The sequence below is a fragment of the Oryx dammah genome, unplaced genomic scaffold, assembly GCF_014754425.2.
Source record: "Oryx dammah isolate SB20612 unplaced genomic scaffold, SCBI_Odam_1.1 HiC_scaffold_3, whole genome shotgun sequence".
NCBI lineage: Eukaryota > Metazoa > Chordata > Mammalia > Artiodactyla > Bovidae > Oryx > Oryx dammah.
The window spans coordinates 100561426-100633514 of record NW_024070187.1 but is presented as its reverse complement, the minus strand read 5'-3'; the positions used below and the strand labels follow the sequence as shown (position 1 = coordinate 100633514).

General features: G+C 41.4%; 1 protein-coding gene across 1 annotated transcript; it reads left to right on the top strand.

The window, feature by feature from the left end:
- Window positions 1-37842: 37842 nt before the first annotated feature.
- Window positions 37843-71882, top strand: SLC10A6 (solute carrier family 10 member 6). Its single transcript, XM_040237285.1, has 6 exons — window positions 37843-38335; window positions 50327-50445; window positions 51996-52084; window positions 55171-55346; window positions 67533-67690; window positions 68983-71882. The coding sequence occupies exons 1-6, from the start codon at window positions 37959-37961 to the stop codon at window positions 69195-69197; spliced, it is 1134 nt and encodes a 377-aa protein (XP_040093219.1). The 5' UTR covers window positions 37843-37958; the 3' UTR covers window positions 69198-71882.
- Window positions 71883-72089: the final 207 nt, after the last annotated feature.

Below are 72089 nucleotides of genomic sequence, written 5' to 3'. Positions count from 1 at the left end.
TCATGATGTAGTCTGCATATAAGTTAAATAAGCAGGGTGACAATATACAGCCTTGAGGTATTCCTTTTCCTATTTGGAACCAGTCTGTTGTTCCATGTCCAGTTCTAACTCTTGCTTCTTGACTTGCATACAGATTTCTCCGGAGGCAGGTCAGGTGGTTTGGTATTGCCATCTCTTTAAGAATTTTTCACAGTTTGTTATGATCCACACAGTCAAAGGTTTTGGCATGGTCAGTGAAGCAGAAGTAGATGTTTTTCCATAACTCTCTTGCTGTTTCTATGATCCAACAGATGTTGGCGATTTGATCTCTGATTCCTCTGCCTTTCCTAAATCCAGCTTGACCATTGGAAGTTCTTGATTCATGTACTGTTGAAGATTTGCTTGGAGAATTTTGAGCATTACTTTGCTAGCGTGTGAGATGAGTGCAGTTGTGCAGTAGTTTGAACATCCTTTGGCTTTGCCTTTCTTTGGGATTGGAATGAAAACTGACCTTTTCCAGTCCTGTGGCCACTGCTGAATTTTCCAAATTTGTTGGCATGTTGAGTGCATCACTTTCACAGCATCATCTTTTAGGATTTGAAATAGCTCAGCTGGAATTCCATCACCTCCATTAGCTTCGTTCGTAGTGATGCTTCCTAAAGCCCACTTGCTTTCACATTCCAGGATGTCTGGCTCTAGGTGAGTGATTACACCATCATGGTTATCTGGGTCATTGAGATCTTTTTTGTACAGTTCTTCTGTGTATTCTTGCCACCTCTTCTTAGTATCTTCTGCTTCTGTTAGGTCCCTACCATTTCTGTCCTTTATTGTGACCATCTTTGCATGAAATGTTCCCTTGGTATCTCTAATTTTCTTGAAGAGATCTCTATTCTTTCCCCGTCTATTGTTTTTCTTCTATTTCTTTGCATTGATCACTTAGGAAGGCTTTCTTATCTCTCTCCTTGCTATTCTTTGAAACTCTGCATTCAGATGCTTATATCTTTCCTTTTCTCCTTTGCCTTTCACTTCTCTTCATTTCTCAGCTATTTGTAAGTCTTCCTCAGGCAACCGTTTTGCCTTTTTCCATTTCTTTTTCTTGGGGATGGTCTTGATCACTGCCTCCTATACAATGTCATGAACCTCCGTCCATAGTTCTTCAGGCACTCAAATCTAATCCCTTGAATCTATTTGTCACTTCTGCTGTAAGGGGTTTCAATTTAGGTCATACCTGAATGATCTAGTGGTTTTTCTTACTTTCTTTGGTTTGAGTCTGACTTTGGCAATACGGAGTTCATGATCTGAGCCACAGTTAGCTTCCGGTCTTATTTTTGCTGACTGTATAGATCTTCTCCATCTTGGGCTGCAAAGTATATAAACAGTCTAATTTTAGTGTTGACCATCTGGTGATGTTCATGTATAGAGTTTTCTCTTGTGTTGTTGGTAGAGAGTGTTGGCAAAACTCTGTTTGCCTTTGACCTGCTTCGTTTTGTACTCCAAGGTCAAATTTGCCTGTTACTCCAGGTATCTCTTAACTTCCTACTTTTGCATTCCAGTACCCTACAATGAAAAAGACATCTTTTTTGGGGTGTTAGTTCTAGAAGGTTTTTTAGGTCTTCATAGAACCATTCAACTTCAGCTTCTTCAGCATTAGTGGTTGGGGCATAGACTTGGATTACTGTGATACTGATTTGTTTGCCTTGGAAACAAACAGGAATCATTCTGTCATTTTTGAGATTGCACCCAAGTACTGCATTTTGGACTCTTGTGTTGACTATGAGAGCTACTCCATTTCTTCTAAGGGGTTCTTGCCCACAGTAGTAGATATAATGATCATCTGAATAAAATTCACCCATTGCAGTCGATTCCTAAGATGTTAATGTTCACTCTTGCCATCTCCTGTTGGACCACTTCCAATTTAGAGAGTCGTGTCCAGCTCTTTAGTGACCACGTGGGCTGGGCCCGCCAGGCTCCTCTGTCCATGGGATTCCCAGGCAAGAATACTGGACTAGGTAGCCATTTCCTTCTCCAGTGGATCTTCCCGACTCAGGGATTAAAACTGCATCTCCTGCATTGGCAGGCAGGTTCTTTACCACTAAGCCAACTGGGAATTTCTTTTCAATGTATTTATCATTCAATCAATCTCAAGCTCTTTGCCAGTTGCTAACGTTCTTAGAACATTCCTATATAGTCTATCATTTCATCCTCCTGAGAAGTCCTCTGAGAAAGACTTGCTGTAACCTGAGCTGTTAATTTGTACACTCAGAACTAGCTCTCCTATGGTTTCTACATTACCATCAGTTCAGATCAGTTCAGTCGCTCAGTCGTGTCCGACTCTTTGTGACCCCATGAATCGCAGCACGCCAGGCCTCCCTGTCCATCACCATCTCCCAGAGTTCACTCAGACTCACGTCCATTGAGTCCATGATGCCATCCAGCCATCTCATCCTGGGTCGTCCCCTTTTCCTCCTGCCCCCAATCCCTCCCAGCATCAGAGTCTTTTCCAATGAGTCAACTCTTCTCATGAGGTGGCCAAAGTACTGGAATTTCAGCTTTAGCATCATTCCTTCCAAAGAAATCCCAGGGTTGATCTCCTTCAGAATGGACTGGTTGGATCTCCTTGCAATCCAAGGGACCCTCAAGAGTCTTCTCCAACACCACAGTTCAAAAGCATCAATTCTTCGGCACTCAGCCTTCTTCACAGTCCAACTCTCACATCCATACATGACCACTGGAAAAACCACAGCCTTAACTAGGCAGACCTTAGTTGGCAAAATAATGTCTCTGCTTTTGAATATACTACCTACGTTGGTCATAACTTTTCTTCCAAGGAGGAAGCGTCTTTTAATTTCATGGCTGCAATCACCATCTGCAGTGATTTTGGAGCCCCCCAAAATAAAGCCTGACACTGTTTCTACTGTTTCCCCATCTATTTCCCATGAAGTGATGGGGCCAGCTGCCATGATCTTAGTTTTCTGAATGTGGAGCTTTAAGCCAACTTTTTCACTCTCCTCTTTCACTTTCGTCAAGAGGCTTTTTAGCTCCTCTTCACTTTCTGCCATAAGGGTGGTGTCATCTGCATATCTGAGGTTATTCATATTTCTCCCAGCAATCTTGATTCCAGCTTGTGTTTCTTCTAGTCCAGCGTTTCTCATGATGTACTCTGCATAGAAGTTAAATAAGCAGGGTGACAATATACAGCCTTGACGTTCTCCTTTTCCTATTTGAAACCAGTCTGTTGTTCCATGTCCAGTTCTAACCGTTGCTTCCTGACCTGCATACAGATTTCTCAAGAGGCAGGTCAGGTGGTCTGGTATTCCCATCTCTTTCAGAATTTTCCACAGTTTATTGTGATCCACACAGTCAAAGGCTTTGGCATAGTCAATAAAGCAGAAATAGATGTTTTTCTGGAACTCTTTTGCTTTTTCCATGATCCAGCGGATGTTGGCAATTTGATCTCTGGTTCCTCTGCCTTTTCTAAAACCAGCTTGAACATCAGGGAGTTCACGGTTCATGTATTGCTGAAGCCTGGCTTGGAGAATTTTGAGCATTACTTTACTAGCATGTGAGATGAGTGCAATTGTGCGGTAGTTTGAGCATTCTTTTGCATTGCCTTTCTTTGGAATTGTAGTGAAAACTGACCTTTTCCAGTCCTGTGGCCACTGCTGAGTTTTCCAAACTTGCTGGCATATTGAGTGCAGCACTTTCACAGCATCATCTTTCAGGATTTGAAACAGCTCCACTGGAATTCCATCACCTCCATTAGCTTTGTTCATAGTGATGCTTTCTAAGGCCCACTTGCCTTCACATTCCAAGATGTCTGGCTCTAGATTAGTGATCACATCATCATGATTATCTGGGTCATGAAGATCTTTTTTGTACAGTTCTTCCGTGTATTCTTGCCACCTCTTCTTAATATCTTCTGCTTCTGTTAGGTCCCTACCACTTCTGTCCTTTATCGAGCCCATCTTTGCGTGAAATGTTCCCTTGGTATCTCTAATTTTCTTGAAGAGATCTCTAGTCTTTCCCATTCTGTTGTTTTCCTCTATTTCTTTGCATTGATCACTGAAGAAGGCTTTCCCCATGAACAGTAGGAAAAGGCAAAATGATAGGATACCAAAAGAGGAACTCCCCAGGTCATGAGGTGCCCAATATGTTACTGGAGATCAGTGGAGAAATACCTCCAGAAAGAATGAAGGGATGCAGCCAAAGCAAAAACAATACCTAGTTGTGGATGTGACTGGTGATAGAAGCAAGATCTGATGCTGTAAAGAGCAATATTGCATAGGAACCTGGAATGTCAGGTCTATGAATCAAGGTGGATTGAAAGTGGTCAAACAAGAGATGGCAAGGGTGAATGTTGACATTCTAGGAATCAGCCAACTAAAATGGACTGGAATGGGTGAATTTAACTCAGATGACCATTACATCTACTACTGCGGGCAGGAATCCCTCAGAAGAAATGGGGTAGCTATCATGGTCAACAAAAGAGTCCAAAATGCAGTACTTGGATGCAATCTCAAAAACGACAGAATGATCTCTGTTCATCTCCAAGGCAAACCATTCAATATCACAGTTATCCAAGTCTATGCCCCAACCAGTAATGCTGAAGAAACTGAAGTTGAACGGTTTTATGAAGACCTACAAGATCTTTTAGAACTAACACTCAAAAAACATGTCCTTTTCATTATAGGGGACTGGAATGCAAAAGTAGGAAGTCAAGAAACATCTGGAGTAACAGGCAAATTTGGCCTTGGAATGCGGAATGAAGCAGGGAAAAGACTAATAGAGTTTTGCCAAGAAAATGCACTGGTCAAGCAAACACCCTCTTCCAACAACACAAGAGAAGACTCTATACATGGACATCACCAGATGGTCAACACCAAAATCAGATTGATTATATTCTTTGCAGCCATAGATGGAGAAGCATACAGTCAACAAAAACAAGACCAGGAGCTGACTGTGGCTCAGATCATGAACTCATTATTGCCAAATTCAGACTTAAATTGGAGAAAGTAGGGAAAACCGCTAGACCATTCAGGTATGACCTAAATCAAATCCCTTATGATTATACAGTGGAAGTGAGAAATAGATTTAAGGGTCTAGATCTGATATATAGAGTGCCTGATGAACTAGGGAATGAGGTTCGTGACATTGTACAGGAGACAGGGATCAAGACCATCCCCATGGAAAAGAAATGCAAAAAAGCAAAATGGCTGTCTGGGGAGGCCTTACAAGTAGCTGTGAAAAGAAGAGAGGTGAAAAGCAAAGGAGAAAAGGAAAGATATAAGCATCTGAATGCAGAGCTCCAAAGGATAGCAAGAAGAGATAAGAAAGCCTTCTTCAGCGATCAATGCAAAGAAATAGAGGAAAACAACAGAATGGGAAAGACTAGAGATCTCTTCAAGAAACATTACCATCAGGGGGATCTATTTCATACTCTTTAGTGTAGGTACTTTTGTTTCGTATGTCCCTCATCATCTTCTTTCTTGCTTTATTCCTTTATTATCATGGAATATGTCCTCCAGTAGTCACCTGAGAAAGGGTGCATGTGGGTAAAAAATTTAAGGTCTTATTGTCCAAAGTCTTTATTTTACTTAGAATTCATTGATAGATTGGCTGGGTATGGAAGTCTAGGTTGCAAATATGTTCCTGTAATATTTTAAGTGTGCTCATTTATGTCTGACTCTTTGGGATGCCATAGACTATAGCCCGCCTGGCTCCTCTGTCCATGGAATTTCCCAGGCAAGAATACTGGAGTGGATTGCCATTTCCTCCTCCAGGGGATCTACCTAGGGATCAAACCCAGGTCTCTTACATTTTGAAGGCCTTGTGTAGTTCTGTTTAGTGTTTGATATTGTTAGTGAGCATTCCTAAAGCCGGTTTTACTCCAGATCCTTTCCTTAGAATCTGCTTTTTTTTTTTTCCTCTCTCTCTCTGCAAAGTATGGCATCTCCTCCTATATCCCAGTATTCTGATAGGAATCATGGTGGAAGACTCTTTATATCCAATGTAGCATAGATATTTAGAGCACTGAGTGTAGAGCATGGGTCAAATGGGTTTGCATGCCAGCTCCATCACTTATTAGCTGTGTCATCTCAGACAATTTTTTTTTTCTTGTTGACTATACCCCAGGGCCATGTAGGGTCTTAGTGCCCTCTTAGTTCCGTGACCAGGGATTGAACCTACATCTCCTGAATTGGAAGTGTGGAGTCAGGCAAATTATTTAACTTCTCTGTCCTTTAGTGACACTTGTGAGAAGTAAATGAGTTAATATGTAATGCACTTAGACCAGTGCCTGGCATAAGAGGGAGCACTAACACTGACAGCATTAGCTATCAATACTCTTACCAGAACTCACTGTGCTCACTGTCTTTCCAAGCTGGAAATTCATGTCCCTGAGTTCTGGGAAATTAAATTATTTCATGGGCAGTTCCATCTTTTCATTTCCTTTTTTATTTTTAAGATTTTTTTCTTTTAAAAATGTATTTATTTTTAGTTGAAGGCTAATTGCTTTACAGTATTTTGTTGGTTTCTGTCAAACATCAAATAATTCAGTTGGTATTGGCCATCTTTTCAGTTTATAAATTTTCTTTTTCTTATTTTTTTGTCAAGACTTGCAGCATGCAGGATCTTAATTCCTTGACCAGGTATCGAACCCACCCCCCTGCAGTAGAAGTGTGGAGTCTTAACCACTGGACTGCCAGGGAACTCCCTATTTCTCCTCTCTTTTTTCTTATTTTAGTTATTTGGGTCCTTTCTTTTTTTCTTCTTGTTGAGCCTGGACAGAAGTTTGTTGGTCAAAAAAAATTTTTTATTGAAGTTTATTTGATTGAAAAGTTGCCACTTTTGGAGAATGATCAGGGGATTTGATACCAGTTGTTTTTTCTCTGTATATACTTTGACATTCGTTATTTGTCACTTTTATTGGTGTGTCAATGGCTATACCAGAAACTGTATATATTTAAAATACAATTTGAGTTTTGACACCTGTAGGATCATCGTCACATTTAAGACAATGAACATATCCACCTCCTCTAGAGTTTTCTCATGTGCCTTATAATCCATTCTTTCTCACTGCTCACTTCCCATCTCCAGTCCCAGGAAACCACTGATCTAACTGCTTTCCAGTACTATAGATTGATTTGTGTTTTTGAAAATTTCCTATACATGCAAAATACAATATGTAATATTTTTTAGTCTGGCTTCTTTTGCTCAGCATAATTATTTTGAGATTCATCCATGTTGTTGTGTATATAGTCCTTTTTATTGCTGAGTGGTGTTCTGTTGTATGAATATACCCCTGTGTTTATCCATGAAATCATTGATAAATGTGTGGGTTATTTCCAGTTTTGCATGCTTACACATGAAGCTGCTTTGAGTATTGTGTGGGCATATGTTTTAATTTCTCTTGGGTGGAAACTACAAGGAGAGGAATGCCTGGATTGTATAGTAGGTGTATGTTTAACCTGGCACGTTTTCAAGTCCCTAGTTTAGTTCTGAAGGAATCAGGGGCTAGATGAAGGATTTGTAACTTCCCCAAAGTGACGCAGCTTTTAAAGGGATGGAATTCAAAGTCCAGTATCTTCCAGAAACCTATGCTGTTAAGCCACCTGCTTGGTCAAGTTTGGCCTGGATGCCTGTTTGACCTATTAATAAAGCTGAGATCAGAGAATATGGCTGGTTTGGGGCAAGTAGGAATTTGGAATGAGACAGGAGTAAATGAGACAGGATGGAATGAGACAGGTTTGATCCCTGCCTCATCTTATTATGGTAGCTCTGGACCACAGCAGGCCTTCTGGGTAGAAGGGTGATTTCCAATAAGTGTGCTGAGTTAAGAATACATATTTTCTAGGATGTTAGCTTCCAACGGGAAGAAAGAAGGAAAAGTTGGACCACATGTACCCACTTTATCCTTCCAGACTATCAGTTAGCTCCACTTCCCTTGAGGTGGAGTGAATAAGGGGCAGAAAGAGGCCAGGAGTGTAATGCTGTTGGAATTCCCTTCACATGGAAGGGAACACCCAGGATAGAGATGTTCCTTCTCAATACTTTTATGTGTGATAACATACAAGACAGATAAGGTCTTCTCGAGACAGAATAGGTAAAATGATGGTCAGTGTCAAGGTGAAGTTTAGCAGATAAGATCCCTTGACTTTTGTTGTATATATTTGGAGAGTTCCCAGATGGTCTTCTATATGAAGAATATATTGAGGCCATTATTAAATCATTTGGGATGTTTAGGAGAGCCACTTACAGGAGAACTGGCAAGAACCACAGTGTTTTAGATCTCATATGACCCTGAAAGTGAAAAGTGAAAGTTTTAGTCGCTCAGTTCTGTCTGACTCTTTGCGACCCCATGGACTGTAGCCCGCCATGCTTCTATGTCCATGGAATTCTCCAGGCAAGAATATTGGAGTGGGTAGCCATTCTCTTCTTCAGGGGATCTTCCTGGGATTGAACCTGGGTCTCCCGCATTGGCAGATGGATTCTTTACCGTCTGAGCCACCAGGGAAGCCCCCACATGACCTTTCTTCTAAAGATTCTTTGAATATTTTGGTCCAGTCTTATGTATCCTTTTGCATTTGAACTACTCTCTTGAGAGTCCCTTGGACTGCAAGGAGATCAAACCAGTCAATCCTAAAGGAAATCAGTGCTGAATATTCATTGGAAGGCCTGATGCTAAAGCTGAAGCTCCAATACTTTGGCCACTTGATGCAAACAATTGACTCATTAGAAAAGACCCTGAAGCTGGGAAAGATTGAAGGCAGGAGAAAAAGGGGATAACAGAGGACGAGATGGTTGGAAGGCATCACTGACTCAATGGACATGAGTTTTAGCAAGCTCTGAGAGATGGTGAAGGACAGGGAAGCCTGGAGTACTGCAATCCATGGGATCACAAAGAGTTGGACACAACCCAGAGACTGAACAACAAACCTGTGTATCACTCCCTGGATAATTTCTGACTAGTAATTCATTCAATTGCTGTTCATTTCAACAAGTATTTATTTGGTTCTGATAATTTGTCAGCAGTGCTTGGTACTAGGATTTAAAGATGAACAAGACCCAGTCTTGTCCATTTGTTAAGTGATAAACCTTTAACTTGTTTCCAGTTTTCATTATTACAAATAATGCTTCTGTGAACATACTTAAACAAGTCTCTTTATGCAGTTGTGTGGGAATTTCAATCCAGACTCTATGCCTAGAAATGGAATTTCTACATCATAGGATGCACATTTTTGTTCTGCAAAATAACACCAAATTGCTCTCCAAATGGCTATACCAATATATACTTCTAGTGGTTTATGAGTATACTGGACATTTGCCTTTTTGTTTGTTTGTTCATTTTTGGGGCTGCCCAGAACCATAACCTCATGTCTATGGTTTTGTGAGCTGAAAAGCCAGAGTTTTGCTCTGCCTGATCCCAAGAGCCTGGGCATAGGCATGTAGCCAAAATATACCAACTGAATGCTTTCTCCTGGGACATTTAATCAGGAGTGAGAGAGGCACAGAAGCCAAGCTGGTTTGGCCTTGATTTCAGTGACAGTGTCATGGCATCCAGTGTCCAGAGGCAGAGGTGGAAGTAAAATTGATGGCATCAGGTTCATCTTAACAGCCCCTTCCCATGATATTATTTTAGCTGTGATTCTGGGTTTCTTGAAGTTGCTGGACTGACCTGTTTTCTGAATTTTATTCTTCAGCCTTCTTATTCATATAGTTCATACTGTGAGCTCTCCAATAGTCTTTCAACAAATTCCAGCTCTCCTACCAGAATTGAGTGTGGTGCACTGTTTTCTAACTGTTTATCTCAATACATCGAGGCTTATGAAATTAATATAGTGGGTCTTAGCAACATTTTAAAAATGAAACACTATTCATTGACTGTGATAAGGGTAGGGATTGTTTCATGAAACATATACACATATAAACATGCACATATGTGTCCTAAGTTGCTAAGTAAAATGCTTTTCTTATTTTAGGTTATCATTCAGAGATTTGAAAAATAGTGACCTAGTGTTTAAGATCATGAGCTTTGGAATTGACTTGCCAGCCATATGGCATTGGGCAAGTTACTTTAGCTCTGTACTTTACTGTCCTAATTTGTAAACTAGTAGTATTCAGAGACTGCTAGTTTTCCACAAAAATTATTTTCCCTTTTTTTCAAAGCTATGGTATTTTTTGAAAGTCAGTTCAAGCTGCTGCAAGAGGATGCCAAAGACTGGGTGGCTTAACAAGCGTTTGTTTCTCACAGTTCTGGAGGCTGGAAGTTCAAGATCAGGGTGCCAGCATTGTCAGATTCTTGATGAGTGCCCATGTTCTGGTTTATAGATGGTTGCCTTTTGTTCTGTCTCACATGATAGAGAAAGAGATCAGTTCTCTTGTATCTCTTAAGGGCACTAATCCTATTCATGAGGGCTCCACCATCATGGCCTAAATACCACCCAAAGGCCCCACCTCCAAATAATACCATAGCGGGGAATCCCCCTTCAACATGAATTTGGGGGGGCACAAACATTCAATCCATAGTTGTGTTATAGCTGAGCACATGACGGTACAGGTAGGCCATATTTGCTAGTTGACTTATACTAAGTGTGGGGATGCAGCTAAGTTCTTGCCAATGGAATATGTACCATTTTCACATCTGAACCTTGAAAGGCATTGTGTATACCTCCTCCATTACCCTTTGCCTTTCTTGGTGGGTGGAACCCTGATGTGGTTGTCATCCAGCTTTGGCCATGTAGACAGTGATAATGTAGACCAAATAGACAACAGAATGGAGGGGGCTTGGGTCTTTGAATTCACCAATGTTTGCTACTCACATCAAGATTATTGAATATGAGAGAAATGTCTTTGTTTTCTAAGCGATTGCATTTTGAGTTCTTTTTGTTGTATAAATATTTTCTTTACCCCACCTAGTGCACTATCTCATGGAGCTACTGAGGATTATTTGAGCAATTCCTCATGTATAATAAGTGCTGCTGCTGCTGCTGCTGCTAAGTATGGTTAAAGTCAAAATGTTAGTCGCTCAGTCATGTCCAACTCTTTGTAACCCCATGGACTATAGCCTGCCAGCCTTCTCTGTTCTTGGAATTTTCCAGGCAAGAATACTGGAGTGGGTAGCCATTCCCTTCTTCTGGGGATCTTCCCAACCCAGGGATCTAACTTGGGTCTCCCACACTGCAGGCAGATTATTTTACTGTCTGAGACACCAGTAAAGCCTCAATAATTTATAAATAAGGTATACCTGTTATTAATTTTTTTGTAAGCAAGAACTCTGATTAATAAGATGAAGGGTAAATTTAGCTCAGTGGTTCCTTATGAGGGGTGATTTTTTTTCCTCCTCCCACTCCCCCTCAGGGGAAGTTGGCAAGGCCTGAAAACATTTTTGGTTACTTTAACTGAAGCGTATTACAAAGGCCTCTAGAGAGTGGGTAGAGTTCAGTGACGCTGCTAAATATTCTACAATATACAGGACAGCACCCCTCCCCCAGCCCCCACACATAATGTAGAGCTCCACATGTCAATAGTTTCAAGGCTAAAACCCTGATCTGGCTGATTGGTTTAAGCCATTCTGAATACAGAAACAGAAGTTTGGGTCAAATTGCGTGACTGAGAATTACGAGGTGGGGTATTTCCCACAAAGAAATGCCATGCTATTTTACCATGGCAGGAGGAGAATGACAGCTGGGCAGTAGTGAATAGATGTCTCCAGTTACCTTTTTGACCACTCCCGTTCATTTACACCCTTCTTTTTATATATAAACCCACTCACTTATTCCTCAAAATCAAAACCAGTTCCAAGTCCAGGATTTCAGAGTGATACACAGTCGTTCTCTTTAGCATGGATCTTGTGACCAATAGCTAAGTAATATTCCATTAACTCTAACATAATTGTTATATCATGATGGAGAGAGAACAGAATGGATACATATAAGACCATCTTTCATCCTACAGATAGAGAGTCTTGGATCACAGCACTGCCATTCCTTCCTTGGTGTTTGGGGGCAGATAGCAAGGAAGTTGCTGAATCTATTCAGACTTCACTGAGCCACCAATCCACCATTAGGGAGCCCAAGGTGAAACTGAATTACAATTTTCTTTTGCTTCATTAAGGGGCAGGAAGCAAGACAACAGAGGCACTGACAGGAAGGCTTAGTGATGTTTTCATTGTCTCTCAGAACAGATATAACCTATGAAAAGAACCTAGTGACCATGGTTTATTTTATTTTTAATCATGGGCATATTCTTCCCATGTAGCTTAGTTGGTAAAGAATCTGCCTGAAATGCTGGAGACCTGGGTTTGATTCCTGGGTTGGGAAGATCCCCTGGAGATGGAAATGGCAACCCACTCCAGTATTCTTGCCTGGAGAATCCCATGGACAGAGAAGCCTGGCAGGCTACAGCCCATGGGGTTGCCAAGAGTCAGACATGACTTAGCACTGTCTTAGAGAAGGAAAAAGTTGCCAGTGTATCAGGCATCTCAGTCTGTTTTGGATTTTCTACTAATAGGCTCGTTTCCTCCATTCATGTACTCCTTTCAGTTTCAATCTCTCTCCTTCTCTTCACGTCATCTACCTTCACTCTAAAGACTTGTTTTTCACTTTGAGACGTTCCCAGTATTGGAATGTAGGTGTAGCCTCCTCGTACACTGCAGTTGTAGGTGCCATTTTTCCTACATCAAATCAACTCTGTCAGAACAACTCCTTCCAAGTGCCAGAAGCAAACTCCCTCTCGTCATTTTAGAGATTGCTCACCCAATGGGCATTTCTGTTGGGATTTACTCTCTGGCTCTCACCACATGTGTGGAACAGCTACGAAGAGAATAACCTGAACCCAACAAATAACCAGATATTTCCTGAGCTTCATTACCTGAGCCACCTCCTTCCCCAGGAGCTCTGTTGCATCAAACTTTGGGTGTTCCCACGAGAGTGACTGTCAGAACTCGAGCACTGCAGTTTTGTTGTTGTTGTTCAGTTGCTATGTTGTATCCAACTCTTTGTGATCCCATGGCAGCCCAATAGGCTCCTGTGTCCTCCACTGTCTCCTGGAGTTTGTTCACATTGATGTCCATTGAGTCAGAGATGCTGTCTAACCATCTAGACAGAGTGCCTGAAGAACTATGGATGGAGTTTGTAGCATCATACAGGAGGCAGTGACTAAAATCATCCCAAAGAAAAAGAAATGCAGGAAGGCAACGTTGGTTGTCTGATGGAGGCTTTACAAATAGCTGAGAAAAGAAAAGTAAAAGGCAAAGGAGAAAGGGAAAGCTATACCCAATTGAATGCACTGCAGTTTAACAATATTAAAATTACTTTACATACATTGCATTAAAATTACATACATAGCTGACTTCATTTCGTTCAAGAGAAAAGGCAGGTAGTTTCATAATGGTGGTCTCCTTTCATCATGGAATTGCATGACTCTTGGTGGCTCAGACGGTAAAGTGTCTGTCTACAATGTGGTAGACCTGGGTTTGATCCCTGGGTTGGGAAGATCCCCTGGAGAAGGAAATGGCAACCCACTCCAGGACTATTGCCTGGAAAATCCCATGGACGGAAGAGCCTGGTAGGCTACAGTCCATGAGGTTGCAAAGAGTCAGACACGACTGAGCTACTTCACTTTCTTTAGCATTTGAAAGAAATTACTAAATTTTATTAACAAAAGTCTTTGAAAAGCAAATCAGAAAATTGTAAGCAGGAGCAAAGAACTATTTATTTTTGGTACTGACATAGTTATTTTTCTCAGATGTAACAGATGTTAGTAATAATAATAACTAATAATAATTACAAAAATTATTACAAAAATAATTACAGAAATTATAAAAGCTAATATTTAATGAGCACTTATATGTCCCAGACATGGTAGCTAGAAATGGTCTGATCAAAAAACCTAGAAATTTATACCAGATGCTTGAGATTGATCCCTGGTTTTCCTACTAAATACTTGAACTCAGCAGCACTCTATATTTTTATTAATTTTGGCTACTGTACTAGGTACGTGAGCTCCTGGTTGAGCAGTTAATGGTAGAGAAAAAATAGCCATGGCTTTAGGGTTTAACCTCTGCTAAAAGTGTTGAAGGAAAAGATAAATGGCCACTTTCATCATGACTGTAAAATGTCTGACTTTCCTGCTTCCACCCATGTTTGGTAGTTGATTGCTGGGTTTTGCTAATGTGTTTTTTTAGGAAGACCTCTATAAAGTAACTTACAGCCTACAGTGAGTGCTAGCAAATATTCTTTATATTTAAGATCATAAATGTTTGAATCATGTAATTTCTTCAAAACAAAGGAGTTATTCAGACATGTAAATTAGGACATTACCTTTCTAGTAACATTTGTATCATTTATATCATTACCTTTTCATAAACATTTATATCAGTTAGCAGATGTTTACTGTGCACCTGTATTTCAGCACCTGAATTAAGGGTTTAAGAAGGTGAATAACAGCAACCAGGATGTGATTTTATTTAATTTTAATTTTTTTCTTTTATTTTTTTGGCTGCATTGGGTCTAGTTGCGGCATGTGGGATCTTTTGTTGCAACATGCAGGCTTCTCTCTGGTTGTGGCATGTGGACTCCAGACTGGGCTTGCTTAGTTGTAGCTTATGGTGCTTGGGGTTAGTTGCCCTACAGCATGTGGGGTCCCAGTTTCCTGACCAGGGATTGAGTCCACGTCCCCTGTATTGGAGGGTGGATTCTTAATCACTGGACCACCAAGTAAGTCCCCAGGATGTGATATTTTGTTTCAATAGCAAGAATAATATTTTGTACAAGGGAAGTTCATGAACTTTTATTATTTTATTTTTCGTATGTAGTATGGACCCTGGAGTCAATTCCCATCATCTTGCCTTGTCATTTATTAACTTAGCCCATGGTAGGTTGTTTAACTTCTATAAACCTCTCTAAATTCATGGGTAAATGAGACTAAAAAATGGTACCTTTTCAATGGTACCTTTTCAACAAGGATTGTTGAAAAGACTAAATGAGATGTATAGGGGAGGAAAAAATTATCTTTTTCTCTCCCCATCTTGAGTTCTCCAGCTGGGACCTTGTAAATTAGACTTAGGAAAGACTAACGAGAGAAAAACAAGTTTATTAACATATGTGTCGAACGTACACATGGGAGTACTCAAAAATTAGTGACTCAAAGAAGTGGTTAGAACTTCGCCTTACATACCACCTTAAAGGAACAATATGTTGTTAGAGACATGACAAAACAAAGGAAAAGGACTTTTAGCTTCTAGAGGTGGGAAGGCAAACATGGGGAAACCAGTGGTAGCTAAGGTTTGTTAGGTAGGTTCCTCTAGGCTTAAAAGGGTCTAGAGTTGTCTCCAGCGATTAACTCCTGTCTTCCTGGTAGAGAGGGGAGAGGAAACACTTTTATAACTTTATGTCCTGCTTTTAGGCAAATAGCAGGAGTGTAAGGAACTCTTCTTGTATTTGCTTCTTCTTAATTGATTTCTGCTCAAAATAATCTTTATGCCAAAGTGGTATATTTGGGGTTGTCAGATTTTGTTCATCTTAAATGGCAACCCACTCCAGGACTATTGCCTGGAAAATCCCATGGACAGAAGAGCCTGGTAGGCTACAGTCCAGGAGGTTGCAAAGAGTCGGACACAACTGAACTACTTCACTTTCTTTCTTTCATGTATCAGAAGGCCTGACACTTATAGGAAAAGCTAAATGATAGCTATTTTTACTGTTATTATCATAGAAAATCAGAATTAGTCATTTACTTTCATGGCTGACAAACTCCATTAATCACATTTGTTACACTTTGTGGATTTTATTCTTATAATTCTAGGGTTTAGACTGGCTATAAGAATGTATGGTTATAATCTTAACTATGTCTGATTTGATGAGCTGAGGCCAGAAAAGATCCTGGGAAAAGGACTGTCAGTACTATTATAAATAGCAGGGCACCAGTGCAGGGTAAACAGGTATTTCCAGTTGGTTTTAAGATGCTTCATTTTCCCTTTGGGTTATTTTATCCTGAAGGTGGAGCAGGTGCTGTTTCAGGCTAACCCCATTACCATCCTTCTCTAGATCCTGACTCTGCCCATCAGTCCTTCCCACACCCTTGCATTCCATTTTCTGCAGGTATCTCTTACCGGAAGCTTCAGTATTTGTTAGGTTTTCTTATGAAAACCTATGAACAAAGACAATGGTTGAGTCATCTCAACAATCTGGCTCCTCACGGAGTCATCAACTTTTAGAAAGCTGTTTGAAATAACCACAGCTTCAGATATAGGGAACAAATTTAGTGTTACCAAGTGGGGAAGGGAAGGCGGGATGGACTGAGAGACTGGGATTGACATACACACACTACTATGTGTAAGTGAAAGTCGCTCAGTCAGGTCCAACTCTTTGAGATACCATGAAATAGTCCATGGAATTCTCCAGGCCAGAATATTGGAGTGGGTAGCCATTCCCTTCTCCAGGGGATCTTCCCAACGCAGTGAAATAGATAAATAATGAGAATCTACTGTATAGCACTGGGAGCTCTACTCTGATCTGTGGTGACCTAAATGGGAAGGAAATCCCCCAAAATAGAGGGTGTATCTATACGTATAGTGGGCTGCTGTCTATGGGGTCGCACAGAGTCAGACACGACTGAAGCAGCTTAGCAGCAGCAGCATAGTGGATTCACTTTATTGTACAGCAGAAACAAACACAACATAGTAAAGTGACTATACTCCAATACAATTTTTTTAAAAGGGGGGAGGTTGGGAGAGGGTTGGATTGGGAGTTTGGGGTTAGCAGATGCAAACTGATGTATATAGAATAGATAAACAACAAAGTCCTACTGTATAGCACAGGAAACTATATTCAGTACCCTGTGATAAACCACAATGGAAAAGAATATGAAGAAGAATGTATATATATGTATAATTGAGCCACTTTGTTGTGCAGCAGTACTAAACACAACATGGTAATTGAACTTTATGTTAATAAAAAGTAAATTTAAAAAAAAAAAGAAAATCATATTACCCCTTCCCTCTCATATAATAGATTTTCTGGAATTTTTTACACAAGGACTAATTAGATTAATTGTTGATTAAAATAATCTTCATGTAAAACATCTATGTGTGCCATTCTAAATTCTCTGTAATTCACCTACCTGCTCTGTTTATAAAACAAAGCATGTCTTCTTAAAAAAAAAAAAAGAAACAACCACAACTTACTCTTCTTTTACTCTTCTTTTCTTTTAGTTCCCTTTCTCTTGATTATACAAATAGTAATTCATAGTTATTTCAAAGATGTTAGATAGTAGAAAAATTAAGAAGAAGAAAGATCTTACATGTAGAAGCAATCACTGTGAAGATTTCAGAGCCTTTCCATGCGGTCTCTTTTGGTGCTGTTTAACATGGCTGGGAGCATCCTGTCCATGTCGCTTGATCTAGATTTGTTTTGCTTAACCTCTTTTTTTCTTTTTTTTTTAAATGGAGGCCACGATTTGCTTTTATTTTTGGCCTCAGCACGTGGGATCTTAGTTCCCTGACCAGGATTGAACCCATGTCCCCTGCCGTTGTAGGGCAGAGTCTTAACCACTAGACCACCAGGGAAGTCCCTTTGCTTAACCTCTTAACATAAACATTTCTCACTGTTAGAATGTTTACATTTTAAGAACTCCATCGTATCTCATTGTACTGTAAATTTACTTAAATTAGACTCACTTTGGGCATTTAAGTTGTTCTCAGTTTTCAGCTTTTATAAATAAGAATGCTATTATAAATAAGAATGTATTTATAAATAATGCTATTATAAACAGGAACATTGATAATAATGATAAATTTTTGCCAGTATTTCAGCTTATTTATTACAACACCTGCTTTTGTTTTGTTTGTTGGAAGAGTTTTAATCACAGTTTCGATTTCATTATGTGTGATGGATGTATTCATATTTCCTGTTTCTTCCCAGGTCAGTCTGAGAAGCTTGTACCTTTCTAAGAATTTGTCCATTTCTTACAAGTTGTCCATTTTATTGGCATATAGTTGTTTGTAGTGGTCTCTTATGATCCTTTGTATTTTTGTGGTGTTGTAACTTCTCCTATTTCATTTCTATTTTTATTGATTTGAGTCCTCTCCCTTTGTTTCCTTGATGAATCTGTGACTAAAAGTTTATCAATTTTGTCAGGCTTCTCAAAGAAACAGCATTTTGTTTCAGTGATCTTTGCTATTGTTTTCTTGGTCTCTGTTTCATTTATGCAACTCCTTAGACTTACAGTGAAGATGCTGTCGGTACATTATTGCCAGACATTTTCCTGAAAGATTGTATGAGTTTTCACTCCTACCTGCAGCATAGGAGAATGTCTTTTTCACTCAACTCTTATTTACTAACAAGTGACATTCATTTTAAAATAGTTTTGTTTTTTTAGGAAACACAAAGTTATCTTTCTTTTTTTCAATTAAAAAAATTTTTTTTTCAGCCTAACTATATGTCATGTAGGATCTTAGTTCCCTGACCAGGGATCAAACCCGTGCACCCTGCACTTCCAGCATGAAATCTGAATCACTGGACCACCAGGGAAGTCCCTACATGTTAATTTAATGTACTTAAAAAATTACTAGTGATTACTATGTGTGTTAACTCTTTTCTGAATTTTCTTTTCAAGTATTGGGTTCTTTTTTTCTGTGCTAGTATGTTTTTCCACTGGTTTCTGCAACTTTATTGAAGAAAAATAAATCAATTACTAGCAAAGCTATTAGTTGATCACTCATCCATTGACAACTTGCATTATTTATTCTGGGCTATATTAAGCAGTATATTATTGGAAGAATAGATTAATAGCTTCAAGCATCCTATAATTTAAATGAAAATTACAAGATGTTTGAGGCCCTATTTTGAAATACAAAGGGTGTTTGACTTCCAATTTGCACTGTCTGTAGAATAAAAACAGGTCATTCCTTTATTGACATGTATAAAATATATCTCATTTTCTGTTCTGCTGATGCTACCAGCTCAATGCCAGTTCTCCAGCCACATCTGTGATGAGCATAAAGTATATCATGTTATCAAATCTCTAACAGTGGAAGGTTTAAACAAGAATGGCATGGATGCTGTTGGAATAATGCTGTTTCATTTGATGTGACAACCAAGCCTCCATCTCTCTCTCCCTCAGATGATTCTTCAGCATGTTGGAACCATGAAGAATGGTTTTAGTCTCATAACCACATTAGAGTGAAGACTTTGGCCATATAATATGCATCTTCCATTTTTTAAAAAACTCCGACTCTTGGGCAAGTGTTCTCTTGTAACTACTTCACAGTTTCTAAGAGCAGTTATTGTCCAAAGCTGAGAGAACTTGTAAGTCTTCTCAGATGTATGTGAATGAGTGGAGGGAGATAAATAAAAAAGAAAATTAAAAAAGACAAGGTCTGAGAGGGGAGCAGCCGATAAGAAAATTTTTTAAAAAATGTAACAAATTTATTCCATCTATCATGTGGGTTATTCTGACCTTAAGGCAGCATCACATGGCATACTTCTGAGTCTATTCCTGAGATACTCTGTTTTGCTTATCTCTGTGTAGATCCATGCAGGGATCTATAGTACTCAGGGATTTAGTTCAATTCAGTTCAGTTGCTCAGTCATGTCCGACTCTTTGCGACCCCATGGACTGCAGCACACCACGCCTCCCTGTCAATCACCAACTCCCGGAGTTTACTCAAACTCATGTCCATTGAGTCGGTGATGCCATCCAACCATCTCATCCTCTGTTGTCCCCTTCTCCTCCTGCCTTCAATCTTTCCCAGGATCAGGGTCTTTTCAAATGAATCAGTTCTTTGCATCAGGTGGCCAAAGTATTGGAGTTTCAGCTTTACCATCAGTCCTTCCAATGAACACCCAGGACTGATCTCCTTTAGGATTGACTGGTTTGATCTTCTTGCAGTCCGAGGGACTCTCGGGAGTCTTCTCCAACACCACAGTTCAAAAGCATCAATTCTTCTGTGCTCAGCTTTCTTTATAGTCCAACTCTCACATCCATACATGACTATTGGAAAAACCATAGCTTTGACTAGATGAACCTTTGTCGGCAAAGTAACGTCTCTCCTTTTTAATATGCTGTCTAGGTTGGTCATAGTTTTTCTTCCAAGGAGCAAGAATCTTTTAATTTCATGGCTGCAGTCACCATCTGCAGTGATTTTGGAGCCCCCCAAAATAAAGTCTGTCACTGTTTCCATTGTTTCCCCATCTATTTGCCTTGAAGTGATGGGACCAGATGCCATGATCTTAGTTTTCTGAATGTTGAGTTTTAAGCCAACTTTTTCACTTTCCTCTTTCACTTTCATCAAGAGGGTCTCTAGTTCTTCTTCACTTTCTGTCATAAGGGTGGTGTCATCTGCATATCTGAGGTTATCGATATTTCTCCTGGCAATCTTGACTCCAGCTTGTGTTTCTTCCAGTCCAGCGTTTCTCATGATGTACTCTGCATAGAAGTTAAATAAGCAGGGTGACAATATACAACCTTGACGTACTCCTTTCCTCATTTGGAACCAGTATGTTGTTTCATGTCCAGTTCTAACTGTTGCTTCTTGACCTGCACACAGATTTCTCAGGAGGCAGGTCAGGTGGTCTGGTATTCCCATCTCTTTAAGAATTTTCCATAGTTTTTTGTGATCCACATAGTCAAAGGCTTTGGCATAGTCAATAAAGCAGAAGTAGATGTTTTTCTCGAACTTTCTTGCTTTTTTGATGATCAAATGGATATTGGCAATTTGATCTCTGTTTCCTCTGCCTTTTCCAAATCCAGCTTGAACATCTGGAAGTTCATGGTTCATGTACTGTTGAAACCTGGCTTGGAGAATTTTGAGCATTATTTTGCTAGCGTGTGAGATGAGTAGAACTGTGCAGTAGTTTGAGCCTTCCTTGGCATTGGGGATTAGTATTCAGGATATTAGTACTCAGGGATCATCTGGGTTTCGATCTCAGAGCAGTGAACAAGTGAGTAGTTAAAGCAGGTGACCACTGTAATCTTAGGATTTTGAGACAAGGGCTGCCATTCCTGTTGATGTTTGGATGATAAAGTCTTTTTTTGAAAAAACATTTATTCTTTTGGCTACCTCAGTTTTATTAATAGTTGCAGCTCTCAGGTTCCTTGCTACGTCATGTGTATCCTTTGTTGCGGTGTGCAGGCTCTCTAGCTGTGGCACACAGACTCCAGAGTGCCCAGCATTCACTGGTTGTGGCATGTGGGCTCTCTAGTTGGGGCTCGCGGGCTCCAGAGTACATGGACTCTGTTGCTCTATGACATGTGGGATCTTAGTTCTCTGACCAGGAATCAAACATGTGTCCCCTGTATTACAAGGTGGATCCTCAACCACTGGATCACCAGGGAAGATCTCGATGATAAATTCTTAGGGTAAATGTAGCCTTAGGTGCTTTGAAGAGGTAGTGTTAGGAAAATGAATTGTCAAAAAGAATATACCACCTTGATATGGACTGTCATTAGGTCCCATAATTGTGGCTTGCCAATGAAACATCATCCCCAGCTTGACCTGCAGAACATTGTGCCGGAGGGTCATGGGTCAGATCACTAAAGTGGAAGTTGCTGTCATGCCCTACTGTTTGTGATTCCATGGCTGTAGCCTGCCAGGCTCCAATGTCCATGTGATTCTCTAGGCAAGAATAATGGAGTGGGTAACTGTTCCCTTCTCCAGGGGATCTTCCCAACCCAGGGATTAAATCCAAGTCTCCTGCATTGCAGGCGTATTCTTTACCATCTGAGCCATGAGGGAAGCCCCCAAATCACTAAGTTCCTTATTAATTCATCACCTTAGTCTGTGCTTTTTGTCTGGCTCCTCAGTGTCAGTGTCTGACAGTGTCTCCTCCTATCTCAGTGTCTGCTCAAAGGTCTGGCCCAAACTCTTGATTATCTGGGTGCTAGGGTTGTCTCTTCGTCTCACACCGGCTCTGCCAGACACAGGCACAGAGGGCCTTGGAACCTCCTCAAACTGTGGCTGTAGCCTCCTCCCTGCCCGCCTGACAACTGGTGTATCCCTGGCCCTATGTACTCATACACACAACACGAGGTGATAGTATTTTTATTTTTAAGGTTTGTTTTTTTGGTCGTACCATGTGGCTTGTGGGATCTTAGTTCCCTGACCAGGGACTGAACCCAGGCCACAGAAGTGAAAGCCTGGAATCCTAACCACTAGGCCACCAGGGCACTCTCTGTAGGATTATCTCAGTTCAGTTTAGTCGCTCAGTCGTGTCCGACTCTTTGTGAACCCATGAACTGCAGCACGCCAGGCCTCCCTGTCCATCACCATCTCCTAGAGTTCACTCAGACTCACATCCATCGAGTCCGTGATGCCATCCAGCCATCTTATCCTCGGTCGTCCCCTTCTCCTCCTGCCCCCAATCTCTCCCAGCATCAGAGTCTTTTCCAGTGAGTCAACTCTTCTCATGAGGTGGCCAAAGTACTGGAATTTCAGCTTTAGCATCATTCCTTCCAAAGAAATCCCAGGGCTGATCTCCTTCAGAATGGACTGGTTGGATCTCCTTGCAATCCAAGGGACCCTCAAGAGTCTTCTCTAACACCACAGTTCAAATGCATCAATTCTTCGGCGCTCAGCCTTCTTCACAGTCCAACTCTCACATCCATACATGACCACAGGAAAAACCACAGCCTTGACTAGGAGGACCTTAGTCGGCAAAGTAATGTCTCTGCTTTTGAATATACTATCTAGGTTGGTCATAGCTTTTCTTCCAAGGAGGAAGCGTCTTTTAATTTCATGGCTGCAGTCACCATCTGCAGTGATTTTGGAGCCCCGAAAAATAAAGTCTGACACTGTTTCTACTGTTTCCCCATCTAATTCCCATGAAGTGATTGGACCGGATGCCATGATCTTCGTTTTCTGAATGTGGAGCTTTAAGCCAACTTTTTCACTCTCCTCTTTCACTTTCATCAAGAGGCTTTTTAGCTCCTCTTCACTTTCTGCCATAAGGGTGGTGTCATCTGCATATCTGAGGTTATTGATATTTCTCCCGGCAATCTTGATTCCAGCTTGTGCTTCTTCCAGCCCAGCGTTTCTCATGATGTACTCTGCATAGAAGTTAAATGAGCAGGGTGACAATATACAGCCTTGACGTACTTCTTTTCCTATTTGGAACCAGTCTGTTGTTCCATGTCCAGTTCTACCTGTTGCTTCCTGACCTGCATACAGATTTCTCAAGAGGCAGGTCAGGTGGTCTGGTATTCCCATCTCTTTCAGAATTTTCCACAGTTTATTGTGATCCACACAGTCAAAGGCTTTGGCATAGTCAATAAAGCAGAAATAGATGTTTTTCTGGAACTCTCTTGCTTTTTCCATGATCCAGCAGATGTTGGCAATTTGATCTCTGGTTCCTCTGCCTTTTTGAAAACCATCTTGAACATCAGGAAGTTCACGGTTCATGTATTGCTGAAGCCTGGCTTGGAGAATTTTGAGCATTACTTTACTAGCATGTGAGATGAGTGCAATTGTGCGGTAGTTTGAGCATTCTTTTGCATTGCCTTTCTTTGGAATTGGAATGAAAACTGACCTTTTCCAGTCCTGTGGCCACTGCTGAGTTTTCCAAACTTGCTGGCATATTGAGTGCAGCACTTTCACAGCATCATCTTTCAGGATTTGAAACAGCTCAACTGGAATTCCATCACCTCCACTAGCTTTCTTCGTAGTGATGCTTTCTAAGACCCACTTGCCTTCACATTCCAAGATGTCTGGCTCTAGATTAGTGATCACATCATCATGATTATCTGGGTCATGAAGATCTTTTTTGTACAGTTCTTCCATGTATTCTTGCCACCTCTTCTTAATATCTTCTGCTTCTGTTAGGTCTATAGCATTTCTGTCCTTTATCGAGCCCATCTTTGCATGAAATGTTCCTTTGGTATCTCTAATTTTCTTGAAGAGATCTCTAGTCTTTCCCATTCTGTTATTTTCCTCTATTTCTTTGCATTGATCACTGAAGAAGGCTTTCTTATCTCTTCTTGCTATTCTTTGGAACTCTGCATTCAGATGCTTATATCTTTCCTTTTCTCCTTTGCTTTTCACCTCTCTTCTTTTCACAGCTATTTGTAAGGCCTCCCCAGACAGCCATTTTGCTTTTTTGCATTTCTTTTCCATGGGGATGGTCTTGATCCCTGTCTCCTGTACAATGTCACGAACCTCATTCCCTAGTTCATCAGGCACTCTGTCTATCAGATCTAGACTCTTAAATCTATTTCTCACTTCCACTGTATAATCATAAGGGATTTGATTTAGGTCATACCTGAATGGTCTAGCGGTTTTTCCTACTTTCTTCAATTAAGTCTGAATTTGGCAATAAGGAGTTCATGATCTGAGCCACAGTCAGCTCCCGGTCTTGTCTTTGTTGACTGTATAGAGCTTCTCCATCTTTGGCTGCAAAGAATATAATCAATCTGATTTCGGTGTTGACCATCTGGTGATGTCCATGTGTAGAGTCTTCTCTTGTGTTGTTGGAAGAGGGTGTTTGCTATGACCAGTGCATTTTCTTCGCAAAACTCTATTAGTCTTTGCCCTGTTTCATTCTGCATTCCAAGGCCAAATTTGCCTGTTACTCCAGGTTTCTTGACTTCCTACGTTTGCATTCCAGTCCCCTATAATGAAAAGGACATCTTTTTTGGGTGTTAGTTCTAAAAGATCTTGTAGGTCTTCATAAAACCGTTCAACTTCAGTTTCTTCAGCGTTACTGGTTGGGGCATAGACTTGGATAACTGTGATATTGAATGGTTTGCCTTGGAGATGAACAGAGATCATTAATTGATTTTATTAAAGTACAGTTGGTTTACAATGTTGTATATCAGGATTCTTCCATGTCTGTGTGCACATCTCTCAGCCAAGATGAATTCCACCAAAGTGGCCTATGGGTAGTTAGCATCATTTAGCATCCCTGCCCTTTTGACCTCCGAGGAGCAGTTCTGCACATATGTAGTCGGGGAGGTCTTCTGACTTACAGAATGAGAAATATGTGGTCTCCCATCTGGGTAGGGCACAGCCTCCTCCCTAATTATTCTATTTTCATATTGGATTGTCTACCCTGAGGGGGCCCATCTACCTCCTGCCTCAAATCTCTGAGGGACGTAGACCCTGAGAAATCTTTATTGGGAAGACATAAGGTCTGTTTTCTGTAGCTTCTTCAGGCTGGCAAGGGGCTTTAGACCCTACCTAGTTGGGGGTCATGGAGCTCTTTCCCTGTCTCATTAAAGGCCCCCAGGGTGAATTACATTGTTATTTTGACAAGATCTGCTCTGGGGAGTGTCTGGAGTCCCTGTATCACCATTGTCCTTGATGCCCAAGAGAAAAAGTAAATAGTTTGATTGGAGAGGCAGGAGCTAAAGACTAGTAAAAGATTATTATAATCAGAGACTCAAACAAGGGTAGATATCTGGTTGTACAAGGTCAGCATATATTTGTTACTCTCAGACTTAAAATTTTAGTATTTTTCTATTTTTCTAGTAATTCTCTATTTCTAAAATGGAAGGTCTGATCCTGTTGGTCCCAGGCCTTCTTCTTGGACTGAAAGGTCTTAGTTTCAGATTTGCAACAAGTATGGAAGACAGAAGAGCACTAAGCAAAATGTAACATAAATTAGTGTATTAAAAAGCAGAGACATAACTTTGTTGACAAAGGTCCATATAGTCAAAGCTATGGTTTTTCCAGTAGTCTTTACGGATATGAGAGGTGGACCATTAAGAAGGCTGAGCACTGAAGAATTGATGCTTTCGAACTGTGGTGCTGGAGAAGAGTCTTGAGAGTTTCTTGAAGAAGATCAATCAGTCAATTCTAAAGGAAGTCAACCCTGAATTTTCACTGGAAGGACTGATGCTGAAGCTGAAACGCTGCCAATACTCTGGCCACCTGATGTGAAGAGCTGACTCATTTGAAAAGACTCTCATGCTAGGAAAGATTGAGGGCAGGAGGAGAAGCGGGCAACAGAGGATGAGATGGTTGGATGGTATTACTTACTTAATGGACATGAATTTGAGCAAACTCTGGGAGACAGTGAAGAAGAGGGAAGCCTGGCTTGCTGCAGTCCATGAGGTTGCAAAGAGCTGGACATGACTTAGTGAACAACAAGGCAGAGAAAAACCAAGGCAATCAGTAGCTTCATAGCAGCACCAGTCAGGGACATATTTAAATCACCCACCATGGGCAGAGAAGCTCAGTGAATCCTCAGAGCAAGGATCAGAGCAAAGAAGAGAATAATTATCTAAATCTACCAGAGCATGTCAAATATTCTGTAAGTGGATTGACTGGGAGGCAAAAGGAAGATAGTAGCTATGGATACTTAGCCTAGGGTCTTAAGGTTTTTTTTTCCTTTTTTCTTTTGTCCTTTTTGAACAGTAGTTTCAGGAATTTTCAGGTTCTGGGTCCTCTGGATCCTGGAGAAAGGGGTGGATATCTATATCAACTATATCACAGAGATAGTTGGAATGTGGGTCTTCAGGTTCCTGTAATATATCAGCAGAGAACAGGTTTAATCCTGGACAGATGAGCCCAGCTGGAAGCCCCTGGAGTTTAACTGTCATAGGAGCACACAACAGGCCTTGGTAAGGACCTTTCCATTTTGGGAGTAGCTAGTCGCTGGGGGACTCATTTTTCCAGGTCTATAAGAGTACCCAGTCTCCAGGTTTTACAACAGGGTGACTCAGACGGTCATCTGCAGCAGGCTGTACTCGGTTGCCATATTCTTGTGTGGCCTTCTGGACCTGGTCCAGATTTATAATGTGTTAATATTTAAGATGAGCCAGGGTTTCTTGATCAGTTAGCATGTCCAGAGTAAGGAATGGCCTTCTGTCGGTCATTTCAAAAGGGCTTAACTTGGTGGTGGTTCTAGGAGCTGCCCTGATCCTTAAGTGGGCTGTTGGCAGAAGGTGATACCACAACTCTGACATATCTTGACAGAGTTTGCCCAAGGTTTTCTTTAGTGTGTGATTAACCTATTCCACTTTTCCTGAGGACTGAGGTCTCCAGGATAAATGGAGGTGGTATTTAATTCCTAAAGCCTGTGAAAGCTCTTGCGTGACCTTTGTTACAAATGAAGGTTCATTGTCGCTCTGAAGGTGATGAGGCAACCGGACTCTAGGAATAATTTCCTTTAGGAGCAACTTAGCCACTTCAATTGCCTTCTCTGTTCTAATAGGGACAGCCTCTATCCATCCAGTAAAGGCATCCATAAAGACTAGTAAGTATGTGAAGCCCTGAAAAGAGGGCATCTGAGTGAAATCTAATTGCCTGTCCTCTCCTGGGTGAGTCCCTCATCACTGGACTGGGCTAGCAAGAAGGGGAGGCTTGAGGGTACCTCCTGGATTATGGGTGGCACAAAGGGCACAGGCTCGAGTAACTCTTACCGTTGTCATCAGGAGCCCTTTCCCTGTAAAACGTCGGAAAACAATCATAGACCTTGCATCTCCCCTAGATGGAGAGAATCATGTAGCCCTTTGCTAATTTTCCACTGGTCAGAGAGAGATAAGAGCGATTTCTGATCTATGTGCCACCAGCCATCTGCTTCCTTAGTTCCTTTTCTAGGGCCTGGGTGAACAAGTGTGGGCTGTCCTGAAACCCCTGAAGCAATACTGTGCAGGAATATTGTGGTATTTGACCTCAGTTGGGGTTAGTTCACATGAAGGCAAACAGATAGATGATGAGGAATGAACTGGGATGCAAAAGAAGACATCCTTAAGGTCGAGTACAATAAACCATTTAGCGTCCTTAGGGATTTACGTTAATATGATGAAAGTGAAAGAGGAGAGTGAAAAAGTTGGATTAAAGCTTAACATTCAGAAAACTAAGATCATGGCATCTGGTCCCATCACTTCATGGCAAATAGATGGGGAAACAGTGGAAACAGTGTCAGACTTTATTTGGGGGGGCTCCAAAATCACTGCAGATGGTGACTGCAGCCATGAAATTAAAAGACGCTTACTCCTTGGAAGGAAAGTTATGATCACCCTAGATGGGATATTCTGGAGAAGGCAATGGCACCCCACTCCAGTACTCTTGCTTGGAAAATCCCATGGACAGAGGAGCCTGGTGGGCTGCAGTCCACGGGGTCGCTAAGAGTCAGACATGACTGAGCGACTTCAATTTCGCTTTTCACTTTCATGCGTTGGAGAAGGAAATGGCAACCCACTCCAGTGTTCTTGCCTGGAGAATCCCAGGGACGAGGGAGCCTGGTGGGCTGCCGTCTATGGGGTCGCACAGAGTCGGACACGACTGAAGTGACTTAGCAGCAGCAGCAGCAGCAGATGGGATATTCAAAAACAGAGACATTACTTTGCCAACAAAGGTCCATCTAGTCAAGGCTATGGTTTCTCCAGTGGTCATGTATGGATGTGAGAGTTGGACTGTGAAGAAAGCTGAGCACCAAAGAATTGATGCTTTTGAACTGTGGTGTTGGAGAAGACTCTTGAGAGTCCCTTGGACTGCAAGGAGATCCAACCAGTCCATCCAAAAGGAGATCAGTCCTGAGTGTTCATTGGAAGGACTGATGCTGAAGCTGAAACTCCAATACTTTGGCCACCTAATGCGAAGAGCTGACTCATTTGAAAAGACTCTGATGCTGGGAGGGATTGGGGGCAGGAGGAGAAGGGGATGACAGAGGATGAGATGGCTGGATGGCATCACCAACTTGATGGACATGAGTTTGGGTAAACTCTGGGAGTTGGTGATGGACAGGGAGGCCTGGTGTGCTGTGATTCATGGGTTCACAAAGAGTTGGACACGACTGAGTGACTGAACTGAACTGAACTGGAGGATTGGCCATGAGGGATGTATAGGGATCACCACTTCGTTTACTGCTCTCAGGTCTTGTACCATCCTGTATTCCCCATTTGGCTTAACAACTCCTAGAGTAGGAGTGTTGTACAGAGATGGCAGAGCACCAAGAGGCCATGCCTTAGGAATTTATCTATGAGGGGTTGTAAACCCTTCTTCATTTCCAACTTTATAGGATATTGTCTGTTGTTAGGATAGGCAGTTTCTGGCCTAAGGCTAATTCTTACAGGTTGGGTGTTCATGGCCCTTCCAGGGGTTCCTTTGTCCCATACAGAAGCGTCTACTGCCTATAGGATATGGCTGGAAGTAGCATCTTGCTCTTCTGGCTGGTGTGTCTTAGAGTCAAGATAAGGGGCTGCTTAGGACCTTTTAACCAGAGAGTGACCCTGAGGGAGCTCAGAAGGTCCTTTCTCAGGAGTGGGGTAGGACACTGAGGCACAGCTGGAAAGTCATGCAAAATCAACCGTTGCTCAAATTGGCAAGTGAGAGGCCCAGTAAAGTCATGAGTGCCCGGCTTTCTGTCAACACCAGTCACAGTACAGCTTTTGGAGCAAAGAGGTCCAGTGTTAGAAATTAAGACAGAGTAAGTGGCTTCCATATCAATTAGGAAATCGAATTTCGTATCTGTCATGTCAAGGACTACCCAGGGCTCCTCAATGGATATAGATGTCTTGTTGGGGAGAACTACCAGAATCCCCAGGCCACCTCAGTCCTATAGCATGGCCATCTCGGGAGCACCCCGCTTCCCCTTCAGGACTGGGGGCACTCCCTCTCCCAGTGATCTGTCTGTTTGCATGTTGGGCATGGCCCTGGGAGTTCTTTCTGGCAATCTCAGTGGCCTGCTGGCTTGCATTTTAGCATTCTCCCTTGTTGGTCTTATCTCCAGATGGATAGTTGGACTTTCTTGGCCCCCTTGGGTTGTTCTGAGGTCACAAGACATGACTGACAGCAACAACTATCAATTTTGCATGAACCCTGGCCTGTCCTTCTTCATGTTGGGTTCTATCCTTCTCTGAGCTTGATTTTGATTATTAAAAACCCAAAGGTCACATCTAAGAGCTGGGGGATGGCATTTGTGGGCCAAACTGTAACTTTTGGAGCTTCTGCCTAATATCAGGGGCGGCCTGGCCCAGCAAGGACTGACCTTCAGCAAAGGAGGGGGTCTGTGTTAGTATATTTCCTTAAATGGCTCCACAAGCCGCCCGTGAAAGAGGGCTGGATTTTCTCTTTTTTCTTAGGTCACTTCTTTAATCTTTTCATAGTTAACTGACTTTTTGATACGCTTTCTCATCCTTTCTAATACACACTGGATCATGTACTTCCTGATTTCTATTCCCTCCTGGGAATTATAATTCCAAGAGAGGCTTTTTGGGGTTACCCAGACGGGGATCTATATGGCATTGTTCTGGATTCCCATCATAACTTAAAAGGGAAACATTCACTGTGTCCAGAATCCTTGATGTCTTGTGAATAGAGGACCAGGGTGTCCCTCAAATTCCTTGCAGCAGGAAGCCCCTTAGGTGGCACCGACCTTGACTTCCTCAGCCTGCCACTGAAGACTGGTTTGCATCTCCCACTGCTGAGGCCACTGCATGGGTAGGAAGAACCACTGAGTGATCTTAAGCTGTTCAAATACAAACTCTTAAAATGAAAATTCAGTTGATGGAAAATAAACAGTTTCTAGAAAAAAAAAAAAATTCTAAGCAGGTTCCTGACTTGAGACTGCTTCTCCACCCATAGCATAATCTTCAGGTTGGTCTTTGGCAAGCTGGTCAGCCTACCCCTGGGCTGCTTCCAGATTCTCCATTTTCCCTCACGGGTATAAGCAGATAGATAGGACTACCCAAACATCCTTCTAAGTTAAATCATAGACCAGCCTTAGGACATGAAACCCTTCAACAAACTTACTAGGGTCTTCAGTTTCTGTGTGCATTGGACTAAGCCAGTTAAAGAGAAAGGCACATGTAATCTGATTGGCCCTTTGCCATTCGCCACTTCCCTAAGAGGGGCATACTTCCCCTTATCCTGGGTGATAGGAAGCTCCACTGTGAGTTACCCCAGAGGGCCTAGTCTCTCTTTCTTGGGGTAACAATGTATGGAGGGACATTGGGAAGGTGGCGTTTGGGTCAGTCAGAGGGGCCAGGAGAAGTAGGTAGCTCCAGAGATGCAGAGATACTGTCAGAAGTAGGAGGAGCTCGGTTTTCCCCCGAAAGATAAGAGAGCTGAGAGGAGGATCATCTGAAATGTCAAGAGTGTCTTCTGCTGGTTCCCAGGCTTTAAATTACAAGAGTTGTATAGGGCAGGGTTTGGGTAAAGGATCATGAAAGCCTTTATAGAGAACCTGACCTCACCCCATTTTCCCATCCTGTAGCAAAGATCCAATTGCAGAATGGTATTGTAATTGAGAGACCAACTTTCAAGGCATTTTTCTACATTTCCCAACTTACACAAGGCCAAGCCCTGTTACAGTAGAATTTAAGTTTTTCCTTTTTTTGGCCTATCCATTAAAATATTTCCAATTCTTAAGGATATACTGCAGAGGTGTCTCTTCTGGCTTGGAGGGGGATTCTCCCATGTTGAGAAACCTACAACAAAGAAGGAGAGAGCACTCTGAAAATGGAATCTAGTATCCCAGAAACATTTAAAAGGAGGCTTTAACCTGAAGGAGTTCCAGATGTCCCTTAAATTCCCTTTGAATTTGATGGGGGTTCAGGCATCCTCTACTCTCCCACTGATTGCTGACCAGACACGTCTGGCCTTCCTTGTGACTTTGTGCAAGGCTCCTCCCTCGGCACAGCCAGAGAAGGGCTTTTGAACCAGTTCAGAATGGTTGCCTGGACTTTCCTTAGGAAGGATCCATTATCTATAGAGTTTATGTCCTGTGATAAGTCTTCCTGTGCTGGGGTGTATTCCTCGTGACTGACTGAGCATCTGTGATGTTTATGATTTGGGATTCTGGGTAGCAGCCAGTCTGATAGGCTGTCCATAATAGGATATGCAGACTGCCAAGGCCTGGCGTGAAGAGACCCAATAGATGCAAAGAAGAACCCTTGAGGAAATTGGAGTTGGGCGCAATGGAAGATGGCATGGGGTTGAAGGCTTGAGGGCTGAAAGGCAGAGGAATTCTCAAAGTAGATTTCTGGGCGTTGAGTGAGGTGAGAGTAGACAACAGAAGAACCCCAAATCATTTTCTCTGTCTTCCTGGCAGCTGAGATACGATCGAGAATCATCTGACGATTTTGTCTGACATAGAGAACACTGGGTATGCAGTTAAGGAATGATATCTAGGAAATCCTTCCCTAGAAGGGCACAGAAATAGGAGTGAGAAAGAGACCTTGTTGTGGGAATATAGTGGAAAAGAAAATTGTAGTGGAGGGTTCCATATGGGACAGTGAGAGAGAGACCCCCTCGGGCTCCTGCACTGTCAGAAATCACGTTTCCACCATGTCTCAGAGGACAGCATCAGCTATCACCCAAGCATTATTTGAATCAGCATGGCCTGGGGAATTAGCCTGCCACCCCCATGTTACCCATAATGCTGTGAACGGGCAGAGATTATGCCCTTGGGTCTTGAAAGCAAAGTGGAGAGTAAGAATCAGAAAGCAAGAGCAGAAGTTGGGGGCCTCAAGAAACAGCTGGGGAATGCCTGTGGTTTACCTTGACTTTCTGAATTCCCAGATTTTGGTACCAAATATGATCTTAGGTGGTCTTGTCCTGCAGCAGCTTGAAGCCGGGCTGGGTTTCCCCGCCAGAGACTGAGGCTGGGTCACAGCAGTGAAAGCACCAGGTCCTAGCCACTAGCTCAGTGGTTAGTGACAAGGCCCTGGCTCCTTGGCTTTCAGTTCAGTTCAGTTGCTCAGTCATGTCTGACTCTTTGCAAACCCATGGACTGCAGCACACCGGGTTTCTCTGTCCCTCACCAACTCTCGGAGCTTACTCAGACTCATGTCCATCAAGTCAGTGATGCCATCAAACCATCTCATCCTCTGTTCCTTTCTCCTCCTGCTTTCAGTCTTGCCCAGCATCAGGGTCTTTTCCAATCAGTCAGTTCTTCACATCAAGTGGCCACGCTATTGGGGTTTTAGCTTCAGCATCAGTCCTTCCAGTGAATATTCAGGACTGATTTCCTTTAGGATGAACTGGTTGGGTCTCCTTGCGGTCCAAGGGACTCTCAAGAGTCTTCTCCAACACCACATTTCAAAAGCATCAATTCTTCAGCACTCAGCTTTGTTTATAGTCCAACTTTCATATCCACACGTGACTACTGGAAAACCATAGCTTTGACTGGATGGACCTTTGCTGGTGAAATAATGGCTCTGCTTTTTAATATGCTCTCTAGGTTGGTCATAATGTTTCTTCCAAGGAGCAAGCATCTTTTGATTTCATGGCTGCAGTCACCATCTGCAGTTATTTTGGAGCCAAAGAAAATAAAGTCTGTCCCTGTTTTCATTGTTTCCCCATCTATTTGCCATGAAGTGATGGGACCACATGCCATGATCTTAGTTTTCTGAATGTTGAGTTTTAAACTAACCTTTTCACTCTCCTCTTACACTTTCATCAAGAGGTTCTTTAGTTCTTCTTCACTTTCTGCCATAAGGGTAGTGTCATCTGCATATCTGAGGTTATTGATATTCCTTCTGGCAATCTTGATTCCAGCTTGTGCTTCATCCAGCCTGGCATTTCTCATGATATACTCTGCATATAAGTTAAATAAGTAGGGTGACAGTATACAGCCTTGACGTACTCCTTTCCCGATTTGGAACCACTGTGATGTTCCATGTCCAGTTTTAACTGTTGCTTCTTGACCTGCACACAGATTTCTCAGGAGGCAGGTCAGGTGGTCTGGTATTCCCATCTCTTTAAGAATTTTCCAGTTTGTTGTGATCCACACAGTCAAAACTTTGGCATAGTCAATAAAGCAGAAGTAGATGTTTTTCTGGGACCCACTTGCTTTTTTGATGATCCAGCAGACGTTGGCAATTTGATCTCTGGCTCCTCTGCCTTTCTAAATACAGTTTGAACATATAGAAGTTCATGGTTCACATACTGTTGAAGTCTGGCTTGGAGAATTTTGAGCATTACTTTGCTAGCATGTGAGATGAGTGCAATTGTACAGTAGTTTGAGCATTCTTTGGCATTGCCTTTCTTTGGGATTGGAATGAAAACTGACCTTTTCCAGTCCTGTGGCCACTGCTGAGTTCTCCAAATTTGCTGACATATTGAGTGCAGCACTTTCACAGCATCATCTTTCAGGATTTGAAATAGCTCAACTGGAACTCCATCACCTCCACTAGCTTTGTTCATAGTGATGCTTCCTAAGGCCCACTTGACTTCACATTCCAGGATGTCTGGCTCTAGGTGAGTGATCACACCATCGTGGTTATCTGGGTCATGAAGATCTTTTTTGTACAGTTCTTCTGTGTATTCTTGCTACCTCTTCTTAATATCTTCTGCTTCTGTTAGGTCCCTACCATTTCTGTCCGTTATTGAGCCCATCTTTGAATGAAATGTTCCCTTGGTATCTCTAATTTTCTTGAAGAGATCTATAGTCTTTCCCATTCTATTGTTTTTCTCTATTTCTTTGCATTGATCACTTAGGATGGCTTTCTTATCTCTTCTTGGTATTCTTTGGTACTCTGCATTCAAATGGGTATATCTTTCCTTTTCTCCTTAGCTTTGCAGAAAAGAATTCCCACAAAGACAGAAGCTGTGAAACCAGAAAAGTGTTTATTTAGGAGGAAAAAGAGTACAGTACCTGTAGATAGACGTGGGTGGACTCAGAGAGAGTTGAGCCCTTGTGGTAGTTTGAATCACTTTTATGGGGCATTTCTTCTGACTTTTTCTTTGGCCAGTCACTTTGATTTGCCTGGCTCAGAGTTCATATTTGGTATATCTCAGGATCCTCACGTATCTCTTGGCCAAGATGGATTCCACCAAAGAGGCCTATGTGTAGTTAGCATCACTTAGCATCACTCCCCTTTTGACCTCCAAGAAGTCTTTCTGCACATGTGTAGACAGGGAGGTCTTCTGACTTTGAGAAGGAGAAATATGTGATCTTTTATCTTCTCTCTGGGCAGGGCTCAGCCTCCTCCCTGATTGTCCTGCTATTTTCATCTTGGAGTATCTATCCTGGAGTCAGGGGGCCCATCTACTTCCTGCCTCAGGATGTTTTGAATAAATTGGTTCTACCAAGGCCAGTGGGTCCTCTCTCACTGCTGCCTTGCACACATCATGGTGGTGCCCAAGCTTGACCTCTCAAGGCTACTTCTTTTCCAGCTGCATCCATGTACTCAGTCACCAGTCCAGACATCCCTTTCTTGGTGTGTAATTAGACTTTAATAACTATTCCTGTCAATGGACCTCAGTTGGAATCATCCTAATTCATTTGAGAAATCCGGAAAACACTATATTTTAAAAGGCAAGTGGCCAAGGTCACCTTTGCCTTTGGAGACTACTTAAGTTTACTTTGTAAATTTAGCCCCCTCCTCCGGGCTTCCCTTGTGGCTAAGACAGTAAAGATTCTGCCTGCAATTCAGGAGACTGGGGTTAGTTCAATCCCTGGGTCAAGAAGGGAATGGCAACCCACTCCAGTATTCTTGCCTGGAGAATTCCATGGGCAGAGGAGCCTGGCAGGCTACAGCCCAGGGGGTGACAAAGAGTCAGACACGACTGAGCAACTAACATTTCATTTCATTTTCCAGCTATTAGAGTTGAGTACCAAAAGCAATCACTATTGGGTATGGCTTACTAAACTTAAATTTGTATAACTAAGAAGAGTTGTTCAAGTGATTCTTTCAGTAAGAAAGGTCTACCAAGGGACTTTTTGACATTATCCAAACAAATAATCTAATACTTTCTTACTCAGATGGTAAAGCGTCTGCCTGCAATGTGAGAGACCCAGGTTCGATCCCTGGATTAGGAAGATCTCCTGGAGAAGGAAATGGCAACCCTCTCCAGTACTCTTGCCTGGAGAATCCCATGGATGGAGGAGCCTGGTAGGCTACAGTCCATGGGGTCTCAAAGAGTCGGACACGACTGAGCAACTTCACTTTCACCTTCTTACTAAATAAGGTTAAAAAATTGTTCTGCTTCACCAGACACAGCCACATATGTGCAAATAACCTAGCGTGTCTCTGTCACTTTGTTGTTGAGTTGCTCAGTCGTGTCCGACTCTTTTGTAACTACATGGACTGTAGCCCGCCAGGCTCCTCTGTCCTTGGGGTTTCCCAGGCAAGAATACTGGAGTGGGTTACTATTTCCTCTTCCAGGGGATCTCCCTGACCCAGGGATCGAACCTGCATTTCCGGCTTGGTAGGTGGATTCTTTTCCACTGAGCCACCTGGGAAACCCCCTGTCACTTAGTCGGTGCTCAGAAAAATGTTAATTCTTTCCTTCCTCCATTCCTCTTCAGCTTGACCACACCTTAACATCTTTCCGCTGAGAACACCAGCTTTCCAGAGTCCTAACCCACTCCTAAATATCCATTTCTCTGCTTGTGAGTGAAAGTCACTCAGTCGTGTCCAACTCTTTGCTACCCCATGGACTATACAGTCCATGGAATTCTCCAGGCCAGAATAATGGAGTGGGCAGCCTTTCCCTTTTCCAGGGAATCTTCCCAACCCAGGGATCAAACCCAGGTCTCCCTCATTGCAGGCGGATTCTTTACCAGCTGAGCCACAAGGGAAGCCCATTTCTTTGCTTGACTCTGCATAAACACAATACAGGTGATTCTGGGTTGTCTCCTGACAAGCTTACCAAGCTTGCTGTAGATGTTAGCTTGTTCTTGGGCATAAAACAAGACCTGTGAATGGCCTCCAGCAAGGTTCTCCCTTCAGAGCTGCTTTTGGGGTGTAGGTTGCCTGCATCAGTTTATACTTCCTGCAGATAGTGAGATTTCATTTCACATTTGCATTCAGCTTGTTTTTGTATACAGCAAGCATGCCCAGAACATTTTGTCATGGAAAGTAATTTGCTAATCTAGAAATAAACAATGCGGAGCTAGTGTCACTCTGAAGACACGTGGGACCATTTATAAAGTGTTCCCTGTCCTCAGCCTCTGTGCCACAAATATACTTCCTGCTTTCAGTGAGAAAGGGTGTGGTGTCTGCTGTTTTGGAGCCTAAGTTTCATGGGACCATTCTTTTCTCGCCTGGTTTTGCCAACAAAACATGTGATTGTGTGGTTAAGACACACAGAGAGGCCCCAGGCCATTGTGGTCACAGGCTGACCTCAGACTCTGTCTCGAGCCTTCCCCAGACAAGCTCTTTATCACATTTCATTGCTGAATTCCCAGACCTCGCCTCAAGACCCAGGGGTGGGGCATATCAAAGCTGACCCTATTCTCCAAAGGAAAGTGACATTTCTCTTGAATTATTTTGGGTTCAGACCAGAAATGAGTTTCCACATGTTTCACGTGACGCACCAGGTGCTTAACACAGTATTACTCTCACAGGCATTTAACCATTGGTTTTAGACATGCATTCTAGTAGAAACAGAAAGAACAAAAAGTGAGACTAATTCCAAAGCTCTTTTGAAATGATCCTTATTCTCTCCTGACATTTCTTTAACTGGCCTTCTTTTGTTTTAATTTCTTCAACAGAAATTGAAAGTGTTAGTCACTCAGTTGTGTCCGCCTCTTTGTGACTCCATGGACTGTAGCCTGCCAGGCTCCTCTATGCTCCTCATAGAATTCTCTAGGCTGAAGTATTTTGCTCATGCTATGAGGTGTGGCTTTGGCTTAGCTGCCTTTGTTTTTTTCTTTTCCCCCAGAGTTAGCCTTTCTCTCTGCAAAACATTGCACCCTGGCTCTTGGAAATCCCCACTGAATCTGGAGAAATTATGTTTTGCCAACCAGCCTCCTTTCCTGGAACCCAACATGATTGCTGACGGTGCACCAGTTGCTCCACTTGACAATAAGTTTGCTTGTCTCATTTCACTTGAATGTTCACCGGTAAATATCAGTAGATGTGGAAAGCCTTCCTTACCACGGTTTTTTATGTTTCTTGGCCATGATAATTACTGTTATAATACCACTTGTGAATAAATTGACCAAATCAGGATGAATCACCTGGCTGGCCCTTGGCTCCTGGAATGATCTTCCACGTGTGACTTGGTGGCATTATTACAAAATACAGCAGGATAGACCTGCCCAGCCATTACAGCAGGACGTTCATTTGTGATGCTGCCTTAAGGAGATAAGATGAGAGCAAATTGTTCCAGCAGCTCGGCCTGCCCGGCCAACAGTTCGGAGGAGGAGCTGCCAGATGGGATGAAGGCCTACGGGAACCTGGAACTCGTATTCACAGTGGTGTTGGCCCTGATGATCGGCCTACTGATGTTCTCCTTGGGATGCTCTGTGGAGGTCCAGAAGCTCTGGGGACACATCAGGAGACCCTGGGGCATCGCTGTGGGACTGCTCTGCCAGTTTGGGCTCATGCCTCTCATCGCCTACCTCCTGATCATCAGCTTCTCTCTGAAGCCGCTCCAAGCTATAGCTGTCCTCATCATGGGGTGTTGCCCAGGGGGAACCATCTCAAACATTTTCACCTTCTGGGTGGATGGAGATATGGATCTCAGGTAAGTTACATGAGGGAAGCTCAGCTGTCTTTCCCTGCATGGGGTGGGTGTGGGAGGCTTACACGGTTGTGTTAAAAATTCTGCCAATCTAGATAGAGTTTCCAGTGGGAAATATTTTACAGAGACTTGTTCAGTCCCAGAAGGACTTTCATTTTTTTTCCCCCTTGATTTTTGGCCACACCGCACAGCATGTGGGATCTTAGTTCCCAGACCTGAGATCGAACCCACACCCCCTGCAGTGGAAGTGGGGAGTCTAAGCCCCTAAACCACCAGGGAAGTCCCCAGGACTTTCTTTTTGAATTTAAGATTAACTTTGCTGTGATTGTCTTCTGTTTTACTGGCAACTGTTATTCTTTTCTGAGTAAAGAGGTTGGGCTCATACACAGTAGTGAAGTCACGTCTCCTCTTTACCCAGTGGCCCTTCCTAGGCGTGAACTCATTCTCACCGGCACTGGTGGCTTTAACAACAGTCCTAATTTCACAATAGGATCAGACTCCCAGGAAGCAGTTGCTATTGTAGTGGTGGTGATGGTGGTGTGCGCACCAGCACGATGAGGGCCTCGTGACCCTCATGAGCACCTACTTTGTGAGATCAGTATTTTGGGGGATTGGGTAAGGGTGCTTCAAGGGTATCCTGTTTTAAGAGGCCTGCTGAGTTGTCTTGGGGAGTAACACAAAGACTCTTATGACTAAAACTTTTTTGTGGCTTAGCATTCACTAGTAGAATCTCATTCCTTCCATTTAGGTCAATGACCTTGTTTCCAGTTACAGTTACAGTGACCTTGTTTCCAGTACAGTTACCCCGGGGAGTATCCTTCATTTACATTTTAATGAAAATGAGTTAATCACATATATTTTGGAGTACTGGTTTCGATGAGGGGGGAAGAAAGGGCATTTGAGGAAAGGATGGAGTCACAATTGCAAAAATGAAAGGGCTACAAAGCAGTGGTCTTTCTAGAATCTTTGCTTACTTATGAACAGGCTCTTTCACCTTTTGCCCTGGGAAAGACCTACTTATAAATTTAAATCTTGGTTTGATATGTATGCCATTTAGTTGAAATTTATTATACAATGAATGAATGAATCAGAGGTGCTGACTTTGCTGGGAGTTGACGTTAGTGAGTCAGCTGCAGGTATGGGTTTCTAGTTTCCTGCATGTGCTCAATGTTTAGCATATGGAACTTATTTCACCTATAAATTTTAATGGGTTCATGCCAAGCAGACCAATAATTAATTTTCATATGGTTATGTTTTTAGTTACCCACTTATCAAAGATTTAAAATGAATCACTTGCCTCACTCATTTAAACCCTCCCTGCTCAATGTGCACTGCTAATTGAAATTCAGTAAAGCTGACCATTAACATAATAATTGGGAAATGATAAATATTCTTTACACAAAGTCTATATAACAGTGATAAATTCCAGGGACTGCAAGTTTTGGGAAAGAAAAAGGACACATATTTATTAAGTACCCTGAACAGGCATGAGATTGATGCTTTCATATATGGTCTTTCTCTTCTTCCTTGGCCCTCAAAATAACCTTGTAAACGACCTTTTATAATTCTGAATTTTATAGCTGAGAAAATTGTGTCTCAGATTGGTTAAGTAGATTGCCAAACGCTACAAATTGAACATGGCAAAATTCAGATTTAAAGTCACAGCTGTTTCTCATCAGTCTGCAATTTAGGCACTTTCTTCAATGCTATTTATTAGCACAACTAGATCTTCTGAGTATGAGCATAAATCTCTGGAAAAAATTTTTTATTGAAGTATAGTTCCTTTACAATGTTGTGTTAGTTCCTGCTCTACAGCAGAGTGAGTCAGCTATATGTTTACCTAAATCACTTTTTTGAATTTCCATTTAGGTCACTTAGAGCACTTTAGGTCATTTAGAGCATTGAGTTGGAGAAGGAAATGGCAACCCACTCCAGTATTCTTGCCTAGAGAATCCCAGGGAGCCTGGTGGGCTGCCGTCTCTGGGGTCACACAGAGTCGGACATGACTGAAGCGACTTAGCAGCAGCAGCAGCAGCAGCAGAGCATTGAGTAGCGTTCCCTATGCTCTATGGTTCGTTTTCATTAGTTATCTATTTTATACATAGTAGTGTATATCAATCCCAATCTCCCAGTCCGTCCTAAACCCCTTCTTTCCTGCTTGGTATCTGTACCTTTGTTCTCTACATCTGTGTCTCTGTGTCTGCTTTGCAAACAAGTTCACCTGTACTATTTTGCTAAATTCCACATATATGTGTTAATACAGTATTTGTTTTTTCTCTTTCCGACTTACTTCACTCTGTGTGACTGTCTCTAGGGCCATCCATCTCTCTGCAAATGGCACAGTTTTGTTCCTTTCTGTGGCTGAGCAGTATTCCATAGTATATATGTACCACATTTTTATGCATTCCTCTGCTGATGGACATTTAGGTAGGAGCATACATCTTTAAACAGTCTTCTTAAATACCTCTGGGAAAGAGAACATTTATCTTCATCTCTTATTAGCCAACATTATAATAAAAGCACCAATAATAGGAAGTCTGTAAAAGGTAAAGCTCATTTTACTTTACTTAATTAGCTTTTAACTTTGGTCAAATTATTTAACCTGTAAGCCTCATTTGTAAAATGGGGTTAAAATTTCCTATTCCCCTTGAGATTGTATTTTAAGTAGGAAATACATATACAGGGTGCCAGGCACATAGTAGGTACACAGTGAATATTAGCTATTTCCCCCTTTTTCTTATAAAATTTTGATTTCAAGCCTCACAAACAAAGAAACAAAACAAAAATCAAGTAAAAAAAATTTTAATTCCAAGAAATGAACTTTTAAAATGGGGACTAAATACTAGATTTTCAAAAGCTTATAGATACAAGAGTAATAAATATTAATTTTCTATAAAAATTATAAATTGGAAACTCAGTATTATTGACTGAAACAGTATTCATGTTCATTGCTTTTCTTACTTGATTACCAACAAAAATAACTTTTAAGCAAAACTCAGTAGACAATCACTGATAGGAATTCTGTTTTTCACACTGGATGAAATCCAAGAGCATTTAGCGCAGCATCTGGTAGCTCAGATGGTAAAGAACCCACCTGCAATGAAGGAGACCCAGGTTTGATCCCTCGGTTGGGAAGATCCTTTGGAGAAGAGCATGGCTACACACTCCATTCTTCTTGTCTGGAGAATTCCGTGGACAGAAGAGCCTGGTGGGCTGCAGTCCATGAGGTTGCAAAGAGTCAGACACAGCTGTTTCTGTATTCTGAGTGTCTGATGCTGACCTCAGTCCTCTTCCCAGTCACTTGGCTCATCTTCTTAGCAGCCCTCTGTGACTCCGTCCACGCTTCTCTTCCTCCGCTCAGCCCTGTGGCTCCTACTGTAGCCCAGCCTCTTGGTGTCACGCAGCGCGTGGCTTCCTATTTCTCCACTGTCACCACCTCTATTCAGGCCCCACAGTTCCTTTCTTGGCCAGTTGCAGCACCTTCACAATGTACTCTCTGCCTTCCATCTCTCCATCATGGTTTTGTAGTAAGTGGTTAAGATAGGCTCTGAGATTTGACTGCTTGTCTTTATATCCTGACTTGGGACCTCTTTTTTATAACTAGAAATCATAGTAGTTCCTTTGTGGTATTGTGAGGAGAAAAGGAATATATACATATAAAGGCTTTTCAACACCTGCTAAATTGAATAGAATCTAATTCAAGCCTAATGGACTTCTGTAGGTTTATTTTCCATTAACCCCTTAAGCACAGCTGGTCTATAGTAAGAATGGACTACTAACTGTTCTTTAAACATATCCCACACATAAAAAATTTTTCTTAAATTTATTTATTTAGCTGTGCCTGGTCCTTTTGCAGCATGTGGGAGCTTTAGTTGCATCATGTGGGTCTAGTTCTCCAGTTCAGTTCAGTTCAGTCGCTCAGTCGTGTCCAACTCTTTGCGACCCCATGAATCACAGCACGCCAGGCCTCCCTGTCCATCACCAACTCCTGGAGTCCACCCAAACCCATGTCCATTGAATCGGTGATGCCATCCAACCATCTCATCCTCTGTCATCCCCTTCTCCTCCTGCCCCTATCCCTCCCAGCATCAGGGTCTTTTCAAATGAGTCAGCTCTTCGCATCAGGTAGCCAAAGTATTGGAGTTTCAGCTTCAACATCACTCCTTCCAATGAACACTCAGGACTGATCTCCTTTAGGATGGACTGGTTGGATCTCCTTGCAGTCCAAGGGACTCTCAAGAGTCTTCTCCAACACCACAGTTCAAAAGCATCAGTTCTTTGGTGCTCAGCTTTCTTTATAGTCCAACTCTCACATCCATACAAGACTACTGGAAAAACCATAGCCTTGACTAGACGGACCTTTGTTGGCAAAGTAATGTCTCTGCTTTTGAATATGCTGTCTAGGTTGGTCATAACTTTCCTTTCAGTTCTCCAACCCGGGATTGAATCTGGGCCCCCCACGTTGGGAGCTTGAAGTCCTAGTCAGTTACTAACTCGGTCATCTTGACAGGTCATGTAAATTTTGTATGCTTTAATTTCATCAGGGAAACCCACTTCTAAAATAGGGAAAAATATAAGCTACCTCACTGGTTGTTGCATGGATTGAATGAGACAATATACATACATACACGCACATATATATATGTATATATATATAGTTATTATTATTATTATTATTATTTGGGTTAGGCAAAAGAACACTGTGTCAGAGGTCTGTGTTTTAGGTCCTGCTCAAGGAGCTGTGTGTCTTTGAGCAATTTGCCTTTCTGGACTGTTTCCTCATTTGTGAAAGTAATGGGTTAGACTCTCTGAGGTCCCTTTTCCTTTTCTTTTCATTGTAGTTTATTGCAGGATATTGAATATAGTTCCCTGTTTTATACAGTAGGCCCTTGGTGACCCATTCTATATATAATAGTTTGCATTGGCTACTCCCAAACTCCCAATCCGGCCCTTCCCTGCTACCTCCCCCTTGGCAGCCACAGATCTGTTCTCCGTGTCTGTGACTCGGCTTATTTCATAGGTAAGTTCATGTCATATGAGGTTCTTTTTTCCATTGTGGTAAATATAGATAGCATAGCAGTTACTGTTTTAACATTTTTAAGTGTACACGCAGTGGCATTAAGTACAATCAGGATATTGCAGGATCTGTTCCCCAACCAGGGACTGAATCTGGCTCCTGGCCTCAATAGCCTGGGATTCTAGCCACTAGGCCACCTGGGAATTCTAGTTTGATAACTTTTGATGTACGAAGTCTGTTCTTCCCTGAGGACATGTTTTTGTCCTCAGCAGCAAAGAAAGAATTCTGGGCGCTCATAGTGGTAGAGCCTAAAGAGTCAGCGGCCAATTTTGACTTTAAAGAAGCTCTTGATCCTTCAGCAGAGACCCTGAAAATAGGACTTCAGATTCTTCAGGTCTGCTTAACAGGGCCTGGTGGAGAACTGAAGAGAAGAGAGACAAAACTGATATTGAATCCATGTGACTTAGTATAAGTTTCTGTCTGTAACTCTACATACTTTAGTATTTTTTTCCTAATGAAAATAATAGCCACACATAGAGTTGTTTTATAGATGAAAAGAGAAAAATGTATGTAATGAAGTCTTAGCATGTAGTACTCAATAAATGCTGATTACTGTTCTTGAGAAGCAGCAGACAGGAGTAATGTTTATATTTGGGGATGAAAAACCTGGCCTGGAACCTATATCTCTAGGGCCCAGTCTGTCAATCTGATCTTATAGTGTATTCCATGTCCATCTGGCTAGCTAGATAATTTTATAAATGTTTTTTTTTTTTTTTCAGTGGGAAAGCAAAGGTATTCTCTCACAGTTTTGAGTATCAGCGTTCCAGAGTTTATTGGTTTCAAGCTAAAAACCATTGAATAATTTAAACTCATTGCAAAGTAGTATACCCATGGACACTACACTTTAGTATAATGTACAGATATGTAATTTCCATGTTTTAAAGGAGGTTCAGGGTTTCCCTGTTTGTCAGGACTTGTTGAATCTGTCTCATTATTCTGTATAATAGTTTGTGGACGGTGATGCCATTCTGCTTAGTGCAAGTGGAATCTTGTTATACTGCAGTCAGATTTTGCCAACAATTTTCCTTGGTGAATAGCTGAGAGACCCAGTTGGCCACTTTGTCTGCTTATGCTGCGTTGGAATTTCGTGGCAGTAAAACAAAAGGTATGACTATGCATCGCACTCATGCACATTCACTGTGTGCTTTTCCAAGCTTTGCTGGTATTTATAATTGTTGGCAGAGCACCAGGGTCCATTGCCATCCATCCATGACCATTACTGTGCATGTGATGGGCATGAGTTGTGTAAAGGGTGGAAATTGTCACCTGTGTAATCAAGGGTATAGAATGAGTCTGATAGAATCTCACAATTTGCTTCCCACAGTCATGAATCCTACCTTTCTGGTGCATGCATCATGCTCAGTGTCTTCAGTCATGTCTCACTCTTTGCGACCCCATGGACTGTAGCCCACCAGGCTCCTCGGTCCATGGGATTTGCCAGGCAAAGGTACTGGAGTGGGTTGCCATTCCCTTCTCCAGGGGATCTTCCCAACCCAGGGATAGAACCTGTGCCTCTTGCCTTACAGACAGATCCTTTACCCACTGCACCACCTGGGAAACCCTGCCTTTCTGGGACTTGATCCAAAGCCATACAGGTGGGAAATACTATGCTAGTTCTCCAGAAGTTCAAGATCAAAGCGATGCAGTATTGACTTCCTTTCAGCATGTGGTGGTAGGGAGAGCCAGAAATGTAGTAGCGCTATCATAGACTAGGAGTTAGGAAGTGTCCCAGACACACTCTTCTTGGATACAGACATTTGAAAGCCGTGGCAAACTGCTTTTCTTCCTTAATTTGCTCTTCAGTTAGGAAGAAGACTTTGCCCAACTCAAACATTCATTTTTTAAAAAAATTTTATTAACTTATTTAGGCTGTGCTGGGTCTTCATTGCTGGAAAGGTTTTTCTCTAGTTGCAGCAAGTGGGGGCTACTCTAATTGGAGAGCATAGGCTTCTGACTGTGGTGGCTTGTTGTGGCGAACAGGCCCTAGAGCAAAGATCCCAAGGGCTGCAACCAAGACCCAGCACAGCCAAGTAAATAAAAGAAGGCAATAGATCAGTTTCATACCTTATACAATATAAAATATAAATTTTAGATGAGCTGAAAATATAAATGTAGAATATAAACCTATGAAAAAGTAAAAAGTGGGGGCAATCTTTGAAAAACCTCAGGAGAAGAGGGGATCTCTAATGAAACAGGGAACTCAGAAGCCAGGGGGAAAAAATGGACAGATTTGACTACCTCTGTGTTCATTATTTATTGTGGCAAAATTCATAAGCAAAGTTAAAATATAAGCTTGGAAAAATGTTTGTATTACATTTGATGATATGAAATCAACCCTGAATATTCATTGGAAAGACTGATGCTGAAGCTGAAGCTCCAGTACTTTGGCCACCTGATGCGAAGAGATGACTCATTGGAAAAGACAATTATGCTGGGAAAGATTGAAGGCAAAAGGAGAAGAGGGCAGCAGAGGATGAGACAGTTAGACAGCATCACTGACTCAATGGGCATGAATCTGGGCAAACTCAGGGAAATAGTGCAGGACCAGGAAGCCTGATGTACAGCAGTCCATGGGGTCACCAAGAGTTGAACATAGGTTAGCAACTGAACAACAACCCTACTTTTAAAATAGCTCCTGCAAGTTGAGAAAAGAAAAATTGGACAAGCAGGGCTGTTGTGAGGGGGTTTCCAAGAGGCTAGTAAACATTGGAAAGCACAACCTCGTAGAGAATCAGATGTATAACAAAAGAAGAGTGAGATGCATTATTCAGTGTTCTCATGGGAAGTAGAAGGGATTGATCACCTCCAGTATAGGGAAGACTGTGAAATATAATAAAATTTTTTGAAAGTAATCTGGTAGTATCTATTAAAATGAAAAACAGGCTTTTGACATAGTGATTCAACTTTGGAGAATCTATTCTACAGAAGGAAAAGAATTATTCAAGTAAAATATGTGTAAGAATGCTTATTATAACATTTTTTATAACAGAAGAAAACTCAAAGCAATTTTTCATCATTAATGGAGTAATTGAGGAAATTTTGGCCTATTTATGTTGCAGTTCTTTTGAAAAAAAAAAAAATGAGTTTCTTATATCTGTTGTCCTGAAAATGACTGTGATATTAAGTGGAAAAGAATGCAAAAGCAACGAAGCTACAGAGTAAGTTGTATTGTGTGATTGCTCTAAAAAGAAAAAAGAATAAACCTCTATTCAATGAACAAGCAACCATGAAATAGGAATGTTTAAATGAAAACAGAGAGGAGAAGGATGATACTTGTGAATTAAGTCTAGTTTTCTGAAAGGGTCATCAGTCAGCCAAATATTTGACAGTGCATCTTTGGGTTAGATTCCCAGATGGGGGATTGTTGAACCAAAGGGTAAACACATGTGTAATTTTGCTTGCTGTTGTTATTCAGTCACTAAGTTGTATCTGACTCTTTGCAATCCCATGAACTACAGCACGCCAGGCTTCTCTGTCCTTCACTATTTCCCGGAGTTTGCTCAAACTCATGTTCATTGAGTCATTGATGCCAACCAACCATCTCATCCTCTGTCCCCTTCTCCTCTTGCCCTCAATCTTTCCCAGCATCATGGTCTTTTCCAAAGAGTCAGCTCTTTGCAGGTGGCCAAAGTTTTGCTAGATGTTGCCAAACTCCTTCCAGGTTTTGTGCCATTTTGCATTTCTACTGGCAATGATTGAGAGTATAGAATGAGTATTTATTTCGCCATGCCACATGGCATGTGGGATCTTAATTCCCTGACCAGAGCTTGAACCCGGGCCCCCTGCATTAGAAGCATGGAGTCATAACCACTGGACCATCAGGGAAATTCCCAGAAGGAGTATTTTTAATATCACTGAAGTATAATGATTGCTGCTTTTCTGGGAGTATAAGCATTCTTCTGATTGTTGTTGTTCAGTCACCCAGTCATGTCCAACTCTTTGCGACCCCATGGACTGCAGCACGCCAGGCCTGCCTGTCCCTCACCATCTTCTGGAGTTTGCTCAAGTTCATGTCCATTGCGTTGGTGATGCCATCCAACCATCTCATCCTCTGATTCCGTCTTCTCCTTCTGCCTTCGGTCTTTCTCAGCATCAGGGTCTTTTCCAATGGAGTTTGCAGAAGATGACCAAAATATTGGAGCTTCAGCATCCTTCCAATGAGTATTTAGGGTTGATTTCCTTTAAGATGGATTGGTTTGATCTCCTTGCTGTCCAAGGAACTCTCAAGAGTCTTCTCCAGCACCACGGTTTGAAAGCATCAATTCTTCAGCACTATGCTTTCTTTACCATCCGGCTCTCACAACTGTTCTTTTGATAGAAAATGTCAAAGTCATCACAGGCAGATTATTTTATAGGCAGGGTACTTAATTAAATGGAAACATTGGTGATTCATAGTATGGGGAGGAATGATGGTTGACCTGCTGGCCTGATCAAGTGCTGAGGACCCTTGCTTTCTCTGCAGCTGACCTTAGCCATGCGAAGGGTCTCTTCCCCCTCTCCTTGGTGGGGTGGGAGGTAGTAAGCCTCAGTCTCTCAGCCATCTGCATCACAGACACAGGTTAGGCATGTACTACGTGCAAGACAGGTTGCTCTGAGAACCTAAATAGTGAATATTAAAACATTCTCTGACTTTCGAGGGCTAGCGTTAAAGTGAACAAACTCTTGCTTTATCCCTGGTTTGTGTTGTATGATGTCTCCTGTGCCTCAGTTAACTAGTAGAGCAGCAGTATTCGTGTCTATAGACAGTTTGTGCATTTGTAAACAGATTGTATAATTTTCTCATTTCCATTTACCTTGCATCCATGCCAAGTTGCTTCAGTTGTGTCCAACTCTTTGCAACCTTATGGAATGTAGCCCGTCAGGTTCCTCTGTCCATGGGATTCTCCAGACAAGAATACTGGAGTGGGTTGCCATGCCCTTCTGCAGGGGATCCTCCCAACCCAGGAATCAAACCCATGCCTCTTATGACTCCTGCATTGGCAGGCAGTTTCTTTTACCATAGGTGCCACCTGGGAGGCTCTTCCATTTATCTTATTTCCCCTAACTTTGAGCTTCCCAGGTGATGCTAGTGGTAAGGAACCTGCCTGCCAATGCAGGCAGATGTAAGAGACATGGGTTCTATCCCTGAGTTGGGAAGATCTCCTGGAGGAGGGCATAGCAACCCACTCCACTATTCTTTCCTGGAGAATCCCATGGTCAGAGGAGCCTGGCAGGCTACAGTCCACAGGGTCGCAAAGAGTCAGACGTGACTTAGCACAGTTTAGTTCAGTTCAGTTCAGCTGCTCAGTCTTGTCCGACTCTTTGCGACCCCATGAATTGCAGCATGCCAGTCCTCCCTGTCCATCACCGATTCCTGGAGTTCACTCAAACTCATGTCCATTGAGTCGGTGATGCCATCCAGCCATCTCATCCTCTGTTGTCCCCTTCTCCTCCTGCCTTCAATCCCTCCCAGCATCAGAGTCTTTTCCAATGACTCAGCTCTTTGCATGAGGTGGCCAAAGTATTGGAGTTTCAGCTTTAGCATCAGTACTTCCAAAGAACACCCAGGACTGATCTCCTTTAGAATGGATTGGTTGGATCTCCCTGCAGTCCAAGGGACTCTCAAGAGTCTTCTCCAGCACCACAGTTCAAAAGCATCAATTCTTCATCACTCAGCTTTCTTCACAGTCCAACTCTCACATCCATACATGACTACTGGAAAAACCATAGCCTTGACTAGACGGACCTTTGTTGGCAAAGTAATGTCTCTGTTTTTGAATATGCTGTCTAGGTTGGTCATAACTTGCCTTCCAAGGAGTAAGCCTCTTTTAATTTCATGGCTGCAGTCACCATCTGCAGTGATTTTGGAGCCCCCCAAAATAAAGTCTGACACTGTTTCCACTGTTTCCCCATCTATTTGCCATGAAGTGATGGGACCAGATGCCATGATCTTCATTTTCTGAATGTTGAGCTTTAAGCCAACTTTTTCATTCTCCTCTTTCACTTTCATCAAGAGGCTTTTTAGTTCCTCTTCACTTTCTACCACACACCTATAATTTTACTGATTCATTTTCTTTTTGATTTTATGACCCAGATAGGGACAAAATCCTATAGACAGAAACAGTAAGCCGGTGAGAAGACCATTGGTCAGAAGGAATAAGCAATCTTGAATATAGCCTGGCATCTTTTGGCTCTGTCCCTGTTTTTTTGAAATAATATAAGACTTCAGGACCCAGATAAGACTTCTTGGCTCCCTCTCTGAATTGATATAAAAGTGGGAAAATTTTGACATCTTAAACCATAGATTAGAAAGTAGATTCCTGGTTGTCAGGGAAGGAGGAAGAAAGGAATGGGGAGGGACTGCTAATGGGGTGGAGCTTCTTTTGGAGGTGATGAAAATATTCTGGAAGTAGAATAGCATAGTCACATTTACTAAAGATACTTTTTTTTTTTAATTGGCTATGTTGAGTCTTAGTTGCGGCACGTGGGATCTATAGTTGTGACACGTGGGAACTAGTTTCTTGTCCAGGGATCAAACATGGGGCCCGTGCACTGGGAGCTCAGTCTTAGCCAGTGGAACACCAGGGAATTCCCCACTAAAGATACTTTAAAATGAAATCTTATTGTCTATGGGTTAGTATAAATAAAGAAGAACTGTATAAGGAAAAAAATGAATCCTTACAGTGACTATCAGAACATTTAGGACAAGAAAATGTTCATAAAATATGAATTAATTGATAGATGACAAGAACTACTGGAAATCTTTTTCTAGACCACAAATCCAGCCATCATTTTTTGAATAGTAAGACAGGAGGGGGTTTCAAGTAAATTACCTTATATCATGTGTAAGAAGTTGTGCCTCAGAAGTTGTTTGGTTAAGGATTAAATCCTTTATTTCAAAACCTCCCTTGTAAGCATGACTTTAATTTTACTTTCAGCATCAGTATGACAACCTGTTCCACAGTGGCTGCCCTGGGAATGATGCCACTCTGCCTTTATCTCTACACCTTGTCCTGGAACCTCGAGCAGAATCTCACGATTCCATATCAGAACATAGGTCTGTATTGGGCTTGTGACATGAAGTAGTAATAGTGATGGTATTAATAACAGCTGTGTTTAGTGTGTGTCTGCTTTATACAGGGGATTCTACATATATCTAATTTAATTCTCCACATAACCCAACAGTATAGATTCTATTACCAGTTCCACTTCTTGTATTTTCAGAAACAGGTGAACTCACTTCACCAAGGTTGTGCACCTGTTAAGTGCAGAACTTGATTTCTAACTCTGGAATCTGACTGCAAAGTCCAAGTTCTTAATGTCTACAAGTGTTTAGTTTTGAAAATAAAGTCCAAAAACTCACTTATTAAAAACAAACAAACTCTCCTTATATAATTCACTAGAAAGTAGTTTGACTCCTTGTGACCCACAGGTTGACTGCATCTCAGTGACTCTTATGAGACCTTAGTTCCCCCAGCTTCATCTGTCACATTGCCTGTGAGCCTCAACTTCTTTACTGATCAACACAAACGATTCTTATTAACTGTTAAAGCATATCCACACATCACAACCACACCCATATCTCCTTCATCATCTCCTTAAACTCTGTCCTTTTTTAAGAGAGCTCTGTGAACTTACTCAGCTTGGAGGAAAACCTTGGTGAGATGATATGTCTATCCTGGTTTGATCAGAATCTTTGAAGAATTGTTAGAAAATGTGGTTCTTGAACTCCAAAGTGTCAATCTGGAGTTTCAGGGGCTTACAACCCATGGCCCATAGTTCAAAACAGAGCCACATCCTGACAGCTGAAGCCCATTGAATTGTAAAATTTGAGTGAAATCTTAATTTAGAAATCATAATTTTATGTGTAACTTCTTCATATTACTAAGATTTAGTATATTTCTGTTTTGATAATATATAATAATAGGCACTTGTGTACAGTTTAAGCCCCAAATATTATAAGCGACTTATGTGGCTTTGGCTAGTATTTCAAGTGAGCAGCTTTGGAACGTGGCCCTGGAAAATGTCAGTGTATGGCTCCATTCAGGCAAGTAGACGTCTACTGTATTGAGCCTGCCTTCAATGTCTTCATTTGCTTGTGTTCACGAAACGATGTATTGATGTGTTTCTCTACATGCCTGTGGGTTACCTGGTTACAAGTGAAAGTATGAGAACTCGCTTTGGTTTCTAAAACAGGTGGTGTGTTTGTTTTGCAAGAGGGATTCTTTGCAAAGCAAATCACTCATTGGCTTCAAATAAGAGAAATAATATAGTTGTGGAGTGGTGACCCCATACACAGCAACCAAAGAATTTTGAAGACACAAAAGGGTCTATCTGTTTTCTAATCTTTACGTTTTCAGTTGTCACTCAAATCCCATATGCTTGTTGAAGGATCCGAGAGAAATATATGATGGCATTCAGTGCTATCATATACCCTTCAAAGACTGTCTTTCAAAGATTAAAAAAATTTTTGGAGGTGGATGCAGAAATAAAATGTTGCTTTAATTAAAGTTTTTATCTAAGTGAAACAGATATAAATTGTTGAGGCCTTGGAGGTAAGGGTAGAGAAAGGATACCTAATGTCTGACAGATGTTTCTTCTCCTCAGGAACCACCCTTGTGTGCCTGATCATTCCTGTGGCCTTTGGTATCTATGTGAATTATAGGTGGCCAAAACAATCCAAAATTATTCTTAAGGTAAGGAATCCCATGGGACATTTCAGACACCAAGACCTGACAAACAGATGTAGGCAATGACCAGAACAAACAGACCAGCAGAATACAGCCCATACCCAGCAATTTTCTTTATGTGCCCTGCATTTTTGTATCCAGTTGCCCTATTTCCTCCAGTCTAGGGCTTGTCTTATCACTTCCGTGGGCCCCTACATTGAGGCTTATGACATCCTGCAAAGCATGGGACTCATGCTTCAGGGGCAGAAAAGCTTAGGCCTGCGTGTGGACAGAGAGTGCCCATTCACTCATAAGACTTCACATGGTGCTCTCCAGCGAAGGCTGCTCAAGGCTGCATGAAATGGGGCCTAATAGGATGTGGCTGGTTTCCTGGAACAGCAGGGAGCAGCGCTGTCTTTCAGAAGCATTCCTGGGGGAGCCTCTAAAGATGGAGTTTGTACACACAAGCAAGGACTTCTGACCACACAAATCACTGTCAGAATGAAATCATCCAGAATGTCTTGAGGAATGATGTGAACTGGGATCTCTTACCTCTTCTTGACTTTCCAGGGTTGTCTTTTTTTGTTTTTTTGATTGAAGTATAGTTGATTTACAATGTTGTGTTAATTTCTGGTGTACAGCAGAATGACTCAGTTTTACATATATGTATTCATTTTTATATTCTTTTTAATTATGGGTTATTCAAGGACATTAAATATAGTTCCTTAGGGTTGTCTTTAGTTTATTGGAGAAACAAGCAAATGTCCTCATTCAATGGCTTTTAAAAATTATCTGGCTTGAAAGAAGGCATTCTCAACAATGGTGTCTCTCCCCTAGGATTCCAAGTATGTATTGTTTTAGAAGATATATGCTTTTACCCTTTTAATATGTGCTGCTTCCATGAAGATTTAAAAAATGTTTTAGTTATTTTTTTGTATTTATAAAGAAAGAAACATTTGGAGCTAAAGAAAGAATTTGGAGCTAATTGGACTTTCAGCAAATGAAATCTCAGCTCCTTTTAGTTTGAGGATTATGCGTCGGTTCAGCTTAAGCTTGGTGCTCTGCTGTACCTGGCAGAACATGCCACTCCGTTCGCCTGCATGGATGCTCTTCTTCACTTTGGCGTGAGACTGAACCACTCCCACCTTCCTCCAGGGGGTGGAGAATGAGAGAAGAGAGGTTGAGAGGCAGACAACTCAATCGGGCACAGGGAACTGGGGGAAGGATGAAATGGTATGCATGTGGATTGGACATGGTGACTTTACTGTTATTTCAGTAGGAGAAAATTTCCTGGGTGGCAGTGGGTGGTTATAATTTTGTTTACAAAACCACAGGAAAGAGTATGATCACGGGAACCTCTTCCTTTTTATTTATTTTTGGCTGTGTTGGTTCTTAGTTGTGACACATGGGTTGCTCTCTAGTTGTGGCACACAGGCTCAGCAGTTGCCCTGTGGAATGTAGGATCTTAGTTCCCTGACCAGGGGGTCAAACCTGTGTCCCCTGCATTGGAAGGCAGATTCTTAACCAATGGACCACCAGAGAAGTCCCAGGAACCTCTTACTTTTCAAGTACTCTATTTTGAATTACTTCCTTAAAAGAGTACCTAACAAAAAAAATAATGATTTTGGCATTTCCAAATCCTCTACTAGTTCATCGGTGTCATTGGAGAAATATTTTCTATATGTTTGTAAAGAGCAAATTCAAAACCCTTTGGCTATTCCATAGGAGTTGTGGCAGAAAATATTTAATAATGGGCATAACTATATTTTAGAGTGTCTTCATTAAAATTAGGATACTTTAATCATTATTTTGGGATGTCTTCATTCTCTGTTCCTAGTCCTCTTTTAATTTTAGATCTGATTCATTTTCTTTTAATTTTAAATTTATTTTTTCAGTTGAAGGATAATTGCTTTATAGAGTTGTGTTGGTTTCTGCCAGACATCAACATAGATTGATTCACTTGCTGGACAAGTTGCTTTTGGTAAATTTTAAACTCTGAGATCCCTCTCTTGGTAGAAAGTTCAGAGGCCTTTGTGTGTTCCAGCATCTTCGGTTAGGCGGAGGCCCAGTGTTTCCTGATTTTGACCCCAGGACACACCTAAGGTACACTGGGTTGTTTTTATTTTGTTTTGGTTCTCCACACCGTGAATCATTTAAAATCAAGGTTGATGCTCTCTGGGTGCAGAGTTTGCTGTGTACATGATGTGAGTGGGAACTTGCCAAGATTCTGATTTTCCGCCAGTATTCTGGGTCTCACTTCTTTTCTTGGAAAAAAATTTTGTTTAATTTTTATTTCTGTTGGACATCAAAAGTATGAGAGTATTCATTTGGGAGAGGATAGCGATATCTGTCAGTACCTCTCATATTACATTAATATTAGCTCAGGTGGTCTAATGAAGCATCGGTAAATTTCATTTGGTAGAGAGAAGCACAGGAATCAATGCTGTAAGAAGTCTCTGGCAATTGAGGGGGTGGTGGGAAAACAATGGTGGATGGTCAGGCAGGGCAGATCTCAGACAACAGATTCCAGGGTGGGGTTGGAGAGGTTGTGTGCAGAGGAGCTCAGTTGTGTTATACTCTTTGTGACGCTATGGACTGTAGCCTGCCAGGCTCGTCTGTCCATGGAATGCTTCAGGCAAGGATACTGGAGTGGGTTGCCATTTCCTCCTCCAGGGGATCTTCCCGACCCAGGGATCGAACGTCTCTCATGTCTCCTGCACTGCAGGCAGATTCTTTACTGCTAGTGCCGCCAGGGAAGCCCCGTGTGTAGAGGTGTTGGATGCTTATTAACAGATTTTCCCCTTATTTCACAAATTTGTCCTATCCATGAAAAATCTCACTACCCAATTTTTCTGGCAAAATCCTCCACTTGAAAGGAAAAAGGTACCGATCATAAAATAAGAAGACTTCGGTTTGTGTTGAGCTTCATTTAATTCTAGCTCCTCAGCTAAGTCACTTGACCACGTTGGACCTCTGTAAAATGACATAGGATTTGGTGGTTCTCTAAGTCCTCTCTTTGTTCCTCTCTTCTAGGTTTCAAGGCTTTTAGAGCAGTGATGGACTTTACAAAAAGACCATGATGTTCACGTATACCTCTTATTGATTTGTCTTAGATCGGGGCCATTGCTGGTGGACTCCTCTTTTTGGTTGTCACAGTGGCTGGTATGGCGCTGATAAAAGAATTTTGGAATACAGACATCATTCTTCTGATGATCAGTTTCATCTTTCCTTTGATTGGCCATGTAACAGGCTTTCTCCTGGCACTTCTTACCCACCAATCTTGGCAGAGGTACAGTTAAATTATCCATAAAATTTTTTTTTAAAATTTTACTTTACAATTCTGTATTGGTTTTGCCATACATTGACATGAATCCACCACGGGTGTACATGCATTCCCAAACATGAAACCCCCTCCCACCCCCCTCCCAACAACATCTCTCTGGGTCATCAACGTGTACCAGCCCCAAGTGTGCCGTATCCTGCATCGGACAAAGACTGGCAATTCGATTCTTACATGATATTATACATGTTTCAATGCCATTCTCCCAAATCATCTCACCCTCTCCCTCTCCCTCTGAGTCCAAAAGTCCGCTATACACATCTGTGTCTTTTTTTTTTTTTTTGCTGTCCTGCATACAGGGTCATCATTGCCATCTTTCTAAATTCCATATATATATGTTAGTATACTGTATTGGTGTTTTTCTTTCTGGCTTACTTCACTCTGTATAATCGGCTCCAGTTTCATCCATCTCATCAGAACTGATTCAAATGTATTCTTTTTAATGGCTGATTAATACTCCATTGTGTATATGTACCACAGCTTTCTTATCCATTCATCTGCTGATGGACATCTAGGTTGTTTCCATGTCCTGGCTATTATAAACAGTGCTGCGATGAACATTGTGGTACATGTGTCTCTTTCAATTCTGGTTTCCTCAGTGTGTATGCCCAGCAGTGGGATTGCTGGGTCATAAGGCAGTTCTATTCGCAATTTTTAAAGGAATCTCCACACTGTTCTCCATAGTGGCTGTACTAGTTTGCATTCCCACCAACAGTGTAGGAGGGTTCCCTTCTCTCCACACCCTCTCCAGCATTTATTGCTTGCAGATTTTTGGATCGCAGCCATTCTGACTGGTGTGAAGTGGTACCTCATTGTGGTTTTGATTTGCATTTCTCTGATAATGAGTGATGTTGAGCATCTTTTCATGTGTTTGTTAGCCATCCATATGTCTTCTTTGGAGAAATGTCTATTTAGTTCTTTGGCCCATTTTTTGATTGGGTCGTTTATTTTTCTGGAATTGAGCTGCAGGAGTTGCTTGTATAATTTTGAAATTAGTTGTTTGTCAGTTGCTTCATTTGCTATTATTTTGTCCCATTCGGAAGGCTGTCTTTTCACTTTGCTTATATTTTCCTTTGTTGTGCAGAAGCTTTTAATTTTAATTAGGTCCCATTTGTTTATTTTTGCTTTTATTTCCAGAATTCTGGGAGGTGGATCATAGAGGATCCTGCTGTGGTTTATGTCGGAGAGTGTTTTGCCTATGTTCTCCTCTAGGAGTTTTATAGTTTCTGGTCTTACATTTAGATCTTTAATCCATTTTGAGTTTATCTTTGTGTGTGGTGTTAGAAAGTGATCTAGTTTCATTCTTTTACAAGTGGTTGACCAGTTTTCCCAGCACCACTTGTTAAAGAGATTGTCTTTAATCCATTGCATGTTCTTGCCTCCTTTGTCAAAGATAAGGTGTCCATATGTGTGTGGATTTATCTCTGGGCTTTCTATTTTGTTCCATTGATCTATATTTCTGTCTTTGTGCCAGTACCATACTGTCTTGATGACTGTGGCTTTGTAGTAGAGCCTGAAGTCAGGCAAGTTGATTCCTCCAGTTCCATTCTTCTTTCTCAAGATTGCTTTGGCTATTCGAGGTTTTTTGTATTTCCATACAAATCTTGAAATTATTTGTTCTAGTTCTGTGAAAAATATCGCTGGTAGCTTGATAGAGATTGCATTGAATTTGTAAATTGCTTTGGGTAGTATACTCATTTTCACTATATTGATGCTTCCGATCCATGAACATGGTATATTTCTCCATCTGTTAGTGTCCTCTTTGATTTCTTTCATCATTGTTTTATGTTTTCTATATATAGGTCTTTAGTTTCTTTAGGTAGATATATTCCTAAGTATTTTATTCTTTTTGTTGCAATGGTGAATGGAATTGTTTCCTTAATTTCTTTTTCTACTTTCTCATTATTAGTGTATAGGAATGCAAGGGATTTCTGTGTGTTGATTTTATATCCTGCAACTTTACTATATTCATTAATTAGCTCTAGTAATTTTCTGGTAGAGTCTTTAGGGTTTTCTATGTAGAGGATCATGTCATCTGCAAACAGTGAGAGTTTTACTTCTTCTTTTCCAATTTGGATTCCTTTTATTTCTTTTTCTGCTCTGATTGCTGTGGCTAAAACTTCCAGAACTATGTTGAATAGTAGTGGTGAAAGTGGGCACCCTTGTCTTGTTCCTGACTTTAGGGGAAATGCTTTCAATTTTTCACCATTGAGGATAATGTTTCCTGTGGGTTTGTCATATATAGCTTTTATTATGTTGAGGTATATTCCTTCTATTCCTGCTGTCTGGAGAGTTTTATCATAAATGGATGTTGAATTTTATCAAAGGCCTTCTCTGCATCTATTGAGATAATCATATGGCTTTTATTTTTCAATTTGTTAATGTGGTGAATTACATTGATTGACTTGCTAATATTGAAGAATCCTTGCATCCCTGGGATAAAGCCCACTTGGTCATGGTGTATGATCTTTTTAATGTGTTGTTGGATTCTGATTGCTAGAATTTTGTTGAGGATTTTTGCATCTATGTTCATCAGTGATATTGCCCTGTAGTTTTCTTTTTTTTGTAGTATCTTTGTCAGGTTTTGGTATTAGGGTGATGGTGGCCTCATAGAATGAGTTTGGAAGTTTACCTTCCTCTGCAATTTTCTGGAAGAGTTTGAGTAGGATAGGATAGGTGTTAACTCTTCTCTAAATTTTTGGTAGAATTCAGCTGTGAAGCTGTCTGGACCTGGGCTTTTGTTTGCTGAAAGATTTCTGATTACAGTTTCAATTTCCGTGCTTGTGATGGGTCTGTTAAGATTATCTATTTCTTCCTGGTTCAGTTTTGGAAAATTGTACTTTTCTAAGAATTTGTCCATTTCTTCCACTAATTATCCATAAACTTTTATAAAGAGGACAAATTAAACACACTGCTGTTGGCAGACTTTGTTGCCTGTCTGTCTGGAAGCACAAAGAGTTTTGCCTTATAAAGTGGATGGAACAGGACAACTCACCATAAAGACAGTGGAAAGATCATAGTAATTCTTCACGTAAATGAAAAAGTGAAAGTGAAAGTGAAAGTCATTAAGTTGTGTCCGACTCTTTGCGACCCCATGGACTATACAGTCCATGGAATTCCCCAGGCCAGAATACTGGAGTGGGTAGCTTTTCCCTTCTCCAGGGGATCTTCCCAACCCAGGGATTGTTCATTAATGGTGTCAATATGCCAATCCTAATTTCACAAATTACAACTTCCCATCAATTTGGCCTTGGTTTCAAACCACTTGTTGCAATCTGGACAGACTTCTCTTCTTAGTATGAAGTTTAAGAGGATGGGTGAGATGGTTTCACTAAATATAGAGATCATTCTAGAGGATGAGCAAACATTCAAAGATTAAGCATTTATCTATTGTTTGTGCCAAATTTTTAAAAAGTGCTAATTATAAAGGGCAAGAGGAGATAGGACAAATTCGAGAAATACAATAGGAATTTATCTTAAATATTATCATTACAATGTGGGGTATATAATACATAAATACTGTTGTTCTTGTTCAGTCACTAAGTTGTGTCTGACTCTTTGCAACCTCATAGACTGCACCATGTCAGGCTTCCCTGTCCTCCACTGTCTCCCAGAATTGCTCAGACTTATGTGCCATGAATCAGTGATGCCATCTAACCATCTCATCCTCTGTCATCTCCTCCTCCTGCCCTCAATCTTTCTCAGCATCAGGTTCTTTTCGAATGAATCAGTTCTTCGCATCGGGTGGCCATAGTATTGGAACTACAGCATCAGTTCAGTTCAGTTCAGTCACTCAGTCATGTCCGACTCTTTGCGACCCCATGAACAGCAGCACACCAGGCCTCCCTGTCCATCACCAACTCCTGGAGTCCACCCAAACACATGTCCATTGAGTCAGTGATGACATCCAACCATCTCATCCTCTGTCGTCCCCTTCTCCTCCTGCCCTCAATCTTTCCCAGCATCAGAGTCTTTCCAAATGAGTCAGCTCTTTGCATCAGGTGGCCAAAGCATTGGAGTTTCAGCTTTAACATCAGTCCTTCTAATGAATATTCAGGACTGATTTCCTTTAGGATGGACTGCTTGGATCTCCTTGCAGTCCAAGGGACTCTCAAGAGTCTTCTCCAACACCACAGTTCAAAAGCATCAGTTCTTTGGTGCTCAGCTTTCTTTATAGTCCAACTCTCACATCCATACATGACTACTGGAAAAACCATAGCCTTGACTAGACAGGCCTTTATTGACAAAGTAATATCTCTGCTTTTCAATATGCTGTCTAGGTTGGTCATAACTTTCCTTCCAGGGAGTAAGCGTCTTTTAATTTCATGGCTGCAGTCACCATCTGCAGTGATTTTGGAGCCCAGAAAAATAAAGTCAGCCACTGTTTCCCCATCTATTTGCCATGAAGTGATGGAACCAGATGCCATGATCTTCGTTTTCTGAATGTGGAGCTTTAAGCCAACTTTTTCACTCTCCTCTTTCACTTTCATCAAGAGGCTTTTTAGCTCCTCTTCACTTTCTGCCATAAGGGTGGTGTCATCTGCATATCTGAGGTTATTGATATTTCTCCCGGCAATCTTGATTCCAGCTTGTGCTTCCTCCAGCCCAGCGTTTCTCATGATGTACTCTGCATAGAAGTTAAATAAGCAGGGTGACAGTATACAGCCTTGACGTACTCCTTTTCCTATTTGGAACCAGTCTGTTGTTCCATGTCCAGTTCTACCTGTTGCTTCCTGACCTGCATACAGGTTTCTCAAGAGGCAGATCAAGTGATCTAGTATTCCCATCTCTTTCAGAATTTTCCATAGTTGATTGTGATCCACACAGTCAAAGGCTTTGGCATAGTCAATAAAGCAGAAATAGATGTTTTTCTGGAACTCTCTTGCTTTTTCCATGATCCAGCAGATGTTGGCAATTTGATCTCTGGTTCCTCTGCCTTTTTGAAAACCAGCTTGAACATCTGGAAGTTCATGGTTCACGTATTGCTGAAGCCTGGCTTGGAGAATTTTAAGCATTACTTTACTAGCCTGTGAGATGAATGCAGTTGTGTGGTGGTTTGAGCATTCTTTGGCATTGCCTTTCTTTCTGATTGGAATGAAAACTGACCTTTCTAGTCCTGTGGCCACTGCTGAGTTTTCCAAATTTGCTGACATATTGAGTGCAGCACTTTCATAGCATCATCTTTCAGGATTTGAAATAGCTCAACTGGAATTCCATCACCTCCACTAGCTTTGTGCATAGTGATGCTTCCTAAGGTCCATTTGACTTCACATTCCAGGATGTCTGGGTCTAGTTGAGTGATCACTCCATTGAGATTATCTGGGTCATGAAGATCTCTGTACAGTTTTTCTGTGTATTCTTGCCACCTCTTCTTAATATCTTCTGCTTCTGTTAGGTCCCTACCATTTCTGTCCTTTATTGAGCCCATCTTTGCATGAAATGTTCCCTTGGTATCTCTAATTTAAGAGATCTCTAGTCTTTCCCATTCTGTTGTTTTCCTCTATTTCTTTGCATTGATCGCTGAAGAAGGCTTTCTTATCTCTCCTTGCTATTCTTTGGAACTCTGCTTTCAAATGGGTATATCTTTCCTTTTCTCCTTTGCTTTTCGCTTCCCTTCGTTTCACAGCTATTTGTTAGGCCTCCTCAGACAGCCGTTTTTCTTTTTTGCATTTCTTTTCCATGGGGATGGTCTTGATCCCTGTCTCCTGTACAATGTCATGAACCTCCATCCACAGTTCATCAGGCACTCTGTCTATCAGATCTAGTCCCTTAAATCTATTTCTCACTTCCACTGTGTAGTCATAAGGGATTTGATTTAGGTCATACCTGAATGGTCTAGTGGTTTTCCCCACTTTCTTCAATTTCAGTCTGAATTTGGCAATAAGGAATTCATGATCTGAGCCACAGTCAGCTCCCGGTCTTGTTTTTGTTGACTGTATAGAGCTTCTTCATCTTTGGCTGCAAAGAATATAGTCAATCTGATTTTGGTGTCGACCATCTGGTGATGTCCATGTGTAGAGTCTTCTCTTGTGTGTTGGAAGAAGGTGTTTGCTATGACCAGTGCGTTCTCTTGGCAGAACTCTATTAGCCTTTGCCCTGCTTCATTCAGTACTCCAAGACCAAATTTGCCTGTTACTCCAGGTGTTTCTTGATTTCCTACTTTTATATTCCAGTCCCCTATAATGAAAGGGACATCTTTTCCGGGTGTTAGTTCTAGAAGGTTTTGTAGGTCTTCAAAGAACTGTTCAACTTCAGCTTCTTCAGCAATACTGCTCAGGGGAATAGACTTGGATTACTGTGATACTGAACGGTTTGCCTTGGAAATGAACAGAGATCATTCTGTTGTTTTTGAGATTGCATCCAAGTACTGCATTTCAGACTCTTTTGTTGACTATGATGGCTACTCCATTTCTTCTAAGGGATTCCTGCCCACAGTAGTAGATAAAATGGTCATCTGAGTTAAATTCACGCATTCCAGCCCATTTTAGTTCGCTGATTCCTAGAATGTCGATGTTCATTCTTGTCATCTCCTGTTTGACCACTTCCAATTTGCCTTGATTCATGGACCTGACATTCCAGGTTCCTATGCAATATTGCTCTATACAGCATCAAACCTTGCTTCTATCACCAGTCCCATCTGCAAGTGGGATGTCCTTCCAATGATTATTCAGGGTTGATTTCCTTTAGGATTGACTGGTTTGATCACCTTGCTATCCAAGGGACTCTCAAGAGTCTTCTCCAGCACCACAATTTGAAAGCATCAATTCTTCGGTGCTCAATCTTCTTTATGGTCCAACTATCATATCCATATATGACTACTGGAGAAACCACAGCCTTGACTATATGGACCTTTGTTGGCAAAGTCATGTCTCTGATTCTTAATATGCTAAGTTTGTCATCACTTTCCTTCCAAGGAGCAAGCGTCTTTTAATTTCATGCCTGCAGTTACTGTCCACAGTGATTTTGGAGCCCAAGAGAATAAAATCTGTCACTTTTTCCACTTTTCCCCCTTCTTTTGCCACGAAGTGATGGGACCAAATGCCATGCTCTTAGTTCTTTGAATGATGAGTTTTAAGCCGGCTTTTTCACTCTCCTCTTTTACCCTCATCAAGAAATCTTAGTTCCTCTTTACTTTTTGCCATTAGAGTGGAATCATTTGCATATCTGAAGTTGTTGAAATTTCTCCTTGCAGTCATGATTCCAGCTTGTGATTCATCTAGTCAGACATTTCACATGATGTACTCTGCATATAAGTTAAATAAGCAGGGTGACAATATACAGCCTTGTCATACTCCTTTCCCAACTTTGAACCATTTCATTATTCCATATCTGGTCCTAACTGTTGCTTCTCGACCTACATACAGGTTTCTCAGTAGGCAGGTAAGGTGGTCTGGTATTCCCATCTCTTAAAGAATTTTCCAGTTGGTTGTGATCCACACAGTCAAAAGTTTTAGTATAGTCAGTGAAACAGAAGTAGCCTTTTTTTCTGGAATTCTCTTGCTTTTTCTGTGGTCCAGTAAATGTTGGCAAATTGATCTCTGGCTCCTGTGCCTTTTCTGAATCCAGTTTGTACACCTGGAAGTTCTTGATTCATATACTACTGAAGCCAAGCTTGAAGGATTTTGAACATAACCTTGCTAGCATGTGAAATGAGTGCAATTGTATGGTTTGAACATTCTTTGGCATTGTCTTTCTTTGGGATTGGAGTGAAAACTGACCCAGTGGCCACTGCTGAGTTTTCCAAATTTGCTCACATAAATTACAGCACTTTAATAGCATCATCTTTTAGGATTTTAAATAGCTTCAACTGGAATTCCATCACCTCCATTAGCTTTGATAGTAGTAATGCTTCCTAAGGTCCACTTGATTTCACATTCCAGGATGTCTGGTTCTAGGTGAGTGACCATACCATTGTGGTTATGTGGGTAATTAAGATTTTTTTGTATAGTTCTTCTGTGTATTCTTGCCCCCTCTTCTTAATCTCTTCTGCTTCTGTTAGGTCCTTACCATTTCTGGCCTTTATCATGCCCATCCTTACACAAAATAAACATTATAAAATATTACAAATGATAACACTCCATACTGTTTTGCTTGTCGATGAGATGAGCATTATCATACAGTGTTGGCTGGAACATAATTTGGCACAAACTCTCTGGAAGGCTATTTAGTCATATCAACAGCCTTATAAATATTTATAGCTATTAATTCAGTGACTTTATTTCTAGAAATCTGTCCTTAAGCTAGCAAATCAGATAAACACACAAATACTGATATGCAAGGATATTAATTTCATTGTTATGTGTGAATATAAAAAATAGACAGTTTAAATATCTAACAAAAGAGAAATATTTAATTCATGACTGTGTCTATGTGAGTACTATAATTCATCCTTTTTAACGCTTTTGGAAAATACTTGAAATAAGTTTAAAAAGAGCAGGAAACAGTATGCATTTTGATTCCCATTTGTAGAAGAAAATAGAAGAACTTTATGCTTAGAAAAATACTGGACGAAATATACCATAGGCTAACTGGACTTCCCTGGTTGTCCAGTGACTAATACTCCTCACTCCCAATGCAGAGGGCCTGGGTTCAATCCCTGGTCAGGGAACTAGATCCTATAAGCTGCAGCTAAGAGTTTGCATGTCACTACTAAAATTCTGTGCAGTCACATGAACAAATAAATATTTTGGCTTCCCTCATAGCTCAGTCAGTAAAGGATCTGCCTACAATGCAGGAGACCACCTGCAATACAGGAGAGATGGGTTTTGGTCCCTGGGTTAGGAAGATCCCCTGGAGAAGGAAATGACAACCCACTCCAGTATTCTTGCCTGAAAAATTCCATGGTCAGCAGAGCCTGGAAGGCAGGCTATAGTTCATGGGTTCTCAAAGAGTTGGACACAACTGAGTGACTAAACCACAACTATGATAAGTGTTTAATTTTGAGTAGTGGGATGAAGAGTAATTTTAGTTTCTTAATATTTCCTTGATATGTTATCTAAATTTTTTGATGAGTAATGAATATGTACTACTTTAAAAATCAGAAAAGTATTATTGAAAAATAAACTGTGTTGTTAAATTCCCAAAGTGATGTTTGGGAATTTTTTTTTTTTTCATGTTAACTGGTAGTTTGTTTACAACCTAAACATTGTTGGGGATTCCTAAGTGGTGCTAGTGGTAAAGAATCTGCCTGCCAATGCAGGAGAGGAGAGTGACATGGGTTTGATCCCTGGGTCAGGAAGATCCCCTGGAGTAGGTAATGGCAACCCACTCCAGTATTCTTGCCTGGAGAATTCCATGGACAGAGGAGCCTGGCAGGCTACTGTCCATAGGGTTACAAAGAGTCAGACATGACTGAAGCAACTTAGCATAGCACAAACATTGTCAGTTTAAGACAAAATGCACTGTGACATGTAGATCTCCCCATTTAAATTCTAGGGTTTCTTCTTTTGATCCTTGGTAAAATTTTATTTAAGAAACAGAATAGACATATATATGTATTTAAAAACATGAAGTGGGAGATTTTTGATCAGCTTTACATTTTTGTCTACTTGGGAAACATTCCGGATGGTACCAAATCCTTGGTGAGGCTCTGCCAAGTGTATCTCATTTACTTCTTGCTGCAAGTCTAAGAGGGAGATACTCTTGGTTACCCATTCTACAGATGAGCAATCCCTTTGGAGAAGTAACCTGACCCAGTTCATAGAACCAGAATGTGGTGGAGTTAAGATTCGGACCTGGGTTTTTTTTCACAAGGTCAGTACAGCCCTATCTGTAGGGGGCTGGTTCCAGGATCCCCTGAAGATACCAGACTCCAAGGATGCTCAACTTCCTTATATAAAAGAACATAGTATTTGCGTTTAACCTATGTACATCTTCCATAGGTCTTCCCAGGTGGCTCAATGGTAAGGGATCCGCCTGCAGTACAGGAAATGCGGGTTCAATTCCTGGGTCGGGAATATCCCCTGGAGGAGGGCATGGCAACCCCCTCCAGTATTTTTGCTTGAGAAATCCCATGGACAGAGGAGCCTGGTGGGTTACAGTCCATGAGATTGCAAAAGACTTGGATACAACTTAGTGACTGAGCATGCACGCACATCTTCCATGCACTTGTCTCTAGATTACTTATAGTACCTAATACAATGTAAATGCTATATAAATAGTTGCCTGCAAGGCAAGTTCAAGTTTTGCTTTTAGAAACCTTGTAGAATTTTTCTTTTCCAAAATATTTTTGATCTGAGGTTGGTTGAATCTATGGGCTGACTGTCCTTAGGAACACAGACTGTTGAGGATTTGAAATATAATTGAGTCTGGAGAGAAGGATTCCTATGGCAGAGTGTAGTCAACAATCTTGTTTTTTTTCCACACTTGATGGCTTGAGAAATATCAGGACTGAGATACTGCATTTGCTTTGTGAATGGTCCAGGTGTGAGGTACAGCTGTGTAGCTTAATCATGTCAAGTTATGGACAAGGTCTTTGAAAGAAGTGAGAGTAATCTGCAGAAAGCATAACAAGGAACAGGATAATTAGAAATAAAATCAGGGCCACTGAATTTGCCCTGTACTAGTGATAATAGGTTTACTCCCACATTACACATCCTTGTTACCTTCACATCTCAGTCCAGTTTGCATAGCGTGCTAAGTTGCTTCCATCATGTTTGATTCTTTGCAACCCCATGGACCACAGCCCACCAGGATCCTCTGTCCATGGGATTCTCCAGACAAGAATACTGGAGTGAGTTGCCATGCCCTTCAGGGGATCTTCCAGACCCAGGGATTGAACCCTTGTCTCTAAGTCTCCTGAATTGGCAGGCAGGTTCTTTGCCACTACAGCCACCTGGGAAGCCAGTTTGTGTAGAGGCGTTGCCTTATCAAATGCCTCTGTCCTCTCTTCTGCCATCTGTGAAAACCTCAAGGTGCCCTTTGGAAATTGGAAAAGATGAAACTGCCTAATACAGCCTCTAAGGTCCTGCCTAGATTTTCCTTTTTTCTCCTTCCTGCTCTTCCTTCCTTCCTCCCTTCCTCTCTTCCTTTGAAAACAAATCAGAGAAAAGTAGACAAAACTTATTACTAAAGCCTTTCGCTGAAGACTTCATTGCAGACATTTTGTTTTCACATAGGATTTTTATGTTTCTTTTTTAAAAAAATAATTGTATTTCTTTCTTTGGCCATGCTGGGTCTTCGTTGCCTTGAGGGCTACTCTCTAGTTGCAGGGCACGGGCTTCTCAGCGCGGTGGGTTCCCTTGTTGTGGAGCACAGACTCTGGGGGGAGTGGGCTTCAGCAGTTGTGGCTCCTGGGCTCTAAAGCACTGGCTCAGTAGTCATGACTCACAGGCTTAGTTGTCTCGCAACACGTGGGATCTTCCTGACCCAGGGATCAAACCCACATCTCCTGCACTGGCAGGCAGATTCTTCACTGAGACACTGGAGAAGCCCTGTTTATTTTCAAGTGTCATTTATTTTGCTGTTTAGTTGCTGAGTCGTGTCTGACTCTTTGAGACCCCACAGGCTGTAGCTTGCCAGGCTCCTCTGCCCATGGGATTTTGTAGGCAAGAATCCTGGAGTGGGTTGCCATTTCCTTCTCCAGGGGATCTCCCCAACCCAGGGATGGAGGCTGAGTCTCCTACATTGCCAGCAGATTCTTTACACTGTTTTGTCTCTGACTCAATTTTCCATCCTCACCTCCTCATCCTTCACTTCCCACAGGCTGGCGTAGAGCACAAGCAGTGCTTACTGACCAGGCCACACTCATACCTGTCCCCGAACAACCATTTTTCCACATTAAACGCCTTTTTCCCTCTTTCCACCCTTTAATCCCACCCTTCCTCTGGGAAGCCTTCTCTAATTTACTGGTGAATTTCGACACCATCTCCCTGACCCGTCATCGTGCTTGGTCGTGTGTTGTTTCTGTGTATCTTGTCTTTTCACCCAGATTCCCTGGGGAAGGTTGGTAGAGCCCCATTCAAGGGGTGCTTCTTAAGTGACCGCCTACAGAGTAGGTACTCAGCAAATAATTATTGAAGCATTTTTAGCAAGCATTTTTAGTAGTCTCAGCTCATGGCGTGCACTCCTTACTATACATAAGAGAAGATCTTTGTGTAGTCCTCATTGCTGATGCATAAATGTTTGTCTTGGTAGGTGCAGGACAATTTCCTTAGAGACTGGAACTCAGAATGTTCAGATGTGCTTAACCATGCTGAAGTTATCCTTCACTGCAGAGCAACTGGTCCAGATATTTAACTTCACATTGGCCTATGGACTTTTCCAGATGCTGGATGGGTTTCTCATGGTTTCTGGTATGTAAAGCCCCCAGTGAGTAGGCTTGACTGCAAATTGTTCACGCAGTTCATAAACTCCTTTTTCAACATGAATCAACATGGACTGCCCTTGTGATACATTTTTAGCATGACATTTCTAGGGAACATAAAATGTGTAAACAAGATCCTGTGCTACAAGTGGAAGTTTCACAGGAAAATGTTAAAAAAAAAGACTGTAAAGTGAGCTTATAAACCAATATGCTTTGCAAAAAACAATGCACTCTCAGAACTGTCCATGAGCAATTATTTAATCTCAAAAATGACATTTGTTATGTTTTATTAAGAAATATTCCAAATGTTATTTCACAGTACTTCCGTGACTAAGAATTGTGCTGAATGGCTGTGAAATATAATGCATACACATATATTTAAAAAAACATACACATATATGTCCATGGGCTTCCCTGATGGCTCAGACGGGTAAAGACTCTGCCTGCAATGTGGGAAACCAGGTTTGATCCCTGGGTTGAGAAGATCCCCTGGAGGAAGGCATGGCAACCCACTCCAATATTCTTGCCTGGAGAATCCCATGGACAGAGGAGCCTGGCAGGCTACAGTCCAGAGGTTGCAAAGAGTCGGACATGACTGAGCAGCTAAGCACAGCACAGAACATATGTGCTTACCTATCCCTATCATTATGCAGGTTCACAGAAGTTAAATTTAAAATATATAGATTGATAGATTAATCTTAGCCATTGTGAATTTTTTTATTGTTGTCACAGAACAGATTCGACTAAGACTCAAAGATTACTGATATAACTGATTATATACTGATTACTGATAGAATAATCAGTATAAGGAACACCAGGGTTTAATTTTCCCACAAGATATATTCTAGAAGAGTAAAATCCTGGTCTTAGATCCAAATTTTAATACCTTCTCATGGTGAGACTGATTTTGAAGGAATATGCTTGGTCCATTCCCAGTCACAAAAGCACCAGGGGGGCACCTGATCCATAGTAAGCAATCCACAGGACTTGCTAACTGAATGAATGACTGACTGGATGAACGGACAGACAGATGGATGTATGGATGCGTTGTCAGCAATCTGCTGAGCATCTCAATCACAGAAGTTTCATTCCAGACAGAAATAGCATCCTGATACACTGAGTTATTTTGTTCTAGTTTTCTCTTCTTCCTCTTTCCCCCCGTGTTTATACATACATGATCCAAAGCAAACAAACCCCCAAGGTTTTGACCCATGTACAATGTTACCAAATTATAGTCTTTGCCAAAGTGATTTTTAAATACTGGTGTGTTTTAACATTTAGCATATAAGATGTACAAGAGGAGACTGAAGAACAAACATGGAAACGAGAAGCCAGGTTGTCAAGAAGCCCGTCATAGGAAGAAATCCACTTCTCCCAAAGAGACCACTGCTTTCCTGGAGGTGAATGAAGAAGCCACTCTAAGTCCTGGGCCATCAGGACCCATGGATCTCCAAAGGGCTCCGACGCCAACTGGTGACATCTCACGTGCCAAGTAGGGGCTTGTTGGTTTGACTACTCCTTGCCTTCCTCAGTGGCCAGTAGACAGCGCAGAGCTAATGAGTGAATCCTGTTGGCAGGGCTTATGGGAATGTTTGTGTGTGATGTTAACATATTTAATATTTTTGTGTGGATTGTGAGTTGTCATAGGATCCCCTTGGAGAATATGTTCTGCCTATTTCCAGTTCTTCCTTTGGGGGTTTACACAACATGTTTACTAGTTGCTATGTGTGTTCTTGTCTCCTGTACAGTGAAGAGTGATTCCCACCATTACATGAAGTCATCAAGCTGTGAATTTTAATCTCACAAGAGTTAAGCCTCTGGGTAGAGATGTCACCTCACACTGCAGGGCAAGTACAGAGTCTGGACCCACTTGACTTCTTGACTTTGGGCAAGTGCTTTGGGATAGTGGGGAGAAAGCATACAGCTCTTATAAAAATGGGGTCTTTTCTCAAATGCTGATTGTTTTTTAAGGGCTTGGAAATCCTCTTAGATTTATAGATGTAATACAAGGGATTACATTACATTCCCTAAAGGGAATCTAATGAACCCTTGAGGGTAATATTTTTACTCCATAGAGATAGGCACATGTTTATTCTTCTAATATATAGATTTATGAGATATATAATTTAAAAAGTGCATTCCATGTATACTGTTTCATAAATCACTAAATGATTAATCACTGACTCAATGGACATGAGTTTGAGCAAACTCCAGGAGATGGTGAAGGACAGGGGAGCCTGGGGTGCTGTGGTCCATGGGATTGCAGAGTTGGACATGACTTAGCGACTGAACAGCAAAAACCAACAATATATTACAGAGCATCTTTACATGTCAGTCTGTGTTGACCTACCTCATTCTTTAGAACAGTGGCTTCATAGAAGTATTCCAGTGTATGGAAGGATTGTAATTTATTTCACCATTTCTTATTCAAGGACATTTAGATAGCTTTCAACTTCCTGGTATTATAGTGCTATTACAAACACCTGTGTCTCCATGCCAGTATTTCTGTAAGATCATTTTCTAGACTTGAATTGCCAGGCTGATTGCACATTAAAATGCTGGGCAGAGAGCTCTCTGGCAGCATTGTACCAGCAGTGCCTGAGAGTGTCTGGTTTCCCACAGCCACATTCATCTTAAGAATGATTGCTCTGCTTTGTGAAAATATCTTATTTAAAATTGCATTGTTAAAATTGAGTGAAGCAGAGTATTTTTCATGAGTGCGTGTTCATGTCCTTTGCCTGCTTTTTTATTGTATTTTTTCCTTTTTGATTGATAAATTTTAACACATGGTGGACAGTGACTCTTTGCTCTATGTTTTGTCAATATTTTACCCCTCTTTTGTCTCTTAGTTTTGTATAATGTCTTTTGCTGTATGGAAGTTTCATATGTTCAGCTTTACTAGTCTTTCAAAATTGTTTTTTGACCTTAATATCTATCAAATGTTAGAATATTTATATCTTTGTGTGGATCATGAATTGTAAAAGGATCCCTTTTTCATGAATGTATGTGGCCCCTTTTCAGGGAGTTCTTTTTGGGGTCAACATATTTACTAGCTGCCATGTATACTGTCTGGCAGTAGATAAACCCATCCTTCTCTTCTAACATTATTAAAAATATTTCCTATATTTTCTATTACTTTTATTGATTAAATATGTACATATTTATTCTATTTTTTCTATGCTATGTTAAAAATCTAATTAATTGTCCTAATATCATATACTGAATCTGAATCAGTCTTTTCTCTACTGATATGAAATGCCACTTGTATAACTTTCTATTACTATGTTTTATTGGGATCTGTTTGGCTCCATTTAAAAATTATTTGTAAATTGTGAAATGTGTAAAAACATATTATCTGAGATTAGTGCTTTACAATTTTATTTTGTAACTATACCCAAGAACTTATAGGTTATATATATAATGTCAATGGTTATTATGGTATTTTCCCAATTAAGGACATCTTCATGGTAGTACAGAAAGAGACATATTAGGTATCACAAGTATATTTATATGGAAAGGAAGTACACACAGGTGTGACATGATTGTTAATTCTCAACTGCTGCAGTTAACATAGCAGAATTGGATGTTCAGAGATCCCCAGTTCCAAAATGAGCATTACCACGAGTTTGAAAGGATCCAAAAGAAAGGGATTAAATCATTTGTCTACATAGGCACCTAACAGAAAATGGTAAATTCCCACGTTCCATTCTCCAAGTAGTAACTGCACGATCAGTGTTTACCGCCATCAGGAGAGGTCTGGAGACAAGTACACCAAAAGCCATCCTTTAAGACAGAAATAACAGAAATCAATGTAAGGGTTTGAAAGTAGTCACACTGGATGATTGCCATCTCCAGAAATGGTATGTAAACACATTACTGAGAGGAAACAGAAATAGTCAAGTTGAGACTTCCCTGGTGGTCCAGCCGCTAAGACTGTGCTCCCAATGCAGGAGGCTGGGGGGTTGATCCCTGGTTGGGGAACTAGATTCCACATGCTGCAGCTAAGAGCTTGCACGTGGTGAATGAAAGATCCTGCATGCTGCAACTAAGACCCAACACAGCCAAATAAATAAAATAAATATGGGGGAAAAAAAAAAAAGTTGTCCAAGAGGTCAGGCATTATCTTTAAAAAGAACGTAACTAAACAAAAGCTCTAACTGAATAAATTATATTCTAACTGATCTAAATAATCACGTGTTCATAAAAGCAGGGCCCCTATGAAGTTCAGAAGTGGGGAGTGCAGAGAAATGTTAAGCAGAATGAGTCAGCTCTGTGTCTGGAAAAGACCTAGGTGGGCAGCTGAGACAGCAGAGTGTAGTGGGAAGAACCTGGGCTTTACCAGGGCTATTTGTTGTAACACACTTAAAGAGCTGGAAAGGGTTGTCATC

Coding starts and splice junctions, on each gene's coding strand:
- SLC10A6 (XM_040237285.1), top strand. CDS start 37,959: ATGAGAGCAAATTGTTCCAGCAGCTCGGCCTGCCCGGCCAACAGTTCG. Junction 38,336..50,326: donor GATGGAGATATGGATCTCAG/GTAAGTTACATG, acceptor TTTTACTTTCAG/CATCAGTATGACAACCTGTT. Junction 55,347..67,532: donor ACCCACCAATCTTGGCAGAG/GTACAGTTAAAT, acceptor TTGTCTTGGTAG/GTGCAGGACAATTTCCTTAG.